The sequence below is a fragment of the Trichosurus vulpecula genome, chromosome 8 (genome assembly GCF_011100635.1).
Source record: "Trichosurus vulpecula isolate mTriVul1 chromosome 8, mTriVul1.pri, whole genome shotgun sequence".
NCBI classification, from domain to species: Eukaryota; Metazoa; Chordata; class Mammalia; order Diprotodontia; family Phalangeridae; genus Trichosurus; species Trichosurus vulpecula.
This window is the reverse complement of record NC_050580.1, coordinates 79,745,829-79,817,917: the sequence shown is the minus strand read 5'-3', so window position 1 is coordinate 79,817,917 and position 72,089 is coordinate 79,745,829. Positions and strand designations below refer to the sequence as shown.

The 72,089-nt window shown below is 39.4% G+C and overlaps 2 protein-coding genes across 3 annotated transcripts in view; both read right to left on the bottom strand.

Annotated features, from left to right (window-relative positions):
• ALDH18A1 (aldehyde dehydrogenase 18 family member A1) overlaps positions 1-23,252 on the bottom strand; it is a 67,125-nt gene extending 43,873 nt beyond the window's left edge. Inside the window, exons 1-4 of one of the 2 annotated variants that reach the window (XM_036769481.1) lie at positions 23,186-23,252; positions 9,481-9,615; positions 4,458-4,681; positions 1-111 (exon numbers count right to left, since the gene is read on the bottom strand). The exon at positions 1-111 is cut by the window's left edge and continues 39 nt beyond it. In XM_036769481.1, the coding sequence (XP_036625376.1) occupies positions 1-111; positions 4,458-4,681; positions 9,481-9,571 (426 nt within the window). In that variant the 5' untranslated portion in view covers positions 9,572-9,615; positions 23,186-23,252. The remainder of the gene's footprint in view (positions 112-4,457; positions 4,682-9,480; positions 9,616-23,185) is intronic. The other variant, XM_036769480.1, reaches the window with a different exon arrangement.
• Positions 23,253-33,065: 9,813 nt separating this feature from the next.
• On the bottom strand, positions 33,066-63,171 carry TCTN3 (tectonic family member 3). The gene is given in 14 exon segments (XM_036737287.1): positions 33,066-34,683; positions 34,685-34,867; positions 45,881-46,018; positions 51,121-51,274; positions 51,693-51,787; positions 52,241-52,345; positions 53,616-53,741; positions 54,690-54,764; positions 55,014-55,049; positions 56,284-56,399; positions 56,486-56,594; positions 56,831-56,961; positions 59,011-59,126; positions 62,541-63,171. Coding segments are annotated over 14 exon segments (1,977 nt in total). The 5' UTR covers positions 63,098-63,171; the 3' UTR covers positions 33,066-34,647.
• Positions 63,172-72,089: the final 8,918 nt, after the last annotated feature.

The following is a 72,089-nucleotide window of genomic DNA, read 5'->3' as shown; positions in this document are numbered from 1 at the left end:
CCGCACACTCTGAGACAAGAGGATTTCGTGTCGCAGTCGCTGCTTCCCAAAGGCTACAGCCCCACTGGTGACCAGGATCATCTCTCGGCCTTGATTCTGTAGCACTGACACCTGCCAGGAAGAGAAAATATAAGTGCAGGAATGCTCTCCACTGTCACAAAGGGGTTGGATTAGACAGTCTCCAAGGCTTCCTTTCAGCTCTGTGATTCAAGTACTCAGTCATTAGCTCTAAAACAGGGAGCCAAAGACACGGAGCAAAAGTTGGTCCCACTCCTCCTTTCATGTTTTAATCTTGATTTCAGGAGGGAAGTCATTGGTCAGCCTATACCTGCGCCCAGTCTCCTTGAGAAAAGCCAGGTAAGTCACCACCATGAGACTAGTGCATGTTAGTATCTAATGCCTGACCAGTGCCTCTATCATTATTTTACTGAGAAAAACCCTGTGATTCTTAAGTATTATACCAGTCCTGATCTAGTGATTGGTTCCTGACATTCCTACTGGATTTCCCATAAGAGAACCTCGTAGTCTGTCAAAAGGATTTCCAGACTCTTCTTCCAATTAATTCTATATAATTAGATTGCCAGATTCCTTATCTAAAACTGTCATCATTAGGTTACTTCCTTGCTCAGAAAACTTTCACTACCTCTGTCCCACCTCCTTTAACTGACCTCCAAGACCCTCTACAAATGGGTGTGTGAACTAGTTTTTTAATACTCTGACAACTATATTTCAACTTAACTGGTTACCCTGAGACAGCATCTACAGATTCCAACAGACTGCCAAAGGCATCTAGCTAGAGAGAATAGCATGTGCCAAAAAACATGGTGATGAGAACATAAAATGCAGGGCAAGGAGCAGTCCAGTCGTATAAGGACACAGAATCCCTTAAGGGAAGTAGCATAAGATGATACATGATTGTGGAGGACACTAAATATTAAAAAGAGGAGCCTGAAGGTTCCTCAGTTCAAATTGTACCCTGTGTACATTATAACCCCTGGTAGTAATGAAAACTCCTTGAGGGAGAATGTGCCACTTTCCAATCTCTGTGTTGTCAGCACCTAAGACTCAGCCCAGCAACACACTCAGAGGAGATCTTAATGTTCGTGAACTGGAAAGTACTGAAGAGCTTTGAGAGGTTAACTTGACCCAGATCAAGGCATAAAGACAACATCTAGTAGCACAAAAATGCTTTGGAGGCAGAAAGACATATTAAGAATCTACTGCAATTTTTATACAAGGAACAGAGTTTGTCATAAAACAAAATGGACAATTTTTAACACTTAAATGTAGATTCCTTCCCTGGCCTTTGCCTCAGTGAAACCAAAGGCCTAGATAAGGACTTTTCTAAAGAAAGGATATATGTCCTCTTAGGAGAGAAACATGGCATATCTGGATCCAAAACATGATGGACACCCCATACCTGATGGCACTACTTGAAGTAGGAAGAAAAAAGAACTAGACAGCTATAAAGTTTCAGAGGGAACATTTTAGGAATAGTAACAGTCTGAAAACTGAAAAACCTGAAGTCACATGACAAGGACACCTGCAGAGATGAGAAAGATGATTTATGTCAAGTTCATTCAGTCTACTTACTACTCAGAGAAAAGTAGAAAGGTCTCTGGAGTTTGTAAGCTGAGCAATCAGTAAACCAGACTGACAGGAGAGGAGCAATAAAATGAGGAAAGAGGGAGAGAGAGGGAGGGGCGGAGGGGGAGAGAGAGAGAGAGGGAGAGGAAGGGAGAGAGAGAGAATATGAAGCTGAACCATGTGTACAGGGACATAGTACACCCTTGATAATTGTGAGCATACCTAATTGGTACTGAATACAAACCAAAGATGACAAATTGTGAGCAGCTACTAGAAAGAGGAAACTCTTACATAATATTTAACAGTATCTGTAACAACAAAATCAATGCAGCTAGAATAAGGAGAGGCTATTAATGGATGGGAAAGAACATCAAATAGTTCTGATATCTAATATCCAAGAAATATAGAAGACTGATATAAATATATAAAACAAAGAGCATTCTTCAATTTGGTACATAGCCAAAATATATAACAGGTACTTTTCAAAGGAAGAAATAGAAGCTACCAGAAACCATACGAAAGAATGTTCCAAATGATTAATTTTTTAAAAATGCAAATTTAAGAACTCAAAACTTACACCTCACATCATAAAACTGGTAAATATGACAAAAGAAGACAATGATAACTATTGGGGGGGTTGTGAGAGTACAGGCACATTATTACACTGTTGGTAGAACTATGCATTGGGCCTACTATTCTGGAAGATACTAGAACTATACTAAAAGTCACAACTACACATACTCTTTGTCCCAGTAAGACCCCTAAGAGCATATACTCAAAGTCAAAGATGTAGGGACAAGTCCCATATATATAAAAGTACCTATAGAAGCACTTTTTGTGGAAAGGAAGAGAGAAGGAAAGGAAGGAGGGAGAAAAGGAAGAAAGACGGGAGGGAAAGAGAGAAGGCAGGAAGAAGACAGAAAGGTGGGTAATCATCAAGACATCAATTGGGTAATGGCTGAAGCAATGTGACAAATAAATGTAATGTGATATTACACACAAAGAAATAACAAATATGTAGAATTCTGTGAAACTTTAAACAACTTACATGACCCAATTCAAAAGCAAACAAAACCTTTTGTTATCTGAAAAAATTAAATTTTAAAAAAGTAAACAGAACCAAAAAGACAATTTATACAATAACCGCGATAATATAAAACACTGAAGAACATCACAAGTCTGATGAATACAACAATCAATCTTGATGTAAGAGAACTAACGGCAACATACACCTTCCCTTTTCTCTCTACACAAAGGTCAGACATGGCCAATGTGTTGGTTTGTCTTAACTACATTTGTTTGTCACAAGGCAGGGAGAGGGTGTAGGAAGAGTGTCACTGGTAATAATATCAATGTTTAGAAAGTTTCAATAAAACATTTTTAAGCTACTGAAAGAGTAGTATTTGTGCAGCAGACAACGTGGCAACAACAAAGGTCTACGCTATGGGGGTGGCAGTAGGAATAAAGAGGTCAGCACTGATATGATAAAGAGTCACAGTAAAATCAATAGGACTTGATAACCGATTGGACAGACAACACAAAAGCAAAAAAAGAGTCACAGACGATACCAAAGTTTTGGACACAAGAGACTGGAGAAATGGTATTACCAATGACAGGAAGAGTTACGTCAAAAGGACAAGATCTTGAAGAAAAGATACTCAGCTTGTTTTAAGGCATGTTGTGTTTGAGATACCAGTAAAATGTCTAAGTATCCTGGACTCAGAAGATGGCTCTGGTCTAGAGATGAGATCCTGGGCGTCACCAGTATAGAGGTGGTAGTTGAAGTGAGTAAATGAATGAAGTGAGTGAAAATGACAAAGACAGAGAAGAAAAGAGGGCTAAGAATAGAACTCTGAGGAATGCCCAGTTTAAGGGTTCAAGAAGACGACAAGGAGGTAAGGCTGCAAGAAAAATGTTTGAGAATAGCTGGTGCAGAGTCAATAAAAATATAGTAGAAGGGAAAAGAATCGCCTGGAAGGCTCAGGTGAGGTTATGTACCATATATGTATCCTGGGTGAAATCAGCTGCACTTGGAGACTCTCTCCACAAGAGAATTGTAGGAAGCTCTCCAGAAATGGAGATGAGAAGACCCAGGACAGCAGAAGGTCCAGACTGAGATAAAGGGAGATCAAGAGACCAGAAGTCATACTGACAACAAAGAACACGTTTAATGCAGGCAAGGAAGCTGGGAAATGTGAAAGGACATAAGACTGGGCTCAGGGAGAAGAATTTTAAGATTTAGGAACTTGAAGGTGGCAGTTTCATGAGATGGTGAGGATGGAGGTGAAGTGGAAAGGAGGCACTATGTCAACAAGTACCTTGAGAGTACACTATCAACAGACTAGCAATTATTTTGTGAAAAAGGAAAGAACAATATTGTGTACCAATTTCACCTTAGAGACTGTCCCCCAACATAAGAGCCTAGTGAAAATAGCTTCTTGAAGACTTTTAGATAAAACTAAGGAAGGCCCATATGTATCCTATCATCGCACAATTAAAAAACACCACCACATAAATAAACATACCTTTTATTTATATTTAGCACTTCTTTCTGAGGAACCAAAACAGGAAGTGAGCTGAGTGGGTATAATGCCATCACTCTGACACCCATTTGGCTGCTGGTATCCTATGATGTTGCTCACATCAACCTCCATTTTCTTATTTTACCACTGTGGTCTACACTGATGAAGGGACTGTCTAGATTTGCTCACTCAAATGTGAATTAGGAAGTTTTTTTTGAGCTGGTCTTTTTTATCTTAACGCTGATAACTGGAGCATGCTATTTAAGTCGGCAAGGACACAAAATTTCCAAGGTGGTGCGTGTGTGTGTGTGTGTGCACGCGCGTGCATTTAAGCGTGCGTGTAATTACCTGCTCAACAATAGATGCCAGCCGCCCCAGTGCCAGGCCACATTCATCCCCTCGGGTCACCACAGCACTTCCAAGTTTCACCACAATCCTCTTGGCATGCTTTAGCTCACTTCGATGGGCAAAGGGCTTGCCATGCGTACGAATGAGGGGCACTGTGATGAAGGGAATGTTGCTCCAAGAACGAGAAAATTTAAGTCTGAAGGCCGATCGTTGGATGAGACAATCTGGAGATCATGGGAAAATAATATCCTTAACAAACAAAAAATCCCAACAAGGCGAGACCCTACAATTCATTATCACTATTCAAACAATTTTGCTATTGTGACTGACTGACATTACTGAGCTGCCACAATATGTTTTTAGCATTATTAACAAGTATGAGCTCAAGCTTGTAGGAACATAAATTCCAGACTATAATAAAAACATACAGCACATAGAACACAAAAGATTAGCACAATTACATAGAGACAATTCAAAACAGGGACCTTGTCTTATTCATCTTTGGATCTTCCACATCTTTATGGCAGGTATTAAGTAATTATTTGTTGAACTAAGAAAACTGTGGTCAGTCTATTTGAAACTTTGCTCCCTGTCACAGTGACAACCCGTGGACCCTAAATTCAGAGCTTAAACCATGAAAAGCACAGCATGGAGGGGGTGGTAGAGTGAGGGGTTCTGAAAGGAAAAGTGGCTCTATTGGACTCTGATCCTTTCCTTCACTTTTCAATGGATTATCATTTACTGCCATGCAACCAAATTGCTAAGGTGAAGCATTCTTAACACTCAGAAAACATTTTCTTTCAATGATCTGAATACAAGTCACTAGACAGCTAACGTTCTTAAACACTGAGAACCACTCAGAAATAGAATCAGCTTTCACAAAGGGTCATGTGTTTCCTGACAGCAAAGTCTTCATTTGTATGTTGAATGCTACAGAGAAAACAAAGACTAAAAGTTAGACATTATCTGAAAATTCATAATTCTATTAATATTATCTACATTCTTATTAACATTAAGAAATGTGGATGAGATGGTGTCAATTTGTTAATAACATCGAGAAGTTTTGTTTTGTGTAAGGAATGCTAGAGAAATCACCATCTCTTCTACCTGCCTCTGTTGTTTTTTTTTTTAATAGTCTTTCTTGACTCCTGACTAGCAAGTCAACGAGTAAGCTTATAAAACCTTAGAGGAGCATTCTTTGAAGCCCAGACTGATGCTTAGAGAATTAATAATCATTTATAATTTATTAAACAAAAAAGTAATGGAAAACAGAAAGCAAAAATTAGCCAAAAGTCCAATCTTTTTAAAAACACTTTTTTTTACAAACTCTATAGATTATAATTAAATCTACTATCTAGATTGTTTCCCAGACCAAAAAAAATGGACTCAACAAATATTTATTGAGACCCCATGTACAAAACGCTGTTAGGTGCAAGGTACATGTATAAAGTTGAAAAATTACATGGTTAAAAAGCATACATTCTACTAGGGAAGAAATGACATACAGGTAGGAAAGTATAATCTAAGACAGATATAATGGGGTCAAGAAGAGTTCCAGACACAATGATTCCAGAAATGGTGAGGAGAAAAAGAATACATTCAACTGGGGTAGAAGGGAGGGACCATCAGAGAAGGCTTGCTTCACAGAAGAAATGATACCTGAGCTGAGCCTTTGAAGGAGGGAATTTTCACAGATTATGAGGAGGTAGTGGAGGTGACAGCTGACATAATACACAGAGGGAGGAAATATCATGTTGAGTTCAAGAAAATGCCAGTAGTTAGTTTCACTGAAATGTAGAGTGCATGAAGAAGAGTAATGTGAAATAAAGCTATAGCGGATAGGCTAAAGCATTTGAATTTTATCCTAAAGATAACAGGGAATGAGTGATGAGTGACTTTGAAAGAGTATTTTAGCAGCTGTGAAAATGACAGACTGGAAAGGGCTGAGAATGGAGGAAAGCAGGCCAATTAGAAGATTCTTAAGGCAAGAGGTAATGAAGGCCTTGAACCAGAGTGATGGTAGCTTGAATCAAAACAAGGGGACAGGTTTAAGAGACATTCTATGGAGAGAATTTCCAAGACTTAACAGTTAGATAGTAGCAGTAATGGAATATCAAAGACAACAGTTTTCAAGCTTATATGACTGAAAGAATGGGTGATCAAAAGAAATAGGGAAGTTGGAAGTCCAGTTATGGATATTTTGAGTTTGAGGTGCCGGTAGGACATCAAGGTCGGATGTGTCTTTGGTTGGGAGATGTACAACTGGAATTTAGGGCAAAAATTAGGGTTAGAAATATGGCTTTGGGGTGAATGGCTGAACAAGTTATGGTATATAACTGTGATAGAATACTATTATGCTACAAGAAATGACAAGCAGGATGATTTCAGAAAAACCCAAGAAGACTTATGCACAGTAAAGTGAGCAGAACCAAAAGAACATTGTACACAGTAACAGTAATATTGTATGAAGATCAACTAAGAATGACTTAGCTATTCTGAGTAATAGACAATTCCAAAGACTTTATAATGAAAAATGCTATCCACCTCCAGAGAAAAGAACTGAAGGAGTCTGAAGGCGGATCAAAGAATAGGTTTTTTTTTTTACTTTCTTTGTTTCGCTTAGGTTTTTTTTTCTGTTCTGTATTTTCTTTTGCAACATGGCCAATATGGAAATATGTTTTGCATGACTTCACATGCATAATCTATATCAAATCACTTGCCTTTCCAAGGAAGGGGGAGGGGAAGAAGGGAGGGAGAAATTTTTAAAAATACTCATTAAAATTTTTTTTACATGTATTGAGAAAAAAGCAAAATAAAAGACACAAAAAAGAAATATAGTTTAGGGGAATCCTCTGCATGAGGTAATAATTAAACTTACTGGGAGAGGATGAGATCATTAAAAGAGAGATTGTAGAGAAAGAAAAGGACCTAGAATATAAAGAACCTCTGGTAATACACACATAGGGGGGCAGAAGGAAGATAATGGAGCAATAAAGTAGGCTGAAGGAGAAGTAAGGAAAGTAGGAAAATAAGAAGAAAGCAGTATCACAGAAGCCAAACCAGGAGAAAGCATCTAAGAGAAAAGGGTGGTCAACAGTGTTGATACTGATAAAAGGTCAAGAGGAATAAAGACTAAGTAAAGGCCACTAGATTTAGCAACTAAGAGGTCGTTGGTGAGAGTTGCTTATTTCACTGAAGTGGTAGGATGCCAAATTACAAAGCTCAGGAGTATAAACTACTCTTTTAGGAATTTAGCAATGAAAGGGAGAAGAGATATGATCATTTGAGGAGATGGCAGGGGCAAGGGAAGGCATTCTTTAAGACGCATGAAGGAAGTATGGATGATTGGCCTGTTCACCCATACAGGGGGAGCCAAAAGGTAGAGACTGAAGATGACAGTGGAAAAGAAAGCAATCCATCGAATAAACTCCCGAAGAAAACAGGAGGGGATAAAATAAAAGATTCCAATGGAGAGGTGAGCCTTTTCAAGGACAATCTTGTCCTCTGAGAGTACAGCAAACAAGAAAGGGTGGAAAAAAAATGCAGGGAGGTTTTACACATGGAGTATGGGAAATGAATGAGTTCACGACAGATGGGAAAGACACTTTGTACTTGGGGGAAAAAAAGGTTTCAGTGAACTCCCAAGTTCAAGTTAAACATGCCCAATTCCTTCGACCTGATCCCATTATCACCTCTCATCACCTACTGCTCCCGGTTCCTCCCCCCAAGGCATAAGTGTGTATCGCAGAAGACTGGTTGAAGGGACAAGTCATCTTTGCATGGAAGAGAAGATTCGAGGGGACATGATAGCTTAGTATTAAACACTAAGGACATGATAGCTAAGAATCTGAAAGACTGTCCTGTGATGAAAGATTAGCCTTGTTCAGTTTCACCCCAGAGAGCAGAAGCCAGAGCGACGGATAAGAACTGCAGAGCAAATTCAGGTTAGACATTAGGGAAACTTCTTAACAATTAGAACCACTGAAAAAGTCAGAAGTTCCCTTCTCTGAAGTGTGTAAGTACAGGATGGATGACCATTATTGGGTATGTTATAGTGAGAATCCTTTAGTGTATGAGTTGGCCTAGATGGCCAATGAGATGCCTTCCAACTCTTAAATTCTAGGATTCAATGAATAAAAAGTGAGATAAGATAGCTAAAAAAAAAATTAATGAAATCCTGAGCTTCACAGGAGCTTTTAGTCCCACTGAACTTGCCATGAGAGTTTTTGAGAATAACTGGAACACTGTATTCTGTTCTGAACATTAGAGTTTAGGAAGGCCACTAACAAGCCAGCATCAGAAGAAAGGCAATGAGAACAGTGAAGGGCTTTAAGTCTACACCATATCAGGATTAAGAATGAAGAAACTACAGATGTTTAGGGGAGCCACCATACCTGTAATCAAGCATTTGAAGGTTGTCCAATGGAATAGGGATTAATCTTGTTCCATTTGGTCACAGAAAAAAGAACCAAGACCAATTGTTTACAGTCAGAAAAAGGCAAATTTATGGCTGACATAAAGGAAAACTTCCTATTACCACTGTCAAAAGTTAAACTAGGCTGACTCAGGAGATAGTGTATTCCCTTCAGTGCAGGGATCCAAGTAGAGGCCAAATGACTCTTTATCAAATATGGTATACTAGGAATTCTTTTTGGGGTATGGTTTGGACTAAATGGTTGTGGATTCCCTTCCAATTCTAATAAAATTCTGTGGCCCTGTGGATAACTTCAGTGTTTTCAGTGAAGTAGAAGGCAAGGTCATCCACTCATCGAGAGGGCCCAAAACAGAGCCTTGGAGATGGGAGAGGTGTTAGAGAAAGGAGTCTGAAGCAGCTGTTGTGGGAAATCTGACAGGGAGTGCACTGGAAATGAAGAAAAGGAACAGAAGTAGAGCAGGAGGTCTTCAGAAACAACATTCAAGGGTGATGGACATTCTCCTTTCCTCTTCATTCCCCCTCCAATCCCACTTCTTCAGTCCCTCCTTCCCTGAAACCCTCACCTGATGCTGAGCTTAAGATACATACTCAGTCTGGAGCCAGCTGTGGACCGGATCCTGGAGAGGAGACAATGGCCAAAGGGCCGAAAGCCGGAGCTGCTAACGATGTGACTCAACATTCTGAGAGGCTTGGACTGATCAAAGTTATCGGCAGGTTCTGTTTCTTTTAGACAAAGAGAAACAAGAAACAAAAGTTTGTTACAGATTGCTTTCTCCTCCTAAGCCTTTCCATGGGATTAGCACTCGAGGTCTCAGAGAAGAGCAAGAATTAACAGATATTTCACACCCTCTTCTCCCACTTCTGGATCCAGCCCCAACAGGCAAATTCAGGTTAAAGAATGGTCAGATCATAAGAGTTAAAGCACATCCGAGAGGTTAACCAGTTCAGCCCAAACCTGAAGCATGAAGGTGATATCATGACAAAAGATATCAATGAAAATAAGACTGAAAAGAAAACTGTAGGCAATTATAAAAATAAAAGATCAAGGATGGGCGGTAACTCAATAAACAGGGAGAGGAACACCATGGCAATGGACAAGAAGTGTACCTACTGTACAGAAGACAGTATGTAGTCAGTGTGGTTAGAGCGTAGAGTACCCTGAGAAGAAGCAGGAGAAAAGGCTAGAAGGCCTTTTGGCGGCAACAAACCGCAAAAGGCTTTGAATATTAGACATGGAATTTTAATGTTACTCTGTCACTAACAGGGAAGATTTTTAATTAGAGGAGGAACACCACTACTCAAGAAGACTAGCACAGCAGCAGCAAGAGGGGTGGATAGATGGAGGGAGAGGGTAGAGATAGGAAGACCAAATAGAGGACAGTGGCCTTGTCTCTTTACATAGAATACTGGGCACTGAGATAAGAGTTGTAATGATTCCACTATTGTCAATAAAAAGAATATAGATAACCATAAAAATACCAAAAGATCCCTACTCTTTCCAATATGTTGTCCTCCATCTATGCACACTTACAAATGCTTTGGGGTTGCCCTAGTTTGGCTAATATCTCACACCAAACTTTCTACCGGGTTATTTGCCCTTTAACGGCTTTTCAGTGTTCTGAGTGATGATACCATTCTAATTTTTTGTCTTCTTGCTGCTCCATAAAGTTTTACAAATGACCCTGCACTCTAAATCTGCGTTGTCCTTGGACGTTATGTTGTTCCACTGGGCAAAGAGATTGTGTGCTTGAAGAGGTAGCTTCTTACCTCCTGACCATGGTGACTTCTTTTCTGTTAAACTCCCTTAGGCAGCACTTTTTTTTTTGAGTCATCAGTTCATTAGACAGGTTGAGGTGGAGGTGCCATAGTTGTAGTCTCTTCTCACTAGTACTCTTTCTTCTCATCTGTTATTGGTTGTGCTATGTGCTCTACCAATTAATGATCTGAGAAGACTCTCCACAATATCAACATCTTATCTCTAAGGCAGTTACAATCAATGTCATTTTTGGTGATATTTGTGCTTACCATGATAAAGCCTTCCAACTGTCAAGGATGCATTCACAGTACTCAGGCTCTAGGCTTCTGAGTAGCCTCTCATTTCTTTTGGGGGCCACCTTCCCCTATGCCCACCTTTGCATCAAAGTCACCAAGCACAGAAAGGCACATGCTGACTTGGTTTGAGGGCTCTTTCTCTACTGATATGTGTCCTGCTGCAGGTCTTCGTACAAGTATTCCTCCAATAATCTTCTTTTTGATCTATTTGGCTTTTGTTGTCAAGAAACAGGCAAAACGAAACGACCAAGAATACTGAAAATTTGTTTCTTACTGACTTTGGGAAAATGACAAAACATATTTCTTCATTTACCTCTCAAGAAGACACACTGAACTACCCTTATTTATGTCTTCTGGCTTCTCTTATAAGGAGAAGGTCAATATCCATGGGGTTGAGTTTCTCCGAGAGGACTGCATTCACTAGACAAAATTCCCAAAGAATAGCCGTCTGTCTACAAATTGTGGCTCTTGGCATGCTCTGCCCCCTTCAGCTAACACTCCATTCCCCTCACTGCACAAGTAAAAGGGGGATGGACAAAACTGAGGGCCACGCATACTGTGGTCAAAACATTCAGCACTCAGGCAGCTAACTTAATGGTGATGGGGCCCTCCTCACTCAGCTAGACTGGTGCTCAGACAACAGACAGTCTATACCAGGAATGGACTCAAAAACTCTCCAACTTGTTTACAAAATGCAAAATGGATAATTTTCATTATATTAAATTAAAAAGGTCTGGCACAAACAAAACCAGTGCAACCAAAATTAGAAGGAGAGCAGAAAACTGGAGGGAAAACTTTTATAGCAAGTATCTCTGATAAAGGCCTCATTTCTCAAATAGAGAACTGAGTCAAATTTATAAGAATACAAGTCATTATCCAACTGAACAGCAGTTAAAGGATATATAAACAGGCACTTTTCTGATGAAAAAATCAAAGCTATATATGAAAAAATACTCTAAATCACAACTGATTAGAGAAACACAAATGAGTACAACTCTGAGGTACCATCTCACACCTACCAGATTGGCTAATATGACAGAAAAGGAAAATGATAAATGTTGGAAAGGATGCACTGCTGGTGGTGTTTTGAACTGATCCAACCACTGCAGAGAGCAATTTGGAACTATGCTTGAAGGAATTTTAAATTAAAAAAAAAAAGATAAAGGACCTATTTGTACAAAGAATTGGAAGTTGAAGGGATGACCCTCAACTGGGGATTGGCTGAGCAAGTGGTAATATATGATTATAATAGAATACTACTGTACTATAAGAAAGTACGAGCAAGATGATTTCAGAAAAACCTGGAAAGACATAAACTGATGCAAAGTGAGGTGAGCGGAACCAAGAGAACATCAATATTGTACAATGAACAACTGTGAATGACTTAGCTATTCTCAGCAACACAATAATCCAAAACAATACCAAAGGATCCATGCTGAAAAATGCTATCTGCCTCTAGAGAAAGAACTGATAGTCTGAATGCAGACTGAAGTACTACTTCCTTCTGACTAAAATGGAAATGTTTTATATGATTGCACATACATAACCTATATCAGATTGCTTACCATCTCAGAGAGAAGGGAAGGGTAGGAGGAAGGGTAAGAATTTGGAACTCAAGATTTTTAAAAAACGAATGTTAAAAATTGTTTTTACATGTAATTGGGGGGATGAAATATTCTTAAGGAAGAAAAAAAGAACTGCTGAGTCTGGGAAATTCCCCATCTCATGATCAAGCTGGAGATGACTCAGTAGAATGTAAGTTCCCTAAGGGCACGGGCTGTTTTGATTTTAGATTCTACACTCACAGCCAAGCACAATACCTGCCATGCTGTAGGTGTTTAATAAATGCTTATTGACAGACACACACACACACACATACACACACACACAAAATACAGCACCACAGAAAACAAAAACAAAACAACCCAAAAAACCCAACCTTCCAGCTTGGTAAAGCTGCTAGAGCTTGTACACTGGCTTAGCTTTTGAGAACCCAGGATCACCTTGCTGCCCTGACATTAGAGTTGGATATTTACAGTAGATAATATTGTCCTAATAGTACTCAATTCAAAACACTCTAAATTCAATTTACTTCCACAAAGTACTGTGTCCAATAGGAACCCAGGATGTAAAAAAAAAAGAAAAATTTTCTTAGTGAAATACACAAAGTGAAAAGGTGTGGTTCACACAGAAAAAGCAAAATGTATTTTAAAAATGTGTGTTATATATATATATACACACACATATGCATATGTATATATGTATGTGTATTGCTTAGATTGGCACTCTTCATATGACAACAGTAAAAGGTTTCTGAATGCACAACAACCAAAAATTAATTAATTTAAATTAAAATTAAAAAATCAAATGCATAATGAATCCAAGGTTTTCTGACAACACTTGCCCGTGTTGCATCATGCGATTTCACTGCAGCCTTGGTTCTGAACACAACGTGTACAAACTTTGTACTGCACACACTCTCAGGCCTTACAATGCCAATGAATCCTGCCAAAACTTGAAAAAAGGTCCTAAGTGGTAAAAGTTTAAGAAGCTCTGGCTTAGATTATGACATGTAGTCAGATAAGCAACCTATTGAACAAACTAATCAACGTGAATAATTTGGATGAATGATTTAAACAAATGATGACAAGGGTCCAGAAATGAACAGAAGGGAGAGGGCACGAGGGTATTTATAATACCCTAAAATCTATACAAGTTATAAAGTACATAAAAATGATATCTCATAGTTACTGTCCTTATGAAAGAATACGGCAGGAGAAAAAAGAAAAACATAAGTTTCCTTTTTGTCAACTTTGTCAATTTGATGTATATATGAGGTAGAACCTCACGCTTTAATCTGCATTTCTCTAATTGTTAGTGGTTTGAAACATTTTTTTCATAGAGCTGGTGACAGCCTGAATTTCTTCCTTTGAAAACTGCCAGTTTACATAATATCTTTGACCATTTCTAATAGAAAAAAATATTTTAAATACAAAGCACAACAGAAAATGACAAGTGAAGGGATGGTAGCTAGCCACTGAAACTCTCCTAAATAAATCTCTCCCTTCTTGAGCCTGTCCTTCAAACCGTGCCCCAAACAGTCTCCCAAATGTGCAGGTCTGACTTTCATTCCCCAGCTTAAAAGCATCCCCACTGCTTATGGGATAACATGGATCTTTAGCCTGATTTTTCAGCTCCTCCACAACAGGTATCAACCTAACTTTCCAGTCTTATTTTGTACAATCCCCTTCATATACTCTACTTCAGGGCTGTCCAACCTTAGGTTTTATTGAAACAACAGACAATACATTTCGATTTGCCATTTTAGTGAGAGCTCTGTGGTAGCTCGGCTTTGTTTACTAAAGCATTTATGTAAATTTTTATGCTTGTAGGCAGGCCACATAAATCGCACTGCTTGCCACACTTTGGACAGCCCTGCTCTATATTACAACTGAATCAGGCTCCTACTTATTACCTGATCATGTCCAGCTATTTCCAACATCCATGCATTTGTCCAGGCCTATGACTTCACCTTGAAGGAAGGAACTCCAAATGTTCTGCAAGAGATACTCTGAAAGGTATCTCAGTAACTCTGAAGAGAGTTGCCTAAGACATTGAAAGGGCAAGTGACTTGCCCAGGACCAGAAGAGGCAGAGGTTGCACTCCAGTCTTATTCAGTCTCAAGACTGGATTTCCATCTATCCATTACCCCTTCCTGCTCCTCCTCTCCTCACTGACTCTGGTTCCACTGAATGACTTCTCCCCCTGCTCATGCTTTCCCAGGTCACTCTGTTTGTTCCCTTACACTCCCATTTATATTTCCGTATATACAGGTCAGGGGTCTCTTAGAGGACAGTAAGTTCCTTGAAGGGAAGAGTTGCTGTTCATCTTTGTATTCCCAGCCCTGGGACAGTGCCTTACTATAAAGGCACTTAATAATAAAGGTTTGGATTGAAACAAGGTTAAAAAAACAAAACTGCTGGAGATCTTTTAAAAATCTAGAAGTGTAAGAAACAGTGTGCTAGGAGACAAAACCTTCTGAGAAATTGTTTACTGAGCTCCATGAAGGCTCCAAAAGCAATTTCTTCAGCAATTGGTAAAAGTGATTTGGATTACACACTTTAGTCAGACATTCAGTGCCAATGGCAGCGTTCTTGAGAATCCAGGTGTACCTGCGCTTTCCACATGCATATTCTTTACACTTAGAGGAAAAGGTAAAACAGCAAGAGTTTTGGCCTGACCAACAAAAGCACTAGCAGTTAGATTATCATATACTAAATTACAAAAGCAGCAGCTCCTGGGGGCTGTGCTAGGGAGCTACTTTCAAATACTGCAAATGCTCAACACTTTCAGCTGTTTTGACAAGAATGCTCTCAGGATTCTGCCCCATATACTGGTCTGCACCTTATTAGCAGTCTTCAATTTTATTATGTCATGAGGTAGATAGAGCTGGACTTTAAGTCAGAAAGACCTGAGTTCAAATCCAGCCTCAGAAACTTCCTAGCAGTGTGACCTTGGGCAAGTCACTTAACCTCCATTTGCCTTAATTTCCTCCCCTATAAAATAGGGGTAAATGATAGCACCTCTTAGAGTTGATGTGGGGATCTAACAAGATATTTGTAAAGCACTTTGTGAACTTTAAAGTGCTAGTTATTATTTTATTATTAATATTCAACACATGAAACTGGTCTATGTTCAGAAATGCGCATACCAAACCAAGAAATAACATAAAAGACAGAAGTTTGTCTCAAACTGGGCAAAACTTCAGTTTTCAAAAAGTTAAGGTGGAAAAAAACTAAAGCATCAAAAGCAGCAGAAACTGCTAACAGTCAAAGCTTAGTTAAAATAAAAGTGGTGGGACCTTTCCATGTGACATGTGAGTTTTGCATGGTATCTTTTACACTTTTCTTTTTTTAAACTTCAGGTCCTTTTCCGAAAACAGTTACTTTCTGCAGTTTCTTGTTACTATCTTTTCTTATTTTTACCACAATGTTGATGGTTTCTTCCTCTTGTCAAGTTGTTCCTGCATCTTGAAAAGTGGCAAAAAAAACGAGGTATTAGTGGTACTAGGTGGCTACCGAGTGGGGCAGCCAAAAAGTGCCCAGGATCTAAAGTCCAATTAATCAGAAGGACCCAACAGGTAGAATATTCCTAGGAAGCATGGGTTCAAATCCAGGAAGTCAGCAGGCCTACAGGTCCAGACACTCTTGAGTCTGAAGCAGCAGGCCAACGAAGAAGCCTTGTCTTAAGTACAGAGACCCAGGTCAGGCTCAGAAAGGCTGGAGGAGGTGGGAAGGGAGAGATGGTATTGGGAGAGAAAGGCAAGAAAAGGAAGGAAGAACAGAGGAACAAGCAGAAACCGAAGTCCAGGAAAGCAAGGAGATATCAAACATTCAGAGAAGTAGGGGTTCTCCCATAATACATACGGTTCTATGCAAGGAACACGTACCTACCCACGTGGATTATGACCACAATCTGAGGACAGGAGTTGACTGCCCTCTGCCCTGTTTTCACACTTAATAATAGGTATGAGGAGATAAGGGTCAGCAAAAAATGTGCTGAGACCTTGAAGAAGGAAGGGCACAGCTACCCAGGAACATGGAACAGTTACTTAGGACAAAGTTGATCTTAACACTAAAAGGCATTAGCATTCCTTTAAATTCAATTTCTTGTAGCTTCATCAGTCACAAACATTTTTAAAAAGATATAATTAGTAAATGTGTCATTGTTTTCCAAATAAACTATTATCTGAAAAACTGGAAACAACACAAATGCCTAACAAATGACTCTTTAGGCAAACTATAGTGTACTGACAGCAGAAAATACTACACGGTTATTAAAAATGAGAATTATTTAACTGCCAACAAGACTGCATGAAATCATGAATAAGAAGCACCTACAAAAACATATGTATGTGCTTATTACAACTATGTAAACTTACTTATATACACTTATAGTGAGTCAAAGAATTATTAGTGGTGAATACTGAGTTTTATATGTTTATTTTCTAAAAATTTCACAATAATTACAAATATGAGGATCTTATCCGCAATACAATTTAGAAAATCATTTTAGAAACATAGATCTATAAAGGGTTTTCCGGAGTCTTCCATAGATTTGTTTTTATCTTAAACTTGTTCTAAGTAGAGATAAGTTTTTTAAAATACTTTAAAATTTCTAGAAATTTTATATGTTTATTCCTCTGCATATAGAATACCAGCACTACTGACCTATTCTGCCTTCTTAGTTTTTAGTAGGACATGCACTTTGGGCTTTTTTCCCTCCAATCATGGGAGTAGGTTTTTGCTGAATCTTGCATAATTTCTCACCCTGTCCTTTTGGGAAACCATGGCTTACATTTAGAAGACATTTCACTGGAACTATGGGGCTGACTGTCACCAGGTCCCTTCTGAAATCTATATTTACCCCACATATGACCCCCATATACCCTGGCAAGATCTCTTTTTCACTTTTCCTGAGTATTTTTTAAGATCTTTCTATAGAACTTTGACAACGTTAATTAAGATTTCCTCATGAGGTTAGACACCAATGCCCTAGTTAAAAAAATAACCTCTTCTCTTCCTTCTGCTTCTCCTTCCTAGAAAGCCAGACTATGGCTAGCTAGTAAAGGGTTTTGCTGTTGTTACTGTTGCTGGGAGGGAGAAGAGGGAAGGTTAGTTCCTGGAAGCAAAACAAGCATGTCTTCAAGCCCAAGATTAGATGGTTGCAAACTGTTTTTAGCTCCAAAATGTATGATTCCTCAATTAACACCACATAGTAACTACTTAAGCTAAACGACCTAAACATAGGGGAAAGTACATAATGAACCAGTCAAAGCTAAGATTGGTGGACAGAAAAAAATCTCAGTAATTGTTCTTTCCCTTCATATTAGAGGTGCTGCTCCCCACAATCATAACTAAATAGATAAACGACAGCCTGGGTGCTTTAATCATCTTTTCCCTAGGTTACGTGATCTGGTGGCTTTGCTGCTTCCCAACCAATGTATTGGGTCATACCAGTGCAAGGACAAGACATAACGATGTTTTCACAGGAGCTGAACCCTCCTACTCACTGCTTGTTCCTGGCCATCTTTCCCCACTCTCTGCCCCTTCAATCTACTTCAGAAGTCTGGTCATTCTATAGGATATCGTTTTCATCTTTGTATCTTCAGAACTTAGTCCACTACGTGGCACAGAGAAGTTTAACAAATTCCCTGCTTGTTAAGTGATAGTGAAATATACAGTCACGAACTACTTTGGACCCATGGCAGAAGACGAGAGGTAACTGAACAAAGACAAAGCACATCTCAGCTTGAACGGAAAACTCAAGTTTATTCGTGACTCTTTGAAGCTTTTTCCAACTTCTAGGTGGTTCTGCTGTCTAAAACCTACCTGGTGCCTGAGATAGAAATCTTCAAGAGAAGGGGAAAAAGGCTCTGCTCTGCTCTTGGCTCACGTTGGTCTCATATGGAACATCCCCGTTGCTCCACCAACTGAAATCCCACGGGCTCAAATGCCACCTCCTTCAGGAAGCCTTCCTTGAGTCACCTGTCCCACTTCTACCCCCACCCCAGGATCTCTCCTTCTAAGCTTCCACTGTACTTTCTGACACCATATTCTGCTGTGCAATATGTTTCTGTCTTATTTTCTCTGATATTTATTCATAGTCTTCTCCCTACCCCCACCCCCAAATAGTTATTCTACAGACAAGAATTCATTCATTAGCTTTCACAGTGTGGTATGACCACTAATTTTGTTGCCTTTCCATACTGACTTTGTATTATTTTTTGTTTCTGCTCTTTGTTCTTCATCCTCATAGAACTCTTCTCATATTTCTCTGATTTTTTTATATTAATTATACCTCGTAATACAGTGAAATTCTCTGCTCTTTACTACCATTTTCGCAATTGGCAAATCATTTAGCCTCGTCAGGCCCGAGTTACCTCATCTGCAAAGTGACAGCGATGGCCTACATCTCTAAAATCCCTTCTAATTCTAAATTGATCAATAAACATTAAGCACCTACTATGCGCCAGGCACCGTACTAAGCGCTGGGATATAAAAAGACGACCAAAAAAACAGTTTCTGTCCTCAGGGAGCTTACCATGTAATGAGGGAAACAACATGCAAAAACATACGTACAAAGGAAGCTATATACAGAATAAAATAGGAAATAATTAAGAGAGGGAAGGCGCTAGAACAAAGAAGAATTGGGAAAGGTTTCCCATAAAAGATGAGATTTTATGTTTTGCACGACTAAACACCTAAGCTGAATTGCTTGCTTTCTCAATGAAGAGGGGTAGAAAGGGAAAGAGAGAATTTTGAACTCAAAAGTTTTAAAAACAAATATTAAAAATTGTTTTTACAGGTAACTGGGGAAAAAATAAAAACTTTTAAAACAGAGGGGATTTTAGTTGCGATTTATCTTTAACCAAAACCATGACAGTATGCTAGAGGGTCATTTACTCCCAAGCTTCTCCTTCGAATCCATCCTGCATAACAGACACTGGCAGACTAATTTTTCTAAAACAGTATTTTCTTCACAACATCCACCTGCCCAAGAACCTATAATTGTTACCTACTGCTTACTGCATCAAGCTTAAATTTGTCTGAGACTTTCAAAGCCCTCCATAATCTAGTTTTACTGTAAAGACCCAATTTACTCTTTTTTTTTTTTACAAGATCATTTTTTAAAATCTTTTAAGCTTGTTTCTGTTTTTGTCTTTTTTGGAGAGAGGGAAGGGAGGGCAGGGGTTAAGTGACTTGCCCAAGGTCACACAGCTAGTAAGTGTGTCAAGTGTCTGTGGCCGCATTTAAACTCAGGTCCTCCTGGCTCCAGGGCCAGTGCTCTACTCCCTGCGCCACCTCCCTGCCTCCAATTTACTTCTTGACAGGAGACTCCCACTTAAATAATTTCAATTTCTTTACTGCTCCTGGAATATTCTATACTTAAACGTTCTCTCTACCTCTTTAAATTAAATTCTCTTCCTCCAAGGCCAGGCTCAGATCCATTCAAGGCTGTCACTTCCTTATCTTTCCAGCCTAACCTCACACTGATCCTTCGGCAGGTGCTAAGCTCCAGCCAAACAGTTCTACTCAGACTCTGCACACTCCTCCTCCATGCTACCTGTGCTCACCCCATTCCTTAAGCCTAAAAAGCCCTTCCCCCAAGCCTCAGCTCCCGCTCTTAGAATCCTAACCACTTTTCAAGTTCCAACCCTACTATCAGCTCTCCATAAACTGTCCCTTATCTCCCAACCCCCAAATGGAAGTTCTTTCTTTCATGGCACTGTAATCCTCCTCACCTGAAGTAACCAAGAGAAAGGGGACAGGCCACTTGTTGGAGATGTCATAGAGGCACTGCTTGTTAAGGTACGAGTTGGTCTAGAAGTTTCTGAGATTAAAAAAAAAATTACTGTGCTAAGTGCACCAAGATACAGAGATATAAATGCCATTCAGGAGTCTTCAGACTTGAAGAGCACTTCTCTTCTTCACTAGGACTGTAGTATTGCATGCAGATTTGGGAACACATGTGATTGTCCCAAGCCCATCCTGAAATGTGAGCCTCCCTGAGAGCTGGGAAGACCCTTTCTATCTTTATCCCCCTTGATTGGTGCTCTCTGCATGTAACAGCCAGCTAGTAAATGGTTGCTGACTGAATCTGAGTTTCAGGATAACCCTGCCAGGCAAGACTGGCATCATGATAGGTTTGGTTTGGGGTTTTTTGGGTGAAGACTTACGATTTCATCAGTGAGGGAGTTCCTTGTAACCTCTACCAATTTGCAGTTGCAACTGTTTATTGAAACTCAAATTTGCCATCCTGGTGACCTGTGGAACACTGGCAGCCTGTGGAACAGAGTGCTTACAGGAAGGGCCTAGTTGTATTAGACCAGATTGCCTGATTCCAAAACTGAGCCCTCAAGCCACTGCCTCAGACCACACTGCTTCTTAATCCCATTTTTCAGGTAAAGAAAATAAGGCTTAGCCAATGGCAGAATTTGTTTTGTGTGATTACACATATTTGTTACATAGGTTTTGTTTTTCTCTTTTTTTCAGAAGAAACAAAAAGGGAAAAAAGGTGCATTTTCACTACTTGAACCAAAAAAAATTATATTAAAAATGAGCTATAGGGGAAGTTCACTCCCCAAAGCTACAGGACTAGAAAAACTTCAAGGCTGAACCAAAAACTCTCTAACTCTCACCTGCCAGCACTCTATCCAATACACTAGGTTCTGACAGACTGAAATCCTGAAATTTCCTCAATGCAACATAGATATAGGAGATATAGAGGTGAGAAAGGAGGTTTGGAGCCTGAGCTTAGAGCTGGACCTTCACTCTACTACCCTCACACAAGTCACCCCACTTTGGGGCCTCGGTCCCCCCAAATGTAAAGTGAGAGCATTGTGTGAGATGACCTTCTAGCTCAAGTTCTATTAAAGAAGACAAAGTCTCAAGTCTACTTAAAGCAGATGACTGGTTCCTTGGAACAAAAGGCATTTACACACAGTTTACTTCTGGCAAACAGTTTTTGATATTTTGACTAAGTTGACTATTTCTCAACTGTTCTTCAGAAGTTCAAAACAAAATGACCTTAACTCAGTGATTTAAATAGAGCACTGAACTCCACTCCCAACCTCCTCATACAAACACTCACTGTGAGCCTCATGTTATTATGGAAAAACCCCTGATGATAAATGTAACTACCCAAAAGGATTTAAAAAAAAAAAAAACCTAAGAAGATGCAGTCAAGAGCCTGTCTATCCTACATGCCACAAATCATTTTCCATGGTCCTACTGTAGTTTCTGGAATACATCACTACTACCTCCCATTTCCAGACCTTTGTACTTACTATCTCCCACTGCTAGAATAATACTTGGCCCCCTCACCTCCACTTTAGTTTCCCTGACTTTGTCCAACTCAAATCCCACCAATTCCATTTAGTGCCTTCTCTTCTCAGGATCCTTTCTATCTACTCCTGGAGTCTGCGTTCATTTTTCACATGTAGATATGTAAGCTTGTATATTTCATATATTTCAACGTAATGGGGTTTCCTTTTTCAGTCAACTTTTTACATACATATTTTTGACAACTATAGTTCAATATAAGTGCTTTCCTTTGGCAGTGGGACATTTAACATTTATTAAGCACTTACTATCTGCCAGGCAATACCAGCCTGAACGAGCCCCAATGTTGTCTGATCACAGAAGCTAAAAAGGTCAATTTACCTAGTTACTACTTGGTAGTACCCGGGAATACCAGGTGCTGTAGGCTTTATTTAAAAACAAAAAAGAGGTAGCTAGATGGATCAGTGGGATAGAGCACTGGGCCTGGAGTCAGGAAGACCTGAGTTCAAATTAGGCCTCACACTTAATAGCTGTGTGACCTTGGGCAAGTCACTTAACTGTTTGCCCTAATCCACTAGAGAAAGAAATGGCAAACCACTCCAGTATCTCTGCCAAGAAAACTTCATGGACAAGTATGGTCCACAAGGTCAGGACTGAACAAATATGCCAGGCACCTTGCTAACTACTGCGGATACAGAGAAAGTCAGAAGACAGTCCGTGCTCTCCAGGAGCTCACAGTCTAACCCTCCTGTGTATTTTATGCATTTAAAGACTTCATTCTGAGAAGACAACCCCTGCTCCACTCTGGATCTATCTTTCTCCTACCTGTCTGCGTCCACCCTGCCTGCCCACCAGGACGTGCGCTCCCAGAGGTCAGGGGTTGTTTCTAACCTCCCTTTGCAACCCCAGCGCTCGGCTTACATTCGTGCTCGGAGAAGGATACGGATGTTGATGGGGATGGGGGAGGGAGGTAAAGAGAACCCCAACTGCGCGCATGAGGACGTGCTGGGGGTGCATCGGCCAGGGGCCGACTCTTCGAAGTTTGCCTGGCTGCCGCGGCGGCCGAAGCGGAGGGCTGCGCGGCGCCGCGCGAGGATGGACGAGCCCGGCGCTCCTCGGGTACCATGACCCCACCCTCCTCCTGCCGCGGCTCAGAGGTGCGCACCCGCATCCCGGCGCGGGCTCACGCTCAGGCCGATCCCCGGAAGGACCCTGAGGCTGCGTGTGGGCGCGGCGGCAGCGCCCCCGCACCTTTCCCCTCCCCCCAGGATCCCTTCTGCCCCATCTCTTCACCTTCCCCCCCACCCCCGCTCCGCAGCACCCACTGGGGCCCCGATCCGGATGAGGGGAGCGCCCGGCCCGAGCCCACTGCCGCGTCCCCCGGGCGGCCTGCTCACCAGCCTCCTCGGGGCACAGGTCGCCTCCGCTGCGGGGCTGCAGGATCCCTCCAGGCGCCGGCGACGTCTGCTCAGAGTCCACGTAGAGGCGCGATTCTTAGCGCGCGCCGGCCCGCCCCTCCCCCGGCAGCCGACGTCCCGCCCGAGTGGAAGCTTACGCCAGCGGCGCAGGCGAACAGGAGGGCGTAGCGTGAGCGGCCGCGGTTGCGGCGTAAACGGCATTCGAGAATCCGCGGCCCTCCACGTGGCGGGCTCCGCCTCCCTCTCCTCCCGCCCCCTCCGACCACGCCCTTTCTCACTGTAGACAGACGCCGAGTCTGAGACGCCGTATGGGAACCAATTTCTTTTTCTGGCGTCCAGTCAAGACAACAAAAGTCTGTAGGCTCCTTGGCATCGGAGCCTTAATGGTCAAGGGAAGGATGCCCGGACATCGGTCTCTTGGTGTCAGTGGACTTGCTCACTCTCTTCGCATCAACAAACAATTCCGAGCATATGCACAAAAATCTCTCCTCCTACCAGGATCCCCATGGGTTTCTGGAGGCGACCAGTCCACAATGTGTGTTGAATGCCTAATATTACCTTCATTTCGCGTGTGGGAAAATCCCGGAACAAAGGAAATTATTTTCCCTCTGGGGCGCAACACCAGAGATCTCTACAATTTCCTAAGGAAACTCTTTCCCAAATTTCCACTGCACTGCTCGGAAGACAACAGACAATGAAACCGTTTTCGGATCAAAAAATGCTGTATTTGATCCCTGACTGGGTGATTCTAAAACTATCTCATCAATCTGTTTATTTCTTTCTGTATTTGCCACGTTCCTCCTATCATATGCATGCGGCACAGGGACGAATCTGTATAGTGTAAAGCACTCTGGAAATGGTTAAAACCTTCCTAATTAGGGACCCTGTCACGCAGATAACATCCCTCAGTCTCAGTATTTTTTCCCCAGGTCTTTTTTTTTTCGTTGCTTTGACTCGGACTTTGCTTATGTGGCAAACAGAATCCTTCAAGATCCTCCACTGCCAGCTGTTTGCAGCCACTGGATAGCTCCTCCTGCCTAATTTATATGCCAAGGAAAATGGTTTAGAAGTGTTTTGTCTGGAGCTTTTTATACTTTACTGGCACCTGGTACGATGTCTTGTACACAGTAGGTGCTCGACAAGTGTTCATTGAATGTAACAATTACGGAAGGCTGTCAAAAATTTAGTGGAAAATCATCACTCTGGGAGAGAGAAAAAAGCTTTAGTCTTAGAGCTAAAAGTTAGTTTCACTACATGTTCCTCCCTGTTAATTCTTGATCCCCGAATCCTCCCCTCTTCCAACCTCCCTTACTACTTTCGAGGGTAAGACCCTTCCGGTCTCTACTTAGGATTTCGACGGTATTCTGGCAGTCTTTTTATGCAGTCCTGGACTGAATAAAGCAGTTTATAGCTAATTCTTTTTGATTTTCTTTATAATTATTCTTTCTGGTGCATTTTCAGAGCTTTACTGAGGTATTTGCAAGGAATCTGGTCTCCTCTTGGACCTAGCACATTATAATCTTCCCACAACTCTTCTCTGCTTCCTTTGACCCCTCATCTCTTGGGGTTGAAAAAGATTTTTGTTCTTATTTAATTCTGTTTATATATCTTGGATATCCAACCCATATCAGAGATATTTGATAAAAACACTAATTTCTTATGCCATATAGCATAATAAATTCAAGAGATATGTGACCTAAATATTGAAGAACATAACATAAAAAAATTAAAATCACTTATTAAGCACTTACTCTGTGCCAAGCATTGTGCTGGAGAAGTAGAACACATACCTTACACCACTATGATTGGGGATGAGTTAACTTTTTTCACTTTGATTTTCAAGTATTTTATTATTTTCAATTATATGTAAAAATATTTTTAACATTCATTTTTTAACATTTTGAGCTCCAAATTTTCTTCCTCCTTCAATGAGAAGGCAAGCAATTTGATATGTTACACACATGTGGTCATGCAAAATATATCTCCATACTGGTCATGTGAAGGAAAACACAAAATGAGTTTTTAAAAATGCTTTAATCTGCAATTGGACTCCATCAGTTCCTCCTCTGGAGGTGGATAGCATTTTTTATCCTAAGTCCTTCAAAATTGTCTGGGATCATTGCATTGCTAAAAATAGCTAAGTCATTCAGGGGCAACTAGGCAGTACAGTAGATAGAGCTCCTGGCCTGGAGTCAGGAAGACCTGAGTCCAAATCCTGCCTCAGACACTTACTAGTTGTGTGATCCTGGGTAAGTCACTTACCTCTGCCTCAGTTTCCTCATTTGTAAAATGAGCTGGAAAAGGAAACTGCTCCAGTATCTTTGCCAAGAAAACCCCAAATGGGGAGCCAGGCATGAATGAAGAACAAAAAGCTAAGTCATTCACAATTGATCATTGTTGAAATATGATGTTACTGTGTACAATGTTCTCCTGATTCTACTCACTTCTCTTTGCATCATTTCACGTAAGTCTTTCCAAGTTTTTCTGAAAATACCTTCGTCATTTCTTAGCACAATAATATTCCATCAAAACACATACTACAGCTTGTTCAGTCATTCTCCAATTGATGGCCATTAGGGGAGGAATTCTTAAATAAAGAAGGGATAGAAGCAATTACAAAAGACAAAACAGATAATTTTGATTACATGAAAAGCTTTTACACAAACAAAATTAACACATCTAAGATAAGGGAAGTGGTTGACTTGGAAAACGTTTCAATACTTTGTAGTAGATTGAAGAAATGTAAGGAATATAGGTAGTGGCAAGAAGACAATTGGCTCAACCAACACATGGATTATATCAAGGGAAAAATAGCAGATGTTTAAAGATAATGGAAACAGGGAAAGAAAGATATAACATCCAACTGATCCCCCAACTTGTTTTGTGCTCATGCTTATGGGTTGTATCCCCAAAATGAAGCTGCTACCTCAGGATCTAGGGTACCCTGAGGATATATATTTCTTAAATTATAACTCATGAGCTCCTCATCAATGTGCTTCCCCTTAACAGTGTGGAACATTTTATACCATTTTATATCATTTTTGTCATTTCAATAAGACCCAGAGCCTTAACTAATCAAACAGATGAAGAGTCTGGACCTAACAGCTTCTTTGTTTTCTGAGTAACTCAGAAAATGCTTCTTCTTATGTCAACATGCCCAGATGGAGTATTCCTTCCTCTGTCCATGGCCATTACGGGTGAGAACCTTGACTCCAGATACTATCTTGAATTATGTAACTTTTTCTTATCTTAATATTTTATGGGCATATACTATGTTATGGAATGTTAATGGCAAATTAATCACAGAGATCCTGGGCTGTAATTCCAATTGACATTTTGTCAGCTATCCTGACTTATTGTATTTACAACCTGTTCCATTAAGGAAAATCCTTGTCATGTAGCATGATTAAACATACATGGTGATCATAAAAGTGAGGTAATACAGACATGCCGAGTCTGTTAAAGAAAAATGTATATAAGTTTTCTCATCTCTTTGTTCATCAGTCAGATTCTGGTCTGGCTCCATGCATGCATGTCCACTATGCTTAAGGGAATAAATAAATAAGTAATATGAATTTTTCTATCACCTAGCTCTGTTGTTGCCTCCTTTAACCAAATTTTCAGGTTATCAACAGTTAGCCAGAAGACTCAATAAGTTCATAGCAAAGGCATTTGCTAAAATGGCAAAGTACAACCAGAGCCACAATGCATGGAGTTAATACATGCAGTACCTACAGGAAGAAGACGTAGTCATAAAGTACAAAAGTAGTGATGTACACAGGTCAGGATCCCCCGTGGCCAAGGCCTTTTATTCCTCTTTAATCTCTCATACTTCTTTCTTCATGGCATCCTTTATGAAACAACTTTCCATTGTCAGGGAGAATTTTTGATCTCCTCTCTGCTGTCAGGGTCAGGGATCGTGCTTCATGAAGTTTCTTCCAATTCCATGGAACTATCTTTGTATCAATGTTTGTCTGGGGACTGTGTTTCCTTTAGATGTACCTAGAATTCTCAAAAAGAATCTCCAGGTGTTGGACAGAGTATATCCTTGTGGTCTGTACCTCTGCTGATGGATATCATAACCAATGTGTGTGGGAAGTGAAAGATAGTTGAGGAAATGAAAGGAGAAAAGGAAATTCTCATCTTCACCAAAGATGAAGATCTGGCTTCTTCCTTGACTGCTGGACATTGCTTCAACTGTCTCCAGCTCTTAAAGTGCTGGCTCTGTCTACAAGACCTAGCTATTTAAAGCCTCCCAGGGACATGGCCAAATTATAGCCTAGATAACTGCATTGCATAACTCCACATCCAGGAGTTCTCTATACCAGGGCTTCTTAAACGTTTTCCACTCTCGACCCCTGCAGCTCTTCTTAAACTGTGGGTCTTGACCCAATACGGGCTATACCAACGAAGTCATGAATCCAGACCCAGTCTTCAGTTAGGTAGATAGCAAGATGGTTGTTGTTTTTTTCCTGTTGTTGCTGACAGATATACATAACAAAGCCAAAATGATTGGTAGACAGCAATGACTTGGGTTTCCTTGATTTCCTTTTGTTCCGGCTCAAATTAATTTGCATGCCAGATCAAGAGGGATCTAAGGAATTTTTAATCCTAAAGAGGTAGTTGTCTGGGTAAAAAGACTGATCTTGGCTCTAGATAAAGGGTAAAAAGATTTAGTTTTGGGCTTAAGGCACTGTGCCCAGCACTGGCTAACTGAGTATAAAGTCTGGCTATGACTAAGAAGCTATCAAACTGCCCTTAGTAGGGCAGGTCTTCTGGTTGCTACATTGTAGCATGCACCCTGTGATGACAGGCAGGGGACCCTGAAGACCTGAAGCTCAGAACTCAATAGTAGGAATAATTTGCCCATGAGAGACCACAAAACCTGTAGAGTAATGAGCCCAGCAGAGAGCAATGAAGTCCATCATAGAGTAAGAGGAAGAAGGAAACTACTGTATTTCTCCATGTATAAGACTCATCTTTTCCGAAAAATTTGGGGTCTAAAAACTGGGTGCATCTCATACAGTGGTTGTAGATTTTTTTACTTGCCTTTCCCACTTTTTCGCGTTTGTTGTCTTTGCGCTCATTGTTTCACATTTGTTACCGGTATATTAGGTTATGTTTTGCCATGTTCTGCCCAGAAATGTCTCAGAAAAGATTTTCATACAGTGCAGAATTCAAGTTAAAAGTGATTCAGTTTGCAAAAGCGAATGGAAATCGTGCTGCTGAATGTAAGTTTGGTCCTCCTCCAACTGAGAAAACAATCTGAGACTGGCTCCAGGAAGAAGAAACCCTACTGAAAACGACATGGCAGAAGAAGGCCATGAGAGGCAAGTCAGCAAAATGGCCTGATTTAGAGAGGGAATCGAAGATATGGATTGAAGAGCAAAGGGCAATTGGAATTCCTGTATCCACAAGGATGGTTCAGCATGAGGCAAAAAGAATTGCTAATGAAAAAGATGTTACTGATTTCAAAGGAGGACACAATTGGTGCTTCAGGTTCATGAAACAGAATGGACTAAGCATGTGTACATGTACCAGACTTGCCCAAAAGATGCCTGAAAGCTATGAGCAGATGAATAAAACTTGAGTTCAATAACTTTATATAACACAATTTTTTTTTTCAAATTTCAGGACCCAAAATTAAGCTGCATCTTATACATAGGGAGATATGGTATTTCTCTGCAAGGGAAGGTGGCCTAGCCATACCAGATCCAAAACTGTATTATAAAGCAGCAATCGTCAAAATTACTTGGTACTGGCTAAGGAATAGAATGGTGGATCAGTAGAATGGGTTAGATACACAAGACAAAGTAGACAATGACTACTTCATAATCTACTGTTTAATAAACCCAAAGACTCTAGCTTCTGCGATAAGTTTTTTAACAAAAACTGCTGGGAAAACTGGAAAACAGTACGGCAGAAACTAGGCGTAGACCATTACACCATATACCAAGACAAAATCAATACACAATTTAGACATAAAAGGTGAAACTACAAGCAAATTAGGAGAGCAAGGAATAGTTTACCTGTCAGATCTATGGAGAAAGGAAGAATTTATGACCATACAAGAGATAGAGAACATTATGAAATGCAAAATGAATAATTTTGAATACATTAAATTAAAAAGTTTTTGCACAAAGCCAATGCAAGATTAGAAGGGAAATAGAAAGCTGGGAAAGAATTTTTATAGTCAGTGTCTCTAATAAAGGCCTCATTTCTAAAATATAGAGAGAACTGAGTAAAATTTATAAGAATACAAATCATTGCCCAATTGATAAATGGTCAAAGGATATGAACAGGCAGTTTTCAGATGAAGAAATTAAAAGAAATGAAGAAATTTTCAGATGAAGAAATTAGACACATGAAAAAATGCTCTAAATCACTACCGATTTAGAGAAATGCAAATTAAAACAACTTTGAGGTACCACATCACACCTATCAGATTTGCTAGCATTACAAAACAGGAAAATGATAAATGTTAGAGATGCAGGAAAATTGGAACACTAAAGCATTGTTGGTGGAGTTGTGAACTGACCCAACCATTCTGGAGAGCAATTTGGAACTATTCCCAAAGGGCTATAAAACTATGCATACACATTGATACAGCAATACCACTTCTAGGGCTATATCCCAAAGAGGTCATGAAAGAGGGGAAAAGACCCACATGTACAAAAATATCTATAGCAGCTCTTTCTGTGGTGGCAAAGAATTGGAAATTTAGGGGATGTCCATCAACTGGGGAATGGCTGAACAAGTTGTGGCATATGAATGTGATGGAATATTATTATTCCATAACAAATGGTGAGCAGGTGGATTTCAGAAAAAACTGGAAAGACCTGCATGCACTGATGCTGAGTGAAGTGAGCAGAACCAGGAGAACATTGAACACAGTAATAGCAACATTGTGAGATGGCCAGCTATGATAGACGTAGCTCTTCTCAGCAATACAACGATCTAAGACAATTCCAAAAGACTCATGATGGAAAATGGATCCCCATCTAGAGAAAGAATTATGGAGTCTGATCCAGAGCGAAGCATACTATTTTCTTTTTTTTTCTTTCTCACAGTTTTTCCCTTTTGTTCTGATTCTTCTTTCACAGCACGACTAATGTGGAAATATGTTTAATATTATTGTATATCTATAGCCTACATCAGACTGCATGCGATCTTGAGGAAGGGGAAGAGATGGAGGGGAGAAATTTTAGAACTCAAAATCTTATAAAAGTGATTGTTGAAAACTAAAAATAAATTTTTAAAAACCTGTATTTCCATCCATCCTATTTCCCCCATTAGTTCTATTCTCTTACTCCTTTTACCATATCCCTCCTTAAAAGTGTTTTGCTTCTGACTACTGCCTCCTCCAATCCACCTTCCCTTTTATGAGTGCCCCCCTCTCTTATTCCTATCTCTCCTATCTTTCTCACCACTGTAAAAGCTTTCATGTCTCTTTTATGTCAGATAATTTACCCCATTCTACTTCTCCCTTTCCCTTTCTCCCAGAGTATTCCTCTTTTTTACCCCTTAAAATTTTGGTTTTTTAGATAATCATCTGATCATATTCAACTCACACTGCTATCCCCTGTCTGTGTGTACTCCCTCTAACTGCCCTAATAATGGAAAAGTTTTGGGGAGTTACAAGTATAATTTTCCCATGTAGGAATGTAAACAGTTTAACCTTATTAAATCCTTTATGATTTCTCTTTCCCATTTACCTTTTTATGCTTCTCTTGTATTTGAAAGTCAAATTTTCTATTAAGCTCTGGTCTTTTCATCAGGAATCCTTGAAAGTCCTCTACTTTACTGAATATCCATTCCCCTCCCCATTATACTGTAGAGGCAATTGGAAGCCACTGGAGTTGGATTTTGTTCTGTTTCTTGATGTCTCAAAAAGTCAATAGCTTCCACTTGCCCGATTCTTATTTTTAAGGTTTTATTTTCTTTGGTGAGCTTTTACACCTTTTCCCATTTGGCCAATTCTACTTTTTAAGGAATTCTTTTCTTCAGTGAATAATTGTACCTCTTTTTCCATTTGGCCAATTCTGCTTTTCAAGGCACTCTTCTCTTCATTGGATTTTTGTGCCTCTTGTACCATTTGACCTATTTTAAGATATCTTCATCATGATTTTTTTTTTGTGCCTCCTTTGCCAAGTTTATTTTTTCCTGATTTTCTTGCATTACTCTCATTTCTCTTTCCAGTTTTTCCTGTCTCTTGATTTTAGAAATCCTTTTTGAGCTCTTCCATGGCTCAAGACCAATTCAAATTTCTTTGAGTCTGTTTTGATTTTTGTTTTCTTCTGAGTTTGTGTTTTGAGCTTCCCTGTCACCATAATAACTTTCTACAGTCAGGATCTTTTTCTGCTGTTAGCTCATTTTTCCTGCCTCTTTCTTGACTTTTTACTCTATGCTAAAGTGGGGCTCTGCTTCCAGAGCACAGAAGTAACTGTCCCAAGCTTCAGGTTTTTTGTGCAGCTGTTTTCAGAGACAATTCTGGGAACCTGTTAAGGTTATGGTTCTTCTGATGTGGTATGATCTAGGGAGAGGTGTGTTTACTCCTCTCCTGATCCATGCTCTTCTGTTAGCAACCACAAGCACTCTTTTCCACCTTGGAACTGTGACCAGGGTCCCAGCTCCCCTGAAGCTACAAGCTCTGGTGTGTTAGTGCTTCTCATCTTGGGACTGAGACCCAGATCCACGTATAGGCAATGCAACAGAGTCCTGCCCCCAGTGCTAGAAACTGGATCCATGTAATCTCCTTCTGACCAGGTGTCTGATCCCCTTACCATCTGTGGGCTGAGAGGTCTGGAAATGCCACTGCTTCCACTGATTCAGTCACCCTCAAGCCCTGCTCTTGGTTTGCTGGGCATTGGCCTGAGCTCCACTTCTACCCTGTCGTAAGAGACCTCTTCTGCTGACCTTCTAAGTTGTCTTGGGCAAAAAAATTATTTTACCCCCATCGTCTTATGGGTTCTGCTGCTCCAGAATTTGTTTGGGGGCATTATTTAAAGTTGTTTGGAGGGGTTTTGCAGAGAGCTCAGAAGAGTCTCTGCCCTTCCTTCACTATCTTGGCTTTGTCCTTCCCCCATGATCTCTTAATTGACAAATTCAGTCTTTTCTTAAGACCTTATCCTTTTCAACCTTTTCAAGAGTCATTTGACACTGTTGACATCTCTCCCCTCCAAAATACTCTCCTCTTTGGGTTTTTGTGACACTATTTGGTCCCAGTTCTCCTGTCTTATTGATTTTGGTTTCATTTGCTGGTTCATCCCTATCATGATCCATAACTGTGGCTATTTCCTAAAGATCTTTCTTGGGCCCTTTTCTCTCTCTACACTGTCTCTCTTAGTGACCTCATTAGCTCCCATGGATTTAATATTATCACTGTGCAAATAACTCACTCTTCTCTTATACACAGCACATCTCTTCGTTCAGCTTCCATTCCATATACCACATGGTTATTAGACATTTAAAACTGGATGTCCTGGAGACATCTCAAACTCAACACATGGAAGGCAGAGTTCATCCTATTTCTTCCCAAACCCACCCTTCTTCCAAATTCCCCATTTTTATCAAAGGCACCACCATTGTTCTAGTCTCCTAAGTTCATAACCTCAGCATTATCCTTAACTCCTTCATAGGCAGAAAGGAAAGAGTATCCAAGAAGGAGGTGGTCAATAGTGTCGAACACTTTTGGTGACGTTAGAGAGAGAAGTTTCAGCTGAATGGTGGGAAAAGAAGTCAGACTGCAAAGGGGTTGAGAGAAGTAAATGGGAGATAAGCGAATAAAGGCAACAGATATAATAAGCAAAATAGGAAAAAAAATGAACATTAAGTAGTTTTTTTTTAAAAAATTACTGGGTTTATTATAAATTTAAGTGCCAAGAAAGTGCATTTCCACATACACTTATGTCTGGAAGCCATGACTCTCTTAAGGAAGCCTAAAGATGGTATTAGCTTTTTTTGTGGGGGAGGAGCTGCCATATTATGTACATATTACTCTTGTCTTGGTTGGTTAATTCCTAGACATTTTATGCATTTTGTAGCTATTTTGAATGAAATTTCTCTTACTGTACCCTCTTGTTTTTTTTTTAAATTATAAATACACTGCTCTCTAGCAATGTCTCCCACATCTTATAAACCTAGTTGTAGATTTGGGTTTTTTTTTTTTTGAGCCATGTAAAATTTTAATTTAGCCCTATCAAATTTTATTTTATTAGACGTGGCCCAATGTTTTAAGCTGTCAAGATCTTTTTGGATCCTGACTCAGTCATCTAGTATGTTAGTTTTTCTCCAAGATTTATGCAAACTGAAAATTTAGTAAGCATGCCACCTATGGCTTTATGCAAGTAATTGACAAAAATTGCTAAATGGCCAAGGACCAAGCACAGATCCTAGGGCATTTTCCACTGGAGATGGTGAGGTCAACTTTAGAAATCTAAGGAACCTAGATTTTAGAGCTAGGGCATGAGAAGTCACCTATTTCAGTCTTTATCATTTTAAAGATATGGAAACTACAGCTTAGGTAGGTTAATTGACTTGCCTAAGATAACAAAGATAATTAACTAATAAGGAATAGAGTCAGGATTCAAACTTAAACTCACTACTTTTTTTCCAGAGAATTAGTACAACACCAAATACAACACCAAAAATTTCTGTATTCCCTGACCCTGGGGGAAAGGAAGAGGTAGACAAACAATACAGCCCTTAACTGCTGAAAAAATGAACTGAGAGTATGCTCCAGAGACACTGCAGAAAGGGAAAGAGAATTGCTTTTCCCATTTTTGTATTAGTAAAAAAGTGTAGCCCAGAATGGAGCCAATACGGTGTGTCAATACTCCTCTCTTCTGAACACTGAGTCCTTTTGTATTTCATGACAGTTATTGTCAAGTTAGGTAAAACTTGTTCTTATTCCTGTAACAGATGATTTGAATATGGCTTTGGGTACCTAGAAGCTTACTTTCTCCTTCAGAAGGAGAATTAACTCTTCTCTGTTTAAGACTATGCCTAAATTGTGTTTTCCTAGTCCAGACCTGTGTTTTCATTGGTGTAGGAAAATTCCAATACCAATGAAGATTAGCAACTATTGTGCAGCTCATAACCACAGAGTGCTGGGCCACAAGAGCTGCCTGGGATCACAGGGCCAATACATGGTAAGAGGTTAAAGTCCTTTCAGACTCCCAGTCTAGCCATGTACAATGCCTTGCTGCCACTCATCTAGAGCTTCACTAGACACAATTAAGATGAGGGCATTTTTTGTTATCGCTCTTCTGAAACACCACCACACACAAAGACTCCTTCCCCCTGTCCCATAATTGAAGGAACATTTTTCCCTGGTCATAATGATAAATAGGAATCATTCCTATAGCATATGCAGGAAGGCCATCTTACAGCCCTCACTGAGAAGAGTGAAATGTAATTCTCCTCCTTTCTTCAGTTCATCTCTAAGCTGAGAAGGCCAGATAATAACACACACAGAAGGACAACAGGAGTACTCAAGCTTCTTAGAGATTCCATTTTTCCACTTGATTCCTCCTGAAAAAAAGAGGAGAATGGAAATATCCAGTCTTTTTTTAGCAGGCTCTCTGTAAACTCTGTCTTCTTTGTGATGTCAGTGAAAGACACAAAAGTTCTCAAAGATACTTCTACCACAGATGAGGGTAACTGCAGAAAGAAAGAAATGACAGGTCAAACAGCCTTCTGGCTTAGGCACATAACTGCAATTCAGTTCAACAAACATTTGACTGACTATGTGCTGTGAGGAATTGTGGATACAAAAACAAATGAAACTCCCTGGCTTCAAGAGGCTTACACTCTTCTTGGGAGATACAACCTGGCCCTAGAGACATACATACAAAGTATATACAAAGTAGAATGAAGTTATTTCAAGAATGATGGTGTCCAACAACTGGAAGGATCAGCAAAAGTCTCAGGTAGGGGGTAGCACCAGAGGGAAGTAGGGAGGATGCCCTAGGCATGGAAAAGCATACTCGTGAAAGGACATGGAGAGGGCAGGTAGAATGAGGTGCACAGGACACAGCCAGAAGGCCTGTGTAACTAGAAATGGAGCATGCAAGAAGTAAAACAATGAAATAAGGCAGGCAGTAGCCAGTGTGTGTAAGGTTTTAAACGGTGGGCTAAGAAGTTTATATTTTATCTGTGAGGTTACGTGTTGATCAGTAGAGGGATAGGGCCCATTAGTGCCCCCTCCACTTCCAGCCTCAATGAGTTAGGAAGACCTAGTCTCGAAGGCAAATAATGTAACATCCACACTTTTTGATCCAGTCATCCCACTTCTGGACGTATTTTGTTCTTCAGTCATTTTACTCATGTCCAACTCTTCGTGATCCCGTTTGGGGTTTTCTTGGCAAAGATACTGTAGTGGTTTGCCATTTCCTCATCTAGTTCATTTTATAGATGAGGAAACTGAGGCAAGCAAGGTTAAGTGACTTGCCCAGGGTCACACCACTAATACGTGTCTGAGGCCAGATTTGAACTCAGGAATATGAAATCTTCCTGACTCCAGGCCTGGCACTCTTTCCATTGTGCCACCTACTTGTCCCTATTGGACATATATCCCAAGCAAGTAAAAACTAGGGACAAAAACTGGATGTAAACCAAAATATTCATAGCAGCACTCTGTTCTGACAAAGAACTAGGAACAAAGTTGGTGACCATTACCTGAGAAATAGCTGAAAAAAGCAGGGCAAATGAACATGTTAGAATATTGTTGTACATCAAGAAATGATGCAAATGAGGAATTCAGAGAAACATTGGAAGATCGATCTGTACTAAGTCATGCACATGAAAATAATCCGATCCGAGTTACCAATCTGCACAATAGCTGCAATGACGTAAGTTAAAAGATCTAGCCTATCCTTCACCACCCCAATTACAGGGGCTGGGAGGAGGGAGGGAGTATTAAGGCAGAATCTTGGATATACCGTCACTAATGGATCTAGGTAGGGCCTTGCTGCTCAATTGTTTTTGTCTCAAGGTGGGGTTTAAATGGGTAAGAAGGGAAAAGCTTTTACATCCATGATGGAAAGACAAAAGGCATCAATAAAACATATTTAAATAACAAAAGCCAGGGAAAATAAAGGAAGCAGTTCTAACCTTGTATTTTCAGTCTCATGATGGGATCTGCAGCCAGCAAGCAAGGAGCTAAGAAGTGGGAGATGAGGAAAGGCAAGCAAGGGGTCTAAGTTCCATCAGGGTTCTCAGTTGCACAGTGCAGTCTGCAACTCAACTATACCTCTCTCAGTAAAGAAAGACTAAAAGGAAATAACTATATTGCTATAATTCTTCCCAGCTTTCAGCTTACAGTATAATCCTAGCTGGTGCTTTTGTTTTTAAAACTCTGAAATGGATGTCATGCTGCCAACTCAAACACACAGGCCACCAAAAACCTGTGTATTGTCTGTGATGGCCAGACCATGAAAAACTATAATCCCCTTAGGAGGATTTCCCCCGTGGGAGCCTGCTTGAGAACACAGAAAACCTCATGGCCCAACGGCTGCCCCAAAGCCTCCCTCCCCTGTCAGATCCCACAAAATGTTTCAAGGTACGCAAAAGCGTTGTATACACATGCTATGTTTGTGAAACTGGGGATAAACATTCTTCTCTTCTCCAGTATGTAAGGACAAGCAAAGCTTTTTCAAAAACTCCTTCAAACGTTCCCCTATACATCAAGAAAACTGCGTCATCAAATGGTATTAATGTAAAAGAGCCTAGGACTGGGTATATGGGGGGAATATTGAGTGGACTATATAGTAACCCACAAATGTAAAAGCTGAATCAAAAAGGTAGGGGAGTCTGAAATTTATTCAATCTTTTTTTTAATGAAGCACTTGTCAAAGGTATCGGTTAATTTTGTGCCTTTTACAAAGTGGGCCAAATACTGATCTTGCAAGTATCCTGACAGATCTTAACAGATCTTCAGCAGAACTCAATTCCTCATCTGTATATTCATGTCTGAAGAGGCTCTGATACCTCTGGGGTCCATCTAATCCAGAATGGAGTACAGTTGAGATGAAGACCCACTTAAATAGGTCCTGGAGTCTAACGGGAGTTCTGAGATACAGTGGGCTCAATAAGGTGAGCCCTCAAGGTATGGAAGGTCATCAGTCGAGGACAGAAATGGAAGTCAAAGCTTGTGTCAATCAGTATTGGGCTTTGGGTTCATGAGTGACTTTCCAGCCTGGATGAGACAGGGAGAAGAAGTCTTAGGGAAAAAAAAAAGAAAAAAAGTTGGATCACTGAGACATCTCAAGTCCAAATGACCCCAATGGTGAAAAAGGACTCAGAAGGTCTCTCTGGGTCTATCTTGTGAAATAAATCCACTCCTCCAAAGACATGCTAAGCAGAGGCACCCTGTGTTCAGAGTTCCAAATAGTTCTATGGCCAAAGCTGCTTCAGGATGTTGAGATTTGCTCACCAGAAACTACTGCTACTTTCTATCTCTGTACCCCGAGCTTAGTTTGCCTATTGTCTGTTTCCACCTACAAGAACTATATTCTTAGGACTAATTTCTACCCTATAGGATCCATAGAAAAGCCAGGGCAGGGACAGGAGATTGCTTCTGTGATCCTGTCTCATCAACACCGGCAATAAATTCTTGCTACTATTACCTTGACCTATGACAGACTAGCTGGTCTACTTGCCCTTGCCCTTTCTAATTTGAACATCTCTAAGGTTCTCTTCTCTGACATCTAGTCTGCCCTGAGTCTTGACATTTGTTGCTGCCTCCTTGCTAACTCTCTAGCTTTTGAAATCAGCGAGTGATTCATTGCCTGATTGATAGATATTGCTGACTCCTGGCCCATTCCGACATATTTTTTGCTTTGTTAACAGACTACCCTGGTCCTTCCTCTTCAAACTGACCAGCAATCCCCTGGCCTGGCACTGATACCTATGGAATTAGCTATCTGAGCTAATCCTGTAAATACACCCAACAGTTCAAAACAGGAGGATTCTGATTTTTCAATGGAAGCACTAGACTGTAATGCAAACAAACTAAATATGGATCAACAATGATGTGTGACTGTAAAAAGCAAGTAATATTTAGAGTTAGTTAACAGGAATGCCTGCCTTATGTAGGGCTATATTAAGTATTCTCCTATTCACAATGAGTGAACAACATCACCTTTGGACAATTTGGGGAATATATGAAACCCCAACCCAAGTGGGAGGTAGAATTTGCCAGGGAAATAGCTCTAGCTATTTAGAATTCTTCAATCCTTATATTAAAAGCCATAATAACAACTCCCACACTATAGTTGGTGTCCTCGGTGGCTGTTATTTTCCTTATGTTTTCCCAGTATTCATGAAATTGCACCTGCTAAAGAAAGTTTATGCTCCCAATTATGCTGAGGCTCTGTTGGGGAAAGGGTGTGGCCTCTCCTCACGGTGCTAGGGAAGAACAGAACCTGAAAATACACGTCAGGACGAGGGGAGCACTTCAATACTCTCTGGAGGATAAGGTTCCTGAACCACACTTAGTATGTTGATTTGAAAAGGCTGAATGAAGGCCGAGGCTTTTTTTCCACTTGCTTTTTCAAAGTTATTCTTTATTCTATGCATGGGCACAACTGGACAAGGAAAAAACTGAAGGAAAAAAAATCTTTTAAAGTCCTTTGAAATCTGATCATCTATGTCTTTTATCAAGACAAATACAAACAAGGGAAAAATGCTGAATCAGCATGTTTGTAACACACCTTCTTTGTTCTTACTGTTTTTAATTGCTCTGGTTGAAATAAATGTTTTTGTCTACATTATTTCAAAAAGATCACCAGAAATCAAGTTCGTTCTTGCGGGTTTTATTCTGTTTTACCCTATCTTAAACTGAAATAGAAACAAGGTTTCAAATTTGGAAGTGTTTAAGTAGAGACTAAATGACCTCTTATAAATGGGGTTCATACTTTGGGTAGACAGGCTTAGCAGGGATGTTGGACTAGATGACTTCTTAAGTCTCATCTCTAAAATTTTGTGATCATGACTTTTGGTTCAAGAAACCAAAATGTCTTCCTTTCATTCGCGAAATATTTTCTGCTTCATCTATTAATTTCTACGAAGATCTGGGTTCAACTCCTAGTCTGTGTGACCCTGGGCAAGTCACTTAAGCTCTCACTGACTTAAGCAACTTGCTAAGCCTACAATGCAAAGAAGCTACCAACAGGCATGAGAAGAGAGACTTTGCTCATCTAAGGAGTTCCCTATGCCAGAAAATCATACATGTAGTCCCTATCTCTGATCATAAATGAAAAACAATAGCAGTACTGAAGAGTAAGTTGTACGTTATACACACACATACACGCACATACATATACATATATACGTAGACATATATAAATGTGTGTATGTGTGTATAAAATCTCCTAGAATTATACTGTTTGCAACTACATTTTACAGACTGTAGCATAGAAAGGATTAGCCCTTAATAACTAGCCAAGTGTTGGCTGAGCCTTGTGATGAGAAAAACAGGTATCTATTCCTGAAGCAACAAGAATAATTGCTTTCAAAAGATGGAATCCGACTGATGGTAAATGAAATTGGGGCTTCGAAGAAAGGCAAGAATCATCAAAAATGGAGACTATCGTTGCAAAATATGGAAAAGTAAATCAACAGAAAAATACATGATTTAGCTATCATTTACTATGTCACATAGACAAATTATTTTCCGGTTGCTCTCAGGGATAAATTTATGGCTATAAAGAGGAAGCTGTGGCAGAGCCAACAAATCGAACTGCTGCAATTTTCTAATTTCTATGACACCTTCTTATATATAAATATATGCTTTTGCTTTTTTTTTTTAGAAATTTGCATTACAACTGCTATCTTCCTTTAATGAGTATAAATGAATTAATACTGCTTGACATTATAGCTTTGTATAAGTATGTACATACACATTTGACTTTTGATTTAAAAAAAACAAAAGTGTGCGTACACACACATAAAGAGCTATAATAAAGAGTGAGGCCATGTTAGAATCTTTGTGTATCTAAGTTCATTCATTCACCACTACAGAGTACGAGTTAGCATTTCACTTGTAGACTGCAAGGGGGAAAAAATTCAAATACCTCTATGAGTCCTTTGATACCTTATGTGAGAGAATTCCTCAAGATTATTAAACTGGCACTTAATGGATAATTGCCATGTCTCTTGTAAATACTAACAGTCTCTTGCTTTTTACTGTTACCCCTAAAATCTCCCGAGGGCTCTCTCTTGATTTCCCAGTAACACTAGATATAACATATCAATTAGGGTCCAGACAGTGTCACAATACCCAACATTGTTAGCTATAGCTAACCTAGAGCAAAGGAGGGAACACAACCCTTTCATATTCTCAATTTCCCCTTAATCAATTCCTACACTCTAAGATCTCCAAGTACAGGTTTGGAAGCCAAGGAGAGGCAGACAACACCTTGCTGCTCCCAACTCACCACTAATCTAGAACTCTAGGAATGGAGACAACATTTTTACCCCAGAACAGAGATAAGGCTTTTCATATACAAAAAGGGAGGGCTGGAGGCCAGTCTTTATTGTTGCCACACCACTGCACCAACCCAGACATAGATTTGAAGGCCTGTGGCATTCCACTTACATATCAAGCCAACTGAAAGAACTCCCTTTAATAAATCTCCTTTGGACACTTAAATCTTGTAAATTGTATCCTTTTCCCTTTCCTAAACAGAAAGAGGGAACCTCAGAATTAAAATTAACACAAAATAATTAAGAGAGGCATTTGCCACCAAATGAAGGAGATGAAATGGGTAGGAGAAACTGATCAAGTCTCTTTATTTTTAAATTCCTAAAATTCAGGAAGTCTCCATTCCAATTGCTAAGGTTATATTAGAAACTAACAAAAAAACTAAATTTTTCAGTCACTGGAGATAGCACCTCTCTTTTCTTCTTCCTTTTTTAAAATAAACTAAGTCAATGATGTCATCAGAAATAAAAAATAACTTATGTAGAGTAAGTAGCATAAGGAATAAAATTTAGTTTATAAGTAACTTCATATCAACCTCAACCAAATATGGACATATACAGAGAGAATGCTGAGCTTAATTTCAAAAAAGATATTTTTTTAAAAAGGTAATAAAACAATAAAAGTAACTCAGTGAATCTGGAGTTTTGGAAGTCCTCTATAGAGAATACTAACAATAATTACTATAGGAGAAGGGGCAAAGTACTAGCATTGTCTAATAATTCATTAAGTGATACTGTCATCAGTCAGGAGTAAATGACCTGTAAAGGAGATAAACTTTTATAATGGAAACTTCATTGATGAATATTTAATCTATCTTTGTCTCTATTTCTGGTTGATGGTGCTACTTTTTGCTCTGAGGTTCTGTCCCTTAGGGTAGGGGAACTGCAGAAGACAGACACTTCCTCAGGAAATTTATTTTCTCTTACTTAATATTTACCGACTGTGTAAATGTTGCCATTTCCCAACTGAAAGTTACCTCTAGAGGTGTAAGGACTGTTTAATTTTTGTCTTTTTCCCTAATGGCTTGCACATAGTAATGAATATTTGTTGGGCAACACTGGTGGGTAGCACTGCAGAAGGATACTTTCCACCTCCTCCACCTTTCTGGAAGATGTCAAGTTGACCCTTATGTAGGCCTTAACTATTTTCACCTTGTTCCTTTCTCACACTGGAGGATGGATATTTAATTAACCAGACTTTGTTACAATAGCTATGGGAAATATGATGGCCCTCAAGTCCACTGGGCCCCTTTCTGTGCTGTTATATGGCATTTATATTGGATGAAAAGTTATTAGTACAATTATAATAGCTCAGCCTCCAGCTAGGAAAATTCCTAACATTCAAACAAAGGTTTTTCTCTGCAAAGTTCTGTATACCTCTAGCTAATCTCTTTCCTCTATAAGGTTAAAGCAAAAATTAGGATACAGAAAGTATTTAGGCAAAAGCAGCAAGCAGAGTATGTTATACTGCCTGTTGTGGGACAGGTATGTGATGAGGAAATTGAGAAAACAAGCTGACTTTTTTGGTCCAAAACCTCTCTCAGTCCTTGAAGAAGTGAACATGGCCCTATAAGCCGTCTATTCTAAGATGCTTGTCAGGCCTGATGGCTTCCCCGATCACTCCCTTCACTGTCACAATTCAGCCCTCCTTTCATTCCTATGTTCAGTTATTATCTTGGTGTCACCCCTTCTTTCCATCTCTTCTCCTAAGTCCCAGGAGGTTCTGGGGGTGTCAACTTCTCACTGCGGCTGCTTGGTTCCTGAGGTCCTCACTCCTTCCTCTCAGGCTTTCCTTCAAAAACTGTGCTCATCCCTTTAAGAACTCTCAGACATGACTTACATCTACCTTCCAGCTCAAAGACTTTGATGGTCCCCAACAATGTTGAGAACTGAGAGAGAATGCTTGTCCTTCAGCAATACAAATCCCAGGATGCCAATCCATTCTCAAACCCCTATCACTTTTGAAAATCAAGGGTTCTTGTACTCTTTGGAAAAACTGGTGCTATAATAAGGGCAAATATGGTAGAAACATGAGGATTTATCTATCTAAGGACACATCTACCTTGGGAAACTGAAGAAGGGCTGGGCACAAATATGCACGATAAATGCAAGAAGCAAAAAAGAAAGTCATAGGAACACAGATTTAGAGTTAAAAGTAATCTTAGAGGTGCTCATTTTATAGAGCTATCAATCAGTCAACATTATTTAAGAATCACCTATGTGTAGACACCGTGCAAGGCATTGAGATCACAAGTACAAAGAACAACATGATCCCTAAGCCAATGGAGTTTACATTCTAATGATAATGAAACTGAAGTCCATAGAGATTAAGTGACTTGCCTGAGGTCAGTTAGGTGGTGAGTGGCAGAGCCAATTTTTGAATCCAGAACCCCACCCCCCACCCCCAGAGTGCTGACTTACATTTAGCATATGTATGTTAGAAAACAAGTTTCCAATAAAACTGGAAGAAAATTAAACACCTTGTCATTATCCCTGGAGATAATCTACCCAGATGATGTCTTACTCTTAACTGCTTTTTAAATAGCAGACACTAGACTTGTCATCTTTGTTTCCATCACAAACTGCCGTTACTCTTACTCCTCAGTACTGTCTGAGCCTGCCAGGACTATATAAGAAAAGAAGGGAAGTTGGAGAAAGAAGACTGGAGGTTCCCCCACACTCAGGTTCAGTTATCAAGAAAGGCCACAAAAATAAACCTAGGAAAGGTATGAACCAAAGACCGATCCATATGTAAGCCAAGTTTTTGTTTATCTGAAAAATAATGCTATTGATTCTGGTACAAGTCAGGGGGGATCAAGACAGAAAAATTGAATCATTTTCTAGTTCTTACTAGAACTGATACTCACTGAATTACTTAGCAATTACTCATTTTTGAGGACTCACTCAAATACACTAATATTTAGATATAACAAAAATGCATTCTAAAGTAAAGTGCAAATTATTTTTTGCCTATCTGCTGACTGGATGATTGAGTCTAATATTCCTCTCTGCTGGAATAATCAAGAAGTGATTCCAATCCTTTCTTACACTTTCAACTCTATTTCTTGAGAATAAATTTCAATGGAATATTGGAGTTTTTCTTTAAGTGTGATTGTTCTTAGCTATAGGATGAAACAGTATATCTTGAAGTAATGCCTCAAAATATTTTCCTGGATCTAATTATCAGAAATTGTGGAGAACAATAAGAATTCAAACAAAATGGAACCATTATAGAGTATGGTCTCTATAAGTCGACAAGATAAGGTCAAATGCTCTAACAAATACCAAGTAAATACGGTGGGCAGGTCCTAAGATAAGAAAGAGGCAGAGAATTAAAGACAGTCTTGTGGCACCGAAGAATCAAGTGTAAGAAAAGGAATTAACCAGTGAACAGTGTCCTTTCAAACAAAGAGAAGAATGCTTAAAAAATGTAGTAATGTCAGTTTTAAAAGTCTAGATAAATAAAACAATGATTTGGCTACTGATGATAAATAAGTTAACAGGTGATTCTTGTAGTAGTGGTAGTAGCAACAGCCGTAACAGCAGTAGCAGCAGCAGCAGTACTAACATTTCAATTTACTGGCATGTTCCAGAGCATGGGATGTTCTAATACATGGTATTTTCTTATTAACTAAGGGTGAAATCCATTTGTAATTAAACCACAGGCATTCCGCTTTTCTGTGAAGACTAAACTTAAGCCCTCTAAGTTGGGGAAAGGAGTGGTGACAATGAAATTCCTGAGCTGAAACAGGACAAGGGCTGCTGGCTATCCTTGGAGGTGGGGGACTATAGCACTGGCAACTGGCTTAGCAAACTAGCAGGTAAGGCCTTGAAAACACAAGGCTACTGGTTAGGGACCATTCAAACCACACAGTAACAGCTTCATTAGTAAATCTTCTAGGGATGGCTCCCTTATACCAAAGTTGGTCTCTATTACCTCATAACAATCCCTCTAAGAATACAACTCTACCTCCTAGTAGGGCAAAGCTTATTAAGTACGAAAGCTCTTGAATCATGCATACTACATGTCCTCTGATGGTAAAGCTGGAAATATTTTTGGGGATGGTGGAAGTGAGAACCAGAACAGAGTGCCAATACCTCTACATCTGAGAACAATGAAAACCTTCTAAAGGTCAACAAGAAGAGCCACTGATGTTACACTTAAAAAAACACTTTTAAGAGCCTACTTTACTCCTTTTTTAAAGGCTCATGAATTTTGAAGACACTCAAAGAAAAATACTTTAATGTATAGTGAACCTAATTTCCCCTTAAGTTATCTATTACAGTAGAGAAGCTGATGAGATCACTAAAGAAATGGAGAGAAAGGGAAGAGGGCCCAAGACAGAGCCCCAGGATTACACATGACCACTCTAAACTATTGCTTATTGACTCTGGTGGAACAAAAGTCTCAGCCCTAGAGTTTATGAGCTAAAGGGAACCATCAAAGAGGTGCCCATTGGGTCAGGATGAACACATCTGGCTCTTTGAAAACTTTCTAGGAAAGATCACATTGGCAAAATCTTTGAGCCTATGAAGGCAAAGTAATTATGAGGCCTACCCTAAACAGAAAATCCCTCTATCCTTTTTATTACAGACTAAAATTGTTTATTTTAAAGTTAATACTGAAACAATAAATGATGGATAAATTCGGACTATTCTTAGCAATAACTGACAACATGACCAAAAATGTAGAGGATGTCTGAATATTAGACTTGAGTTTATGAATCACTAGAAGCTGGATTAATTCTGCCACATTATCTGTTTAAATTTCAGACAGGAAAAATGCACCTGTTGGTTGAATTCAGTACAATTAAAACTGATATAATTAGATAATACATAATTTATTGTGGAAGATGTTAACAACAGACTAGGGAGATTTAAAAAGTGGAGCAAACATGTACAGACTGTGTCAACACCCCAAGCAATGGATCACTTTCAATGAAAGGGCAGTACAAAATAGGAGTGAGGGAAAAAGGAGCTTAATTCCTGGACCCAGGACAGCTCTGGGCAAAAGTAGGTACTTAATAAATGTTTGCTGCCTGGCTACTGACCAACCCCAGTGGAAGGAGGGCAAGTTCTATTCAGCGGCACAAGCTGGTTTTTATTTAAAATTATAGTGAATCACCTGGCCCACCACATGTGCTGTGACATTTGCAAGACTGATCAGTCCATGACAAAGCTACATCTTACCGTTATAAAGTTGCACTCATACAGGTACCGGCCTCCTAAAACATGAGCTTGTGGGTTGGACTGGAGGCCTACATATGCCCACAATATCTGGATCTCCAAGGAAAATGGTATGCCACAGCAAGAGGTACAATTTTTAGCCTGTAGTAAGAAAGTCAACATTATCACCAAATGACATTACTGAGAATTCTAGCAAATGTGGCATTGGGCCCAAAATCACATCTTTTATATTGTCTATAAACATTAACAGCTGTTGGTATTCTAAATACAAGATCCTTATCCAGTGACCAATAAGTGGATAAACTATTGGGGAAACTGAGTCACATCACTCTTAACATTCTCCTATCAATGAAACCAGAAAACAAAAAGAAGTTTTAGCTAAGTATAAAAGTGGCTCCTAGGTTCTCCTTGGAGAAACAAAGGAGTCAGCAGTTGGTTTTATCATGCATCTAAAGGCAACAAGAAACAGAATTTCATGGTATATTTAGCTATCTCATATTGCAGTGTTTACAAACATTTTCAAAAAGACTACCATGAAAATAATTTCAGTTTATGAATTAACATCTTGTGAATGAGTTAGCCAACTGGGCAACAAACATTTATTAAGTGCTACTACGTGCCAGGCAATATGCTAAATGCTGAGAATACAAAGAAAGGTTATAAACAGTCCCCTTTCTTGAGGAGCGCACAGCATAACAGGCGAGACAACATCAAAACAGCTATACACAAACAATATATATACTAGATAGGATAAGTTGGAGATCTTATCAGAGGGAAGGCTTCTTGTAGAAGGTGGGACTTGAGCTGGGACTTGAAGGAGCCAGAGAAGCTGGGAGGGGAAAAAGAGGAGGGAGGGTGTTCCAGGCATGGGGAAGGGGTAATTAGAGAAAACACCCAGAGTCCAGATATGGAGGGTCTTGTCTGAGGATCAACAAGAAGGCTACTGTTGCTGGATCTCAGAACACATGGAGGGAAATGAGGCGTAAAAACCTGGAAAGCTAGGAAGGTACCAGGTTATGAAGGGCTTTAAAAATCCAGCAGGGGATTTTATATTTGATCCTGGAGGCAGTAAGAAACCACTAAGATTTACTGAATAGTGACAGTGACAAATGTGGATCTTTGCTTAAAGAACGACTGGACAGCTGAGTGGAGGATGGACCAGAGGCTGCACCAGTAACAGGATCTAAGCCAAGGAAACCAACCATCAGACACCGCAAGAGTCTAAAATGTGAGGTGATGAGGGCCTGCCCCAGGGCAATGGCAGGCTCAAAGAAGGTGTATTTGAGGGATGTTACAAAGATAGAAATGACAGGAATTGGAAACTGATGGAGGTGAGAGCAAGGAATCAAGGATGATACCCAGGTTGCGTACTTGGGTGACTAGGAGGATGGTGATACCCTTAACAGTAAGAGAGCTGGAAGATGGGAGGAGGGTTTGGGGAGAAAGATAAGGAGGTCACTTTGGGATATGCTGAGTTTAAGACATTTACAGGATATCCAGGAAGTAAAAAAAAAAACACACACATACACAATGGGGAATGTGCCAAGACACTTCAAATCAAACTGACATATATTTTAATCCTCAACAACTTCAATGGAAAGGTGGTACATAAAGGAGAAAAAGAAAAAATGTCAGAAAACATAGTTTTGGAGTAAGAAAAGAGAGGGACCAATGAAATGTAGACTACACAGACACCTAAAAAATGAGAATAAAGATGAGAGGATGGCTGTGCAGGTGAGGTTACTCCCACCTAATCTATTTAATCATGCTATACACACAGAGAAATGGATAGAACAAACTGACACAGAACAGAACCTTTTCTTAAGTTTAGCCAACGTAAACCAACTTACAGTTCAGGTGTAACAGAGACTAAAAGAGTTTAGAAACCAGAGTTGATCTTGCCAAATGGAAGATAAAGGCAGCCAGTGCAACACAACTATAAAAATAACAGCAACACCTGGCATTCATGTAGAGCTTTAATATTTGCAAAGCATTTTACATATATTAATTTATTTGATCCTCACAACAATTTTGTGAAGTTGGTGTTACTTATCCCCATTTTATAGAAGAGAAAATTGAGGCTGAGAGGTTCAGTGACTTGCCTAGAATTACACAGCTAGTACCTACCTGAGGCAGGATTAAAACTCAGGTTTGACTTAGGCCAAACCTCCATCCTCTGTACTGCCAAGATGCCTTTCTATTCCAAAGTTGATAATATAAACTCATTTGTAAAATCTCATAGTTGAGGATAGTGTGAGAGCATGAGCTACAGAGAAGCAGGGCAGGGAAAAGCCAATTTACAGAAAGCTCGGTAAGAGCCCCTTCTTATCAGGATCAGAACCAGGGGATTTAAGGGTGGAAGTGAGTGCCAGACGGTTTGGGGCAGGCCTGACTTGGGCTGGTTTAGTGCTGTCTGGAACTGGAACAAAACAAGACTCATTAGCCCCTTCAAAAGTTAATGAAAAGGCATTTGTTATCTTTACCAACTTGCTGACTCTAAGTTAAGACCTTTGGGTTGTTTTAATTTGCATTTAATTCATTATGAGTGATCTGAAGTATTATCTCCTATGATCATGGATAATTTGTAATTCTTTCAAAAAACATTTGGGCCTTTGACACAGCAATCTCACTACCGGGCACATTCCCCCTGGTTATCAGTGACAGAAAGATCCTCTCTGTGCAAACTATTCATAGCAAAAAACTGAAAATGCAGTAGTATCCATCAACTGGAAAATGACTGAAAAATGAAGGTACACAGGAACATGGGGCATATGAATTAATATTATGGCACTATAATAAAAAAATGAATGTGAGGGATTCAAATAAACATAAGCAGACTTGTGAGCTGTTCAAAGGCTTAGGAGAATCGATCGAAGCAAGAAGAGCCAGGGGAACAACACACACAATGGCTACAATAATGCAAAGAAAAGCAATGCTAAAAGACAGCTGAGTTCAGATCAAATGGAAAGACTAATCTCGGTTCCTGAGAAGAGATGATGAAACCCACTTCACTCTTGTTAAGAGAGATGGAAATGATGAGTATGGAGAAGCATGTAAAGACTTAAACAAACTGATGAAGAATGAAATAAGCACAGCTAAGTAGACAACAGACACAAATGCTACAACAACGCGCATGCAAAGAAAGGCCACTTAACAACAGAAAGTGAGTGACACAAAATTACAAAGAATAAGAACAGCCTCAAAGAGCTATAAGAAGACACATGTTCCCACATCTTTGCAGAGGTAGGAGGTACATGAGAGGAACAGAGAATGTTTTAAGACTCTACTGATGTATTATTCAATTTTGCTGCTTTTTTTCTCTTTTTTCTTAAGAAAATTCTCTGCCATATGGAATGGTGCTCTGAGAGGGAGAAGAGCAAGGAAGGAAATTCAAACATAAAAAGATGTGGGTTTGAAAACATAAAATATATAAGATGAAAAAGAAAACCAATTTTACTAAAAACCAGATATCGAAATATGTCTAAAAAAAATTAATCAACTGCTGGCTAAGAACCTCTGTATCTAGTCTTAGAGCTGAAGGTAGAATAATTGGCTTTTGGAGTTTCATTTTTATTTTTTAATCTAAGTTCAGATGTTGGTGTGGCACGTTTTCACATAAGAAATTATTATGTAGAGTATCTGTCTCTGTATCAGTAAGGCAATAATAACAATATAGATGATAATTGGCAAAATGCCTATGTGGTTATGTATCTCAAAATATACGAAGTTCTCCACATAGAAGGTAGAACAATTAAACCATTTACTCAGACACTAGAGAACAATATCCCATAAGCCATCTGCCTAATCCATCACAATAATTTGATACATAATATCACAGCCTCACCATTCCAAAACCTCTCCACCCCCTGCTGGAGCCTTCCCAAAACTCACAGTACAGCTATCACAGGTCGACAATCTTTCCCTCAGTTCTGTCAGTAATAGCCATAACAGCTCTCTCAGCATTTTCTGAGACACAACTTCCTTTTCCACTCAGCAAGCTCCTCATACCACATGTGACTTAGGCTTCCTGTTACGTAAGCAGGTCACATGGCCTATTAATGGGTGGGAAAGATTTTCAAATCTAAATTGCTGTTACAGTCTCTCATCAAGTTCTACTTTATCTGGCTTTTACAGTAACAAAAATTATCTCAAAAAAAAAGAGTGGTGGGGGTTGCAGTTGCAGGAAGTTGCATACCCTGTCTGACATGGCTCTCACGTTTGTTGCTTGTTCTTAGATATTTCCTTGTGTTGAAGGGCATGGGATTTATTGGGAAGTGTCTGCAGTATTCAAAAATTAAAATTTGCCACATTAAATTTTCACCACCTATGGTGTAAACAGAGGTCTATCTGGCTGTGGCAGGAGGGAGATACTCTCTATGTCAATGAAATCTCTTTGCTCTGTGTGCCCACCAAGCATAAATATTCCCTGGACCACAGAGCAGCTTTGCCTGGGGGCAAAACCACATTTGTACCAGTTGGCTCCATGTCAACTATATTAAGAATTAAACAGGCTCAACTGAACAGGTTCAATTAACCTGATAATTTAAATGCTTTCATTTACAAAGCAATACCCAATCCTCTTTACCACTGAATCTTTGAAATTTTTTCTAGTCCAATCTACTCATTATACTGAGGCTTTAGAAAGGTTAAATGTACCCAAGGTCACAAAGCAAGCAAACCAGTGGCAGAGCAGGGTGACCTAGAACATGAGTCTCTTAACTCCCAAGTCAAGTGGTGCAGTGGATAGAGCCCTGGGCCTGAAGTCAGAAGAAGACCTAAGTTCAAATCTGGCCTCCAGACATGTACTAGTTGTGTGGCCCTAGGCAAGTCACTTAACCTCTGTATGCTTCAGTTTTCTCAACTGTAAAATGGGGATAATAGTAATAGCACCTACCCCCCAGGGGTGTTGTGAGGATCAAATGAAATATTTGTAAAAGTGTTTAGTACAGGGCCTGGCACATAATAGGCACTTAATAAATGCTTGTTCTCTCCCCAAGTCCAGAACACTTACTATGATGCCACACTAAGGTAAAGTGAGCACATATTTGACCTAACCTGAAATACTGACATCAATTCCTTTTAATGGAACTAACTCCTATACATGGAGTCCTTTCTTATCTAGAAACTTTATCTAGGTAAACAGGACTGATTCTGATGGTATTTTCTCTATATATCTGCATGTTTTATTGAAAAATTGAAAAAGTTAATTAGATTTCAGGTAAATAGATTAATTCCATCATTACCAGAGCACTGCAATTCTTGGTGAAGACTTTGACCCAATGTCCTATGTGGGATGGTTCCGAATTACCCGCGATACCTAGGTATACTGGACTGGATGTTCCACTAAGAGTCTTATAGATCTCATCTTGCAAATGGTCACAGTTTCTGTTCTCTTCCCTATAAATACACAAGGGAAGAAAATCAGAGTAGAAGTCAAAGAGGAATAGTCTACGAAATTAATCAATAGCTATGCACCGTGATGAGGGCTGTAGTCAATTCTTTCCCCTTTTACTTTTCTGCCATTCAGCAAAAGTTGAGGATTAATAGATAAATAACACACAGCTGCGGTGATTGACAGATAAATAACACACAGCTGTGGTGATAACATTAGCATTAGGAAATTGTCTGGAAGAAGCAGTCCTGTCCTTTCCCCAGAACCCAGGACAGGTCTTCTTCATGGTTTTCACACTCAGGATGAAGACCCTTATGCATTCTTTTTCCCTCTCTTTCCTGAACCTTCAAGCCATTTGGAACATACTATTAGCTAGAGCAGAAATACAATCATGGAAAGCAATGCTGAGCCAGAGTGCATTACCTGAACTTGCAACCAGTCATCATGTTCACCCCAAATTCTACTTTTCGCCTATTTACAGAGCAGCTTCCATCACTGTGGCTCTGTGAGATAGTCATCTGTGAAGATGGGGAGTGATGGTCAAGGAAATAACAAGAAGAAAAAATAGAAGACAATGGAAAATATGGTATCTGCTTCTTTAACATAGCTTATACCTTATTAACACCTGACCTTTCAAAAGACCTGATTTGGTATTTGTTCTTCTTAATTCATTATATTAATCAGAGTAAGACATTTTCAAAAAATACTTAGTTGCCCACCAATATACAAATATTCTAGCAAAAAAAAGAACATTAAATGAATATCTTTATCCAATATGTGTCATACCTACAATATGTGTCAAAGCTTATGGTGATATCTGACCAGGCAACAATCTGGAAAATCAATGCTAAGTTTCTAGATAGAAGATCTGGGACATTAGGAGTAACCAAAAAATTGTCAACAGTGGTTTTTTCTTTCTTCAGAATTTCTAGATTGCCTTAATAAACCAGACTTTACTCTGAGGAGGATACTGGAACACTGCTATCACCTTTTAAAACTAGGAGGGGCATTCCAAAAATATAGCCAGGATTCCCACTTCTAGCCAAAGGAAGAAGAGCTCTTCTATGTTGAAAAGGCTGTAAGAAGAAAAATAGTAAATCATGGAGAAAAAGTAAAACTACTTAGACTAGATTTTAATGCTGAAATACACTTTAGTTAATGTCTGCAGTAGAAGTATGCGGGATTACGAGTCAGGGGACTTCAGTCTAATTGCTTGTATTGATTTGGCAATTCAAGGTTAGCAAAGTGTTTATATATGTTATCTCATTTGATTCTCACAATAACCTTGTGAGGTACTGCAACCTCTCTGGGCCAAGGGGAGGGTGTTGGACTCAATGGCTTTTAAATTCCTTTCTAGTCCCAATCCATTATCTTACAATCTACCAATAATTTTGAGGCAAGGAAAAAGAAAAACCACCTACTTACCCCAAATAACTAGGGTTTTGTCCAGCCTCACTGATCCAAAAGAATTAAAAGATAACTGAATTGCAGGAGAGTTTTCCTTAACTATTGTCTGAGAAGAAACACTGACATTGGAATTTGTCTTCCCAAGGTGTTTCTAACAATAGTGGGAGTTCTTCTCCAGTGAGGTGGGAGGGTTCTACAAGGACTAGTTAGTAAAGAAACTGCACAAGGGCAAGAGGTCCAAAGGATTCAAAAGCAGAGCCAGCTAACAAAAACTCCAGAGAAAAGAAAGGACAAATACCCATGAGTCTATATGAGTTAGGTCTTTAGAGAAATCTCACCTCTCTCTGAGGAGAGAAGCAGCTTCAGTTTGCCTAAAGGTAACCTATGGTAAGTAGCCTTTTGTTTGGAGATCACTCTAGGGAAGATCTATTTTATCACAAATATTATTAACTAACAACCATGTATTTCTAGTGCAAAATATTCTTTGAAGGTGGCACTGAAATATTATAAATTGTCCAACTATTTAGAAGTAAGACTATGTAGAGCACTTTTTCCTTTATCTCTGGTTTAACTTTTCCTTAACATGCCATTGATCACTAGTAAACCTATCAAGAAGCAGGAAAAGAATAAATTCAGAAAAATCAATGAATTTTTGCCAATTGCTAACAATGTTAATAAAAAGGTGCAGTGGATAAGAGGTTGAAAATTTAGACAAAAATGTGGTTGGCAGGTTATCTCTGGATTTCAGTTACTTGGCTATCTCTTTCTCCCTTAGCCAAAGGCACTAGAGAACTAGGTTAAAAAGATTACAAAGGAAGAGCTAAAACAGGTATTCAAATACTCCATCCAGTTCCCAAACCTTCTTAAAAGCAGATATATTGTTTCTAACATTTCTTCACCCGACAAGACCCTAATACCCCATAAGAAAAGGACCCTGACGTGGAAATGTATAGTGAAGTGTTGCTGTATAGAAGCTCCTGGATCCCCAGACAGGTTCATCAGGATGAAGGAGAGAGAGACTTTCTGGATCCCAAAAGTCCCATTGGTTTCTATCTCGTAGATAACCTAAAATGAAACAGACAATAAAATCAGTCAATCAAAAATGTTAGAATACTAACTGTTCACAGAGCAACATACTAGGCATTATAGAGAAGTAAAAGATTTCTTGTCCCTTGAAGCTTACAGTCTAACGGGAGAGGCAATGAAAAAATAACTGCCAACTATACAGTATATCAGCATAAGTGTTGAAGAAATGTCAAAGAGAGAATGGAACAATAGTTGGCGTACAATTTATTAAAGGCAGGTATCATGAAAGAGGTGATTCGCTGAAAAAGGGGAAGATGCATGATTTAATAAAGAGGCAATGCATTCCAGGTCGGAGACATGCAGAGATAGGAGCAACGAGTCACATGAGAAGCACAGGAAGCTAAGAGCTGGAGAAAATATGAGCTCAGGTATAAAGGCTGGCTAAAGGTAGTTAGAGGAAAGTAAGAGAGTATATGTAACTGGTTTGGGTTAATGAATTTGCATTTGGCCTAAAAGTAATTGAGAATAACCACAATGATCTGAGCACACTTTGGCACAATCAAAATGATCTTTGCTTTTATAAGCAGATGTTTAAAAAGGTTAAGAAGATGAAGGAATAGAAAGTATCTAGGCTATTAGAAATTTATGTTCACTGTGCTCAGAATCTAGGCTGGGGTCCTGACTATGGAAATACAGAGGAAGAATGATATTTATGAAATGTGGCAGAATCATGAGGAAGACTTAAAGGGATAGTGAGATAAAGCTGAGTTTTCAAATGTTTCAAGCCTAGGGAAGGAAGAAAACAGGACGAAGAGACAATTTAGGTATAGAAGATAATCAGCCTCCACCTCTTGATAATTTCATTGATACTGTGACATACACGTAGGGATGCCCTGTAGCTAAGAGACACCAATGCTCTTGAGAGTGTATATCAATACTTGTTGGTTCTGAAAGTAGGAAAACAGACTCCACAATTAGTTCCCATACCTGGGAAACAACATTAAGACAGGTGTTTCCATCCAGCTGAGGTGAAATGGGCTCTGAAGTAAGCGTTATGGGCACCTGGAAAAAACCAAACAATTGCCTTTTGACACAGAACACAGATCTCATCGTAGCGATAGATTCTTTTTCAGATTCATATTACATGTTGAAGAGTTCCCTACCCATAAACGTGGACTCTCCCTTTCCTCACGAAAGACTGCATTCTAAATCCAGAAGTATTCTACTTTCCATACCCTTAAAAGTTTCCATTCCCATCTCAAATCTAGAGATGAGATTTTCTCTCTCCTTTCTTATCCAATAGGTCCTCACCTGCATGTTCTCCAGATCTGTCACACCTTTTGGAACCTAAAATAATTGAAATGGAGGGTTATGAAGGTGCTTTTTGTGTAGGCAACCACCAGGATCCTGCAGCAACATTTCACCACAAGCAGGCCTTACAAAAATAGAATGGTTCTTTTCCTCACCCCAAATGCCTCCATTAACCATACTCTCTTCTCCATACTCCATCATCCTCACCTGGATAAGAAAGCACTTGGTTCAACTAACCTTTATTTTGACATATGATTGGAAGTAGGGTCTGGGACAGGGGCTCTTGAGCTAGGTTCAAGATTCATGGAGAGATTTCAGAGGGTCTATGAACTTGGACGGGAAAGAAAGTTACATATTTATTTTCATCAAGCTCTGACTGAAATTTAGCATTTCCTTCAATTATTTAAAAATATTATTCTAAGAAGGGGTTCATAACTTTCACCAGACTGCCAAAGGAATCCATGAAATGAAAAGGTTAAAAACCCATGAGAAAGGATCTCTAGACTTCAAATCACTTTGAAAATTGGGATTCAAATTCTATTCAAATTAAACTAAAAATTCAATTTCAATAATCCTATAATTCAGTAGTTTACTGTTTGTTACAAGAAAGGATGCATGGTTTCATTTTTATAGGTTAATTATCAGTGTTGTTCATTGTATTTGATATGAGTTTTGTTGCTGTTTAAAGTTTTTGTGTGTGTGTGTGTGTGTGTGTGTGTGTGTGTGTGTGTGTGTGAGAGAGAGAGAGAGAGAGAGAGAGAGAGAGAGAGAGAGAGAGAGAGAAATCATTGTTTACGTCGGTTTTTTGGTTCTCATTTTGGACTTCAGACACCTCAAACCAAAGATGATATAGCAAAGAAGACAGCATCTATAGGAGATTAATAGAAAACCAATAAAAGGAGGACATTTTCCTCCTTTTTTTTTCAATTAAATAGCAAGGAAGAAGGAAAAATTAGGAAATTTTTGTGGTCAGAAGCATGAGTATACAATTATAGATGAGAATTTTAGATTGGAAAAGGCCCTTAGAGGTAAGATTATCTCATCAGTTCTCTCAGTTTATAGACAAGAAAACTGAGTCTCAGAGAAAGGGGTTAAGGCAAATTTACACAATTAGTGAGTAGAAGAGTTAGGATAAAAAGCCTGGGATTTTTTTTTAAATAAACCTGGAATTTTTTGGACTCACATTTATGCTTACACTTATCAGTAGGTGAGAATAGCATATGCCTTGAGCTAAAAGAAGTAATGCAATGATCCAGAATGGGTCACATACCTTCAAGACCATGAAGTTATGGTAAGAAGTGACCCTGAGTAAGGGATCTGTGGTGCAGCTACTTGTTAGATTGCTAAAGAATCGGGTACAGGTGGTACTTCCACTTTCCAGGAATCCTTAGAACACAAAGAATTAAGAGCGTAAAGGAGAAAATTACTTTAAATTTGAGCAAATAAGCCCCAAATACTCTCATTTTACTCACTTGCAGCATTATTCTCAGTGCAAACTTCTCTAGGTCCTATTCCTATTGGCTGTTTGAAATAACTCAGTAATGACCACTTGGGAGAGTAGATCAAAATGGGATCTCCAGCCTGAAAGAAACCCAGGAATACTTTGTTAGTAGTGACAAATGGCCTAAACAGAATACAAGAGAAGAAAAAATAACAGAAGAGTCAAGTAAAGTCTGATCCTATAGCAGAATAATTTCAAATGGAATGCTTGGTATATGGTAGGAGGAGTCAGAAGGGATAACCAATATCTTCATACCACCCACTGCCAATTTTGTCATAAAGAAAAAAAAAATCATACCCCTTTCCCATTGGCTTACCACGTAAAAAGAAGAAAAAGTTGGCATCGATTGAGGTACCGAGAAGAATGATGTACCTCCATATTCTGTTACCAAGGATTGCATGTTGGTCCCATCAACCTTTTGAAGATGCTGGAAATAGTTCAACATTGCTTTAAAATAAAAACGTTTTACAGATAAATAAATATGTATTTAAAGAAAGGGGAAAAATTTTATACCACCTAGCATGAGTTTTAAATTGTTTTAGGTCTGGTAATTGAGGAGTTTTTTTGTTTTTTGGTTGTTTTTTTGTTTTGTTTTGTTTGTCTCAAGGCTTATAATAGCCACTTCAAGTTACTGGAAAAGGTAATGAAAGCCATTTATTTCTAAGAATATTCAAGATCCCTGGCAGCCAGAAATTTGTTCATTTTTTATTTGTGGAGATAAAATAGAATAAGCAAACAAACAAATAAAGCTCTGCAAGGAAAAGATGTGCCCTATACAAGACCACTCTTCAATAAAATAAAAAGCTACTACCTCTAACAATATGGCTAGATAAAACTTCTTACTGTCATTAAGTTATCCTCTCCCCTAAATCTTGATAGTATCTACATCTCACAGATTCATGGCTTTGTCACTGTTCTTACTTGTTATACTCTAGGACAGAATTCTAACATTTCTTCCAAAGAAGTTCTGTTCTCTAGATTTCTGAAATTTTCCTTTTTTTTTGAAACCATCAAGATTAGGAGAGAGATATAAGAAAAATGATTCAATGGTATATGAAGCTACTTCCTGCTTGGAGGGGTTACTCATGATAAACACTTTTTGCACTCTATCATATTTTCTATGCCTTCTACAAATCTGATGAAAAAGGGAGTTATCAATAGCTTATTCCTCTATTACAGCTTATGCCCTTCTTTCTCTAACCATGAGAAGCAGAATAGAAGGGGAAAGATTTCAGGCAGGACTGGATCTCTGAATGTTCTTCAGATGCCAGGTGTCTGAATTATTCTCAACTAGAGGATCTCAGGGGATTTAGGCAGATCTGTTGTTATATGAAAGAGTAGCACTCAAATGAATGCAATATACAGCCTCCATTTCAAGCTGCTATTTTAGTTCTAATGCTTCTTCAGTTTATTATTATAAATAATTATGACAATTGAAATATACATATGTATCTACATATATCATTTTAAGGTTTACAAGTTCCTTTCATACATATCGTATTCGCACGATAATCTTGTGAGCTTGATACTACAGGAATTATTCTTCATTTCAGAGAATGAAGTAACTTGCCCATGATCACACAACTCTCCACTCTTGGAAGCAGAATGTGAGCATAGGTTTTCCTAACTCAAAGTCTAGTCTCTGTCTAGTATTCCAGGCTGCTTTTCAACTTGGCAGAAGTCTTCACCTTCCTCCCCTACTCCTTAGTTTTCATGCTTTCCAGCTCCTGCAAACTGCGCTTTCATATGCCTTTTCTGAGCTCTCAAAAACCTCGAAGACTACTTTGAAGAAATACTTAACTTAAGGTAAGTCGAATAAACCAGATAAGCCAAACCAGAAGCAATCAAATATGTAGCACAGAGTTCAATAAACCCAAGACCCAGACAACTGATGGAAGGGCTCCCTGTTCAACAGGGAACTAAAGACAGGTTGTTAAAGACAGGGTATTAGCAAAACAATTTCTAAAACTTCACTCCTTTCTGTCAAAATCTACTGATCTTGAATGTGTAAAATAATATCTAAGTACTTCTGTACTTTTGCTTTGTTTGTTGAGAAAATTCAAAAGTTTTATTAATTTTATACTGAATTTAAAAATTATGACAGCATACTGCAAAGACAAATACATAGTTTAAATGTAATATGTGACAAATAAATACAACATTACATTGTTGCCTCAGATTCAGTTACATGATCACTTTCTTTTTCACAGTCTTCTTGTGGTTACATAGCTAATGGAAGATGCATTAAAACAGATGTGCCTCTAGCATTCAGTTAAAGGTCTTAAAAGTTTAAAACTATTTATCCAGACTCTTGATGCATGGAAAATAAACATGGGGGCAGGGGAAGAAGGGAGAGAAGATAAAAGGTTAGTTAGCTGAGAAAAAGGGCAGATAATATAAAGAATCAAAAAAAAAGGAAGCATTCCAAAAGTCAGCCAGAAATAATGCCAACACTCATATGTGCTATGAAGTAAGAAGAGAACGCCTTCAACTCACGGTTGTTCACCTGGACACAAAATTTTAGACCATCTTCTAGTTCCAAGGTTCTTACACGAAATGGGGCATTACTTCGGAAAATAATGGAAGATTCTACACATCTCCATTCTATTGCCCTGTGAAGACAAAAGAGTAAGAAACTTTCAAGTAGATTACTGCCTTAAAGTAGCCTAATCTTTATAATTTAGAGGAAAATTATATTCCAAGCATCTGTACAGAATTCTAAAATTTCTAAGCAAACACATCTAACAAGATAAAAAAGCACAAATCTCATGTTTAAATCAATTTTAAAACACATTGATTCAGTACCTTTTATGTTTTGATGCTGAGAATATAAAGGTAAAAAACAGAGCCATGCTTACAATCTAACTAGGCAGAAGGGGAAAAGAGCTGACATGTACACAAGTATGAGATAGGAGGTGGAATATAATAGAGCAAGACTCAGATGAAATGCTCCAGGAAAATTTGACGTATCACTGTCAGCTGGAAGGATATCACACAGATCACTGATTAAATAAACTGTGGTGCATGAATGTAATGAAGTATAACTGTGCTGTAAAAAAATGATAAATATGAGAAGCATGAGACGATTTACAAGATGCAAAATGACCTTTGCAGAGCCAGGAAAATATCATACAATAATTACAACAATGTGAACGTGAAAAGTACGTCCTCAGGAAATTCTCAAATCTTACATGAAGCATAAGTCAAAATGTTTGCTGAAGTCTATAGCATAAAAAGTCATTTTAATAAAAGTCTTGAAATTTGAAATCTAGATATTTTCAGGTGATTCCTCTTCTGGTTGTAAGAACTCCAGGGGATCCTCCAATTTACCTTGAGGTAACATTTTAAAAATATATATATATATTAAATATATATAAATGATATAAACATATGAGCAAATATAGCAAAAGATCTTTAAGTTCACATGCAGAAAACTTTCAGTTTCCTTTCTCAGTCACAATCAGCACTATATGGCCCCATAATATTATTTTTAATATATTTTAATTTTAACAATATAATATAATACAATATAATATTTTAATTATTTTTTAATTTGGCGTTTCCCTTTTTGTCTCTCTTAACTGACTGCACTTGCAATTGCTTCATTGTGCATTTGTCATTTAACTGCCAATTCAAATAACATTTCTTGTTATTTCCTTTATAGATCACACATGCCTATTGTATACCTCTCACTTACTTGAGTATAAGTACCTCTAGTCCACAGAAGAAACATTTTTTTCAGAATCTGATAACATCCTGGTCCCAACGAATTTAATGACTTCCATCCCATAAATTGCGTACAATAGCCACCACCAATCTTCCTTAATGTTGCTGGCAGTGATTTATCCTCTTAGAACTCACCTGCAACTCTTTAAAGCATTTATTATGTGATAGGGTACATTTTAGTTATCTGTATTTGTGTCTCATGACCCTAATACAGGAGGGCTAAACTTGTCTACCCCAGTACCAAACTGGAGTGCTTTGCACACCATCAGAGCTTAACTACTGAAGGTTTATTGAGTGGATGAATAGTTGCATTTGGGAAGGCTTTACAGGATGGATAGGAATTCAAGAGTGAATGGAAAGCAATATTAAGCACAGGGAAGATGATGAGCAAAGGCAAAGCATCAGGAAAGTACAAGGCATGTTCAGGAATAAATATGAACAGTGGCATTTGTTTGGGTAGGTAAATGGATGGAGCAGAGTAATATATCCTAAAGGGGGGATGGTACCAGACTGGGAAGGGCCTTAAATGCCAGGCAAATGCCAGCAGACCTTTTTTTGGTAGGCAATGAGGAATCACTGAATATTTTTGAGCAGAGGAGTGGCATGGCCAAGGAGTATAATTCTGACATAGGTACAAAGATGGACTAGGGGAAGGAAACCGAAGAGGGAAGACCATCTGTAAACAGGTGATTACAATTGTTTAGACAGGCCATGATGATGAAGGCCTGCCTGTACTAAGAAACACGGAAGGCTGGGTGAATGATGGTACCACAGTTAGAATAATAACGAAGTCAGGAAATGTTTACACATTGGGGGAATGTAGGCATCTCAAAAAAGATCAGGTAAATATTTGGGAATCATCTTCATAAGGTGGCAGTTGAAGCCATGGAACTGAATGAGACTGCCAAGGGAGATGTAAAGAGAGGTAAGAATACCAGAAAAAAACCTTGGGACACAGCCAAGATGAAAGGGAGATAGGAGCCAACAAAGGAGACAAAGATTAAGAGCATGAGGTGCCAGTGTCCCAAGTCCATCATTCTGCCATCATCCTGGACTTGTTACTCGGCTCCACCCCACATATCTAATTACTGGCCAAATCTGATTGTTTCTACCCTCGCAACATCCCAACCCCCTAGTTAAGGCGCTCATTGCCTCCCCTAGAAAATGACAAGGCCTCCTAATTGGTCTTCTGGTACTCCGCTGCCAAAGTGATTTCCTTAAGCCCCAAGTATGACCAACCACCTGACTCACCTACTCAACCAACTCCAATGGCTTCCAATTGCCTCTACAATGTAATATAAACTCTTCTGTTTGTCTTTTTAAAACCTTACATAATCTGGCTCCAACCTACCTTCTAAACCTCAGTGGCTATAACTTCCCTTCCCACACTGTGATTTAGACAAACTGGCCCACTCTCTGTTCCTTACTCACAACACTTGGGGCCTGGAATGCATTCTCTCTCTACCTCCCTCCATCACAGAGTCCCTTCTCTTCCTTTAAGATGTAACTATGGCACCATCTGCATAAGCCCTTCCTCCTTATATCCCCAACTCCGAGTGCTCTTCCTCCTAGACTACTTTGTATTAAATTACTTTGCCTATATACACACACATATATTTATTGACTTTATATTTATGCTGTATATATTTTTATATGAACCTGTCTCTCCCATTAGAACGAAAGCTCGTGACTAGGGAATGTTTCATTCTTCGCGCTAGTGTACATAGTACACAGCAGGTGTTTAATACTTACTGAGTGCTTGATGTCTAAAACCAAGGGAGGAAAGATTTTCCAATAGTAAGGGCTGGTCAACAGTGTCAAACGTAACAGGTCAAGGAGAACAAGAAATGAAAAAAAGACCATTGTATTTGGCAATGTGGTGATCTCTGAGAGAACAGCTTCAACAGCATGGGGCCAGAAGTTAAGACTGTAAAGGCATAAGGAGGAGAGCACGTTGGGAGAAAATATAGCAACTTCAAATAAGTTTTAATGAGAAGCCATCGAGTCCAAACCCCTCATTTTAAAGATGAAAGTCTGACGCTCCAAGTCACACCGGGAGGCTTCCCCAGCAGCATGTCCACACACGGGTGGCTCTTCCACGCGGACCCTGGGTATTTAGATGCGTCATTCAAGGACCAGCAAGTTAAGCCTTTACCTACAAGAAGTGTACCTGGAAGAGGCCTTATTCATGATGTACGTGTGCCAGGCCCGGGGCTGATGGGGGAGCTGACATCCTTGGCCAGTCCAAGGGGCAGCTGGAGGGCGGGGGAGGGCAGCGGCATAGGGCCGGCGGGGCTCACCTGTAGCTCCCCGGGAGGCAGAAGGTGAACAGAGCCCTGGGGTCGCGCAGGTAGCACTCCTTGTCACAGCAGCAGTTGAGATCGCACGAGTTCGGCGTCAGGTCACACGTGCAGACCTCGGACAGGCGGGAGGAAGACCAGAGGCGGTGCTGGTTAACACCTCCACTCTCTATCCAGGAAGGCTCCTCTTCGTCAGGTAAGGGCTCCGGGCTCACGGTTACGAGCGGCTGCACCGAGGACCCCTCCTCGAGGTCAACCCCCGGCGGCGTCTGCCTGAGAACCCCCGGCGACGTGGCCGGGGGAGAGGCCGAGGTCTCGGGCCCCGGGGGAGAGGCCGGGGTCTCGGGCCCCGGGGGAGAGACTGAGGTCTCGGGCCCCGGGGAAGAGGCCGGGGTCTCGGGCCCCGGGGGCGGCGAGGTGCCGGGAGTCTCTGCCGGGGGCTCTATTCCTGCGGAGGTGAGAGGTCCCTCGGGAGACGAGGGTTGGGTCTGGGCCCTGGCGCCCCCCGCCAGGAGGAACCAGGGGAGCACCAGCAGCTTGAGGGGCGCCAGGGTCATGAAGCCGCTGAGGCCTCCCAGCCCCCGACAGCCCTGGGAACTGAAGACGCCGCAGTCACCCGGTGCGTTGCTATGGCATCGGCGGGGGGGCGGGACTTGCGGAGGGCGAAAGGCGCAGTACGTGTGACCTCATCCCGTAAACACTCGCTCATTCGCGAGTTAGAATTAAGGACAGAACTCTCACCAATAGAAATCGCGGTGGTTGCCGCGCCGCGATCCTGCTTTTGGAAACATGAGGGCCTCCTGGGTTCTCCGAGAGCCGGTGCAGCTACGCAGACTTTCCACTAGATGGGCCTGTGTGGCCAGTCAGTGAGATTCCGACGCCTACGGGGATGCCCAGGAATACCTTCCATTAGGAAGCCGCATTGCCCCCTGGCGTGCAGGAGAAGGAAGAGAGGCTTCCAGGAAAAAGGGACCCGCCCCGGCCAGAGTTGGCACTCGGAGCCTTAAACTTAGGTCAGGGCTAAAGAGGAATGAATGAATGAATAATAATTAAATTGACGGTCACGAGCATCTGTAAAAAAAAAAAAGAATAGAAAATTCCACTTTTTTTAAAAAATGAGAAATCAGTCAATAAGCTTTTATTAAGCACCTACTGAGTACCAGGTAGTGTGCTAGATATTGAGGATACAAATGCAAAGAATGCATTGATTTTTACTTGCAGGATGCTTGCATTTCACAGGAATGGGCTGATGAGATCAGTTTATTCCAGTAGCCATGAAGACAGGCACCATAGATATCAAAGATGCCAAGGCGTCCCAGGGCATCACTGGTCTTGCCACCAGGCTTTGATGACTCTGGAAGAGAGAGTAAGGCTGAAGATGTAATGCAGCTTGGCCTCACTCAAATCCAGTTTTCTCAAAAGTCAAGACATCTTATGGAAAAAAGGACCACCACCAATAACATTTCACAGAAAAAAAAATTTATGAAAAATCTAGCTCTCCAACTGCTAAAATTAAAACATAAGACTCTACCCAATAAATAAAAGCTGTCGGTTGAAAATATTAGTTCCATATCTGGCTAGTTAAAAGAAAAGAGACAAGGAAAAAATGCAAAAGAGAGATTTTGGAAGGGGGACAGACACTATTGGGTGAGAAGAGTTGTTGAAAGCAGGGAAGGAATTGAGAGGTAGCTGGGAAAATAAAGAGGGAGAGAAAGAGGTAAAAAAAAAAAAAAAACAAAAACGACCATGTCTTCACTACCTTGGTTGCCCTCTCTGCAACCCTCTACACCCTTCCTCTAAGCTGACTGCAGTATTTTTGACATGCCAGCCCAGCTAAATCTACCCCAATCCCAACCTGCTGAGCCTTTATCTAAACTTCTGCCTTCCCTCCAACAATTAGAACTTTCCAAAAATGGAATCAAGACTAGGGAGCAATAAATTTGTTACCAGTAGGTCTTCAAATTTAGACTGGATAACCAGTGGGAAAGTGTTGTGCAGGAGATACAGGATGTGGGTACCATTTAGAAGAGATGGTCTCTGAGATTCCTTCCCACTCTGATTCTAGTCCACTTAGGATCTACTAAAACTTAACTTATAGAATCTTCCCAGAGTAAAAGGTAATTGAGAACTTTTAGATATGGGCACAGGGGTATTTACTGACTGTAAATGTTCCATATAAATGTCAATTATTATCATTAATCCTAGTGATAGAGGCCAGGATTGATTATTAGACACCTAATTTTAGAAAACTGGCCATTAGTCAAATGAATTGGGTTGGGAGAGTTACCCACTTTTATCTTGCATAATTAGGTCTAATCTCTTAGAGGCAGCAATATTGCTACTATTAGATGAAACTAGTTGTCTACACTAGGAAAACACTTTCTCACCACCCTACTCTCTTCTCTGCCCTTTGCAATCTCTCTTCCATTCTCTCCATATTCCTTCAAAGGTCACAAATGACTTCCTAATCACTGAACCCAATGTCCTTTTTTTTTTTTTTAACAAAATTCAACCTCCTTGACCTCTCTGCAGCATTTGAAATTGTTAACCAGTTCTTCCTACCGGGTACCCTCTCCTCCCTTGATTTTAGGAACACCACATTCTCTTAATTTTCCCACCTCTAACAGTAGTACCAGAGGACAAGGTCTCAGTTCGCACCTCCAGCTTCAAGACTACGGACTTGCCTCTCTCCTTTCCAGAAGGCCGTATTCTAGTGTTCAAATGGAACTCCTTCTCTGAATCTAAGAACTAAACATTGAGCAGGATTTCAACAACAAAACATGTAAAGCATATTTTCTCCTAGGGTTTTCCTCCCTCTTCAGATAATTACCTAGTAGACTATAATTTTGAAATCAGATATATGGTTTCTATACTGTCAAAATTTCCCAGATGCATTGGAAGACATCTGTAAGAGAAGTGTTATATCGTTATTATCATTGTTCCTCCATTCAACAGCCAGAAAGCTTATCCTCATAGTAGTTGTGTTGAAACAATGGGAGAAAGGTGCCATATATAGTAGGATTTGTAAATGAATGAAAATAAACTTTGCCTTTCCAGGTCTTAACTGGTCTTAAATCTATCTTACCATATTCCTTCTCAGTGGAACCTTAGTTCATGATCATCATCACGATATTCTCCCTGCAAAACAAAAGGAAACAATCACTGACATACTATCTAAATAATCAACTCCATTTGATAAACATAGAGGAACAGAAACATATATTATTAAAACAATACAACCCAGCAATATTGTTTCTAGGGCTGTATCCCAAAGATCATAAAAATGGGAAAAGGACCCACATGTACAAAAATATTTATAGCAGCTCTTTTTGTGGTGGCCAAGAACTTGAAAGTGAGGGGATGCCCATCCATTGGGGAATGTAATGGAATACTACTGTGATATAAGAAATGATGAGCAGGCAGACTTTGTGACCTAGAGAAATTTATATGAATTGATGCTGAGTGAATTGAGCAGAACCAAGAGAACATTGTACACAGTAACAGCCACAGTGTGTGAGGACTGATTTTGATAGACTTAGCCCTTCTCAGCTATGCAAGGACCTTAAATTTTTCCAAAGAACTCATGATGGAAAATGCCTTCCACATCCAGAGAAAGAACTATGGAGGTGGAATGCAGAGCGAAGCAGACTCTTTTCTCTTTTGTTTTGTTTTGTTTTCTTTCTCATGGTTTCTGCCATTCATTATAATTCTTCTATGCAATGTGACCAATGTGAAAATGTGTTTAATAGGAATGAATGTATATGTAGAGACCATATCAGATTGCATGCCATCTTGGGGAGGGAGGGAGAGAAAATTTAAAACTTATGGAAGTGAATGTTGAAAATTGAAAATAAATTAATTAAATATTAAAAAAACACAATACAAAACATCTAATACTAAGTCAATGATCACCTGGTAAGTTCCAACTTTTTTTTTTTAAATGGATCCAAAACATCCTGGTGTTTCAGTGAGAGAATTAAAAGCTCCATAATCTTTCTGGAATTCTCAGTTTAGGGACTTCTAGTGAAAATAGCTATGTTAGCAATGCATATTAGATGTCTCCAGTTAAAACAACGCAAACAGGACTGGTTTGATGATAATTATCAAAACAGGGTTGAAAAGCAGGTAGTACTCTGCATAGAGCCTGGCACATAGTAAGTGCTAAATAAATGCTTGTTGTTCCAACTTAAAAACAAACATTCAGTGTCAACACATAAGAGATGTATCAGAGCATATTGACGAAGAAGCATTTCAAGCATGCAGTAGAAATAAAAGTGGAAATGACATTGGACTGCACACGTCATCATAAAAACAGAATTATATGTAGCACTGAAGGGCATGTATAGAGTTACCCACTATATCATAGCACAACATTCATCACTAATGCTGAGGCAAAGCTGTAACTAGCAATTTTGGCACTCAGGGCAAGCTGCATGAAGCACACCCTTCAATTAACCTTTTGCAGAGGGTTGTCTGGATGTGTCTACACTGGGGTCAGGATAGTATTATGCCTTTTAAAAAATTTCACTTAAGGGGTATGGTGGAATAGGGTAACACGAGTTGCCACAAGATAACAAGGGAAGTTATGTTGGGGAACAGGGAAGTTTTAGATGGAGGAATATAGTAGTAAAAAGGAAAAGAGGTAGTTTCTTAATTGTTCTTGTTAATTAGGTGCTAAACACATTTGTTTCTATGCTGCTAAAGAAGTCCAAATGTTATTTGCAGAGCCTAAAAATTTCAGTGCCCTGGGATAAATCCATGATCATTCTGCCTTGGCTCTGTACTGAGGAAATTTGTGTCTTAAATGAGAGAGCAGATGTATGTGTAAGAGTTAATTGTGGTTTCTAAACTGCTAGAGGAGACAGAGAGAGAGACCTTATAGAAATCCAGTTCAGTCCCTTCATTTTTATTTTTATTTTGAAAAATTATCAAGCATTTTTTCTCCTTACTTTCCCCCTCCCCCTAAGAAAAAAGAAAAAAAACCATAAAAACATGCACAGTCAAGCAAAACACATTTTCATATTGTCCATGTCCAAAAATGCGTCTCATTCTACATGTTTAGTCTGCCACCTCTCTAGTATAGCATTCTTCAATAGTGATTCTCTGGAATCATGGCTGGTCATTGAGTTGATCAAAGCTCTTTCAAAATCGTTCATTTTTACATTTTTGTTGTTATAGTGTAAGTTACTCCCCTGGTTCTACTCACTTCACTCTGCATCAATTCATCCATTTCTTCTGAGGTTTCTCTGAAAAGTCTCTTTCATCATTTCTCATAACACAGTATTCCATTACATTGATATGAAATGATTTATTCCCCATTCCCCATTTATCTTTTATATTTATTATATTATATTGTCATATTACATATAATTTATCATATTATTATATATTATATTAATTTATTATAATTTATTCCCCAGCTGACAAATGCCCTCTGAGTTTCTAGTCCTTTGCCACTATAAAAGGAACTGCTATAAATATTTTTGTACTTTTGTACTTTTCTATTCTCTTTGATTTCTTTTTCAAACCTTTTCATTTTACTGATAAAGAAACTGAGCATCCCACAGAAGGGAAGTAAACTGTTCAAGATCATTCAGAGAACTAGACTTGGGGTTAAACCCAGGTCTCTTCACTTCTCCTGCTCTCATGTCCTTCCACTGTATCACACATGCTGCTTGAACTTCTTTGTAGTCATCCTGTTGCTTTTAGAGCAACATACGTAGCTGAATGCATCGGATTAGTTAAATAAGGCCTCCAGCTCTTCGATGTAACATTCTGATATGATCATAAAAATCAACAATATTAGGCATAATCATATATATGCATATGTCTACATTATTAATAAGGCAATACTGATGATAATATTCTTCATTAGAACACTGGTACTGAATGGAAGAAGATAATTTTCTATTTATGACCATCTTTAGATACACTTTATTCTTTGGGTAAAAGGTCAGGGTAGATGACAAAATCAAAATTCACTGAAATCTTGGGACCTCGTAATCCTTCTCATGCTCATTGTTAGAAATTAACATTTGAGCTACAGGGGTCCTCAGAATCCATGGTTTCTGCAATAGGTAGCTTATTTAATGGATACTGTCACTAAAGAATAGTTTCTGATATCCTTTAAGCCTGGCTAAGTTAGGGGACATTAGCAGTATTAAAGTAATACAAATGGCAAAATATAATGATATTAAGTGACCCGTAACCAGAAATGTTCCATAATATCATCTGAATTTGTTTATGAGAAAATCCAACCAATGTATTAAATATCTTCTGTCAGCTTTGGAAAACTAACATGATAACCAGATGAAGCTTTCATTACCTGAAACATTTCAGTTTATCTTGGATTCCTACTTAGTTTTCAGGTTTAGACACCAGAGTTTTCTGACAAGAATTTTACACGCAAAATGATCAATTAATGCTAATGGTGAAGGTAACTGTAAAATTTTCTATGATATCTAACCATTCATAGTGTTTATTAGGCTTACCACATGCCTATCATTGTGCTAGATGCTAGATCAGATTCTTAGCCACAAGAAAACTGTGTTTCAAGACTACTGGTTTTATGTCTCAACTATCACACAACTAGAATGTTTAAATAGGGCAATATTACAAATTTAACATAGGCATATAGAGGAATCTCAGAACCTCAGGAAATCTACTTAACCTCTCTGTGCCTCAGGCAGCACCCTACAAGTTATCTACTAAGTTCTAGCTAGGTTATGATCTGTTCATTATGAATTGCATTGGTGGTGGGAATTAGCTTGCAGAGAGTTTCCATTCAGTGCCAAGGAAATCACAGATCTTTTGCGTATTTCCTTATTCTAAGGTAGAAATCAAATTCTTATATAATTATACAAAAATACTTGTGAATTAGAAAAGTTTGAAACTTTGAACTAATCTTTCATTCCAAAAATGTTTACAACATAATGTCAAGCAACAAAATAATCCCCTAAATTATAACCTCCCAATATAAAATAGCATAGTGCAGACCTCAAAATTCTTGTGGCAAAACAGTATGGTGATTGTTACATACTATAATTGATATCTTCCTTATCTCCTAACATTTAGCTTTTAACAGTTTTTGCTAACGTTTCTCTATTTTATTGCATTACTTTTCAGTGTTCATTCACACACCCTCTTTTTTGTTGCCACGTAAAACAGATTTCTCATTGTGCTCTTTCATCTAATTCCTACAGATTCATGCAGTGATCCCACTGTTTTGTTACCTTTCTTCTCTTCCTCTTATTCCCTTTTCATTGCCCTTTTCCTGTGAATTTGTTCTATTCCCACATTTATCCATTTAATCTTTCACATTTCCTTTCCTTCAATGCCTACTCTCTCTTAATAGCTTCTTTTAAAGTGAACAATAAGAAAATCTCATCTTAAAACCTTGTTAGGGTTCCTTTCTAAGTGTCATCCCAGCAAATCGTCTCTTGTAATAAGAGGGAAAAGGTTACACCAAGAGACAGAGAGGAGGCTGGATTATACTGCAGAAATAGAAAGCAACCTATATAAAGACAGGCAGACGGAGTGTCAAGTTCATAGAACAACCAGAAAGCCAGTTTAAACAGGACTGAAGAGTATATTCAGGGGGAGAAATATGTAATAAGCCTGGAAAGGTATGGAAGGGTAGAATCAATTGAATTAATCAGTCATCTCAATCACACCTCCCTACTTAAAGTAACTACCTTTGTTAGGCGAGATGCTTCCATAAATAAATCAATCAACCAGCGTATAAACTATGTGTGAACATGGCCCAGTCATTTTTTTAATCAGTCTAGGTCATTAGACTACTATGAGAAGTTCTTAATCAACTTGGAAGGAGTGAAAGACTTGGATGAAATGAAATTATACTACACAGAAGTGTATTAGGTTTGGTTGAGGACACTCAGTGTCCTGTGAGGCACGGATAAAATAGTAGTCCCTGGAAACTAAAAAACAAGACATCCTGAGGAAAGCAAGCTCCGTTACTCCACCAGGAGCCCACCAGAAAGCTACGACATCATCAAAGGAAAATGTCATCAGGGTTCCTTTTGCTGGTGGAGGGTCTTGCCCCAATGTTGATGGCTGCTGACTGATCAGGGTGGTGGTTGCTGAAGGTTGGGGTGGCTGTGGCAATTTCTTAAAATAAGACAACAATGAAGTTTGCCACATCATTTGACTCTTCCCTTCACCTGACTACTTACAGGCCATGTAGAGTTATTAACTGGCCTGATTTCAATATTATTGTATCTCAAGAAATAGGGAGGCCTGAGGAGAGGGAGAGAGATGGGGAACAGCCAGATGTAGGGTTGTCACAAACCTTTAATTTGTATAAAAATTAACCAAAAAGCCCAACAACTGAACCATAATATCTACAAAGCACAATAAACCGAAGTAGCCTGTCCTTACAGGTCATTTCCAAATCATGCCACCCCATGTGCAGAATCTTCCTCCCTTTCTGGCACCCCTTTATTACTGTCTTCCTCTACTAGTTCCACAAGGGCAGGGACTATCTTGCGTGCTGGTATTTGTATCCCCAGTGCTTAGTACAGTGCATGGCATATAATAAGTATTTAATGAATGTGTCTATCTTCATTTATTCATTCATTCTTACTATCAAAATTTGCTCCCAGAATTTGTCATTTATTTGTAATTTAATATGCATTTGAGTTTGAAAGATCATTATGAATGATTGGAGTGTCATGTTTGAGGAGCTGCAAGTAGGCCAGTGTTGCTACAGAATGTACATAATGTACATGAAATGTACATAAAAGAGCCTAATGAGTAAGACCACCAGGAAGGTAGGAAGAGAATGGGCTATATTGTGCATAGAAGACTCACCTCATTCTCCCATACTTCCCTGAAGCTGCATTTCTAACACTTTCTAATGTAATTCATGCTTGGAATGGCTATCTTACAGAGAATATATAGAAACTACTACTGTCTCTTTATGGTTACAAGACAGAAACAGCTCAAATGTAATCGTGAGACAATGCTTTTGTTGGTAGTTTGGAAACGACAACTGGGAAAATGGTTGAATGTGAAACAGTTCTCTCTCATGGAGTCAGGGAGCAGGTGTGCGACCATTGAAGCTCTATGAAGAACTACTTGGTAAACAGAAGAGCGACTCTCCAGGGTGATAGCCTGAGTGAAGATAAAGTGATTTTTCCCTACTATGGTTGGAGAACTGTTGTCTTCAAGAGAAAGGAGACAGACATAAAGCTATTTTCAGTTTTATCTTATGAAGAGAATTTTGAGGTAAGATTTTATTTGATAATTGCAGAGAAAAACTGGATGACATTAAGATTGATTTTTCACAAGTGAAGAGAAGTCATTTGGAAATGTATGGAGGGTTTGAGGTGACAAAGGCTATGATATTGATCACAGCCAAAATATAGAAATAGTTCTATATGTTTATTATTAATTTCACTAGCTAATAAATTGTAGCCATATCAAGCTTGATATTTATTTAAATATAGAAAATATACAAGTAATTACTATTAGGAAGAGAAGTTTCTCTTGTTTATTAAATAATGAATATTTAAAGCTCTGGACTAGGAG